The sequence below is a fragment of the Equus caballus genome, chromosome 1 (genome assembly GCF_041296265.1).
Source record: "Equus caballus isolate H_3958 breed thoroughbred chromosome 1, TB-T2T, whole genome shotgun sequence".
NCBI lineage: Eukaryota > Metazoa > Chordata > Mammalia > Perissodactyla > Equidae > Equus > Equus caballus.
Genome location: NC_091684.1, coordinates 161,198,222 through 161,267,437, shown reverse-complemented (window position 1 = coordinate 161,267,437; position 69,216 = coordinate 161,198,222). Strand labels below are relative to the sequence as shown.

Genomic DNA, 69,216 nt, shown 5'->3' with positions numbered 1-69,216 from the left:
CTTGCCTTTGAAAAAATTTTTTACTTTTTTTTTTTTTTTTTTTGAGGCAGATTAGCCCTGAGCTAACATCTGCTGCCAATCCTCCTCTTTTTGCTGAGAGAGACTGGCTCTGAGCTAACATCCGTGCCCATCTTCCTCTACTTTATACGTGGGACGCCTACCACAGCATAGCATGCCAAGCGGTGCCATGTCTGCACCCGGGATCTGAACCAGTGAACCCCGGGCCGCCGAAGCGGAACGTGCAAACTTTAACTGCTGCGCCACTGGGCCAGCCCACACCTTTTTTTTAAATTGAGGTTTAGTTGACGTAACATTATATTGGTCTCAGATGCACAACAATTTGTACCTTCACCCATTTCACACCCCTTACTGCCCCCCCTCAAGATTTCCTTCTTTTTTTATGACTGGAATAATATTCCACTGCATATATATACAGCACATTCTCTTTATCCATTGATTCATTGATAGGCACTGAGCTTGCTTCCATGTCTTGGCTGTTGTAAATAATGGTGCAGATATCTTATCCTGTCAGTGTTTTCATTTTCTTCAGAAAAATATCCAGAAGTGAGATTGCTGGATCATACAGTAGTTCAATTTTTAATTTTTTGAGGAACCTCCATACTTGTTTCCATAGCGGCTGCACCAATTTACAATCCCACCAACAGTGCACGTGTTCCCTTTTCTCCACATCCTCACCAACACTTGTTATTTATTGTCTTTTTGATAATAGCCATTCTAACAGGTGTGAGGTGATATCTCATTGTGGTTTTGATTGGCGTTTCCCTGATGATTAGTGATGCTGAGCATCTTTCCGCGTACCTGTTGGCCATCTGTTTATCTTCTTTGGAAACAATCTCTATTTGGATCCTCTGCTCATTTTTTTAATCAGATTGTTTTTTTCCAAGGCCTATCTTTTCTCCTTCTTCCAAGTCTGATCCCAGCCCTAAGGTTTTCTTTACCGCTCCCTCCCCCAAGCCCAGCCTGTGGATCTCTTCCAGACTCATCACTCACTAGGGGGAAGGACGAGGGGGCAGGAAGGACCATGGGCATAGCTCAGAGGCTGACTTCAGTTGAACATTTGTGGTACAAGTATAAGCCAACAAAAATGGGTGGCTCAAGAGGTGCAGGGAGCCTGTCTTGAGAGGGTCTGAGGCTTTTGTATTAGAGGGTGTGTGTGTGTGTGTGCGTTTGTGTGTGAACATTTGTGCTTGTATGTTCACTAACCATATGAGTACCAGAGAGCCCTGATGTCAAGTATTTGGTCCTTATGTCACATACTACATTCTGATATGTGGGTCAGAAATAAATGAATGTACCATGTGTGCACTCGGCCCATTCTGGGGTTGTCCATTGTGACCTATGTGCAAGCCTCAAGCAAGAAGACGAAGCCAGCCTTGGCACCAAGGCACCTCAGCAGCTCCATCCGGTGAGAGCACACTCGTTGGCAAATGACAAATTGGCTCAGACCCTAAGCCTCCCACCAACTTCCAATCCTGGTGGGAGGAGACAGGAACAAGCAGCTAGGAGCCTGGAAGGCTTTCCATTCACTTGTGCTGCAGGCGCAAAGGTCTTAGGGTCCCCTGGATCCCCCAGAGGCCACTACCCACCAATCCTGCTTTCCCCTGCTCTGGGTGCACTGATCTCACCAAGCCTCCCTCTCCCAGCTTTATGCCAGTTGTCTACACAGGGACAAGTATCCATAGGGACTGGGTACCATGACCCGGCACATGGTAGACACAAAACATGAATAATTCACATGACTGAAATTGACCCAAGTGGAATTGAATTAATACATGATTGTGAGTCTGGCAGTGGTTCTGAGGGTCAAGGGTGAGGGTGTGGGGTTCAGGAGCCCAGTGCATGATGCTTTCATATCTCTGTCTATCTGTCTAACTGTCATGTGGGTGAACCTGCTGTGTCCATTCAACACCCATGCCTGGTATCTATTGGGTACCAAGCTAAGCCAGAAGGAGCAGTTTCATCCCTTTATCCCTTGAAGGAGCTGTGTGTGTACATCCCTGGGAGGGAAGAAAGAGAGACTGAGATTTAGATGGCAGTAAACTAAACTTTAGCTGTTGAACCACAGGTGTTCCACTTGTCACCCTCTGCACTTGCCGCATAAAGATGGAGCCGTGTAAGTACTGTGGCTGGGAGGCTGTGGGGTGGAGGAAGGAAGGAGAGTGGTGAAGGCAGGGGCAGTCAGTCAGCCATATCTACTGCATGCCAAGAATGTGTGTTTGCGTGAAGGTGATGGTAGTGTCCACAACGAAAAGAAGCCCTAATATTTTGTAGAACACTTTAGTTTGAGAAACATGCTCACACATCCTTCATCTCACCAGATCTTCAACCACAAGAGTAAAACAGGCAGGTGCTTCTCCCACTGTACACATGAGCCCCAGGGAAATTAGGGATCATGCTCAGGGTGAGGCCACGGAGGTATGGCTGGGTCTGGAGGCCAGAACTCGAGTCTTGGCAGCTGTGCCATTGGCTCCCCTCAAAAGGAACAAAAGACCTGGCCATTGAGAAATATAAATCTCATCGAGTAAGCGATTCCTACCAATGGTGCACTGCAGAACACGGAGGCCACTTAGATTAGTCACTGCAGAATGAGCCCACTGGACCTGCAGCTGGGAAGGCAGGACGGCCCAATCTAAGTGGGCTTCCTGCAGGAAGGCAACACAGAGTCAAGCAAGAGAGATTTCCAAGTGGCAGGAGACATGAGCAAAGGCTAAGAGCTGGGACCAGAAGGTCAGAAGCAGGAGCCAACAAACAGCCAAGGGTCTGAGTAGTGATTGGGGGGAGGGGGCCGATGGGGAGGTTGGGTGCGGCCTGTCTGGAGGTGGAAGCAGTGGAATCAGTGTTTGTCACTGCGGAGTACCTCCCTCAGTGTCATGGAGTTTGGCTGAGGTTGGGAGGACAGACAGCTGACAAAGTGGGGACAAGAACTCACACTTCCTAACTGGCCCTACCCTACCCAGGACAATTCAGCTGGCTCTTGAGCAAACAGGGATGCACAATGGAACTTTGCATTGACTTGCAGTATATAGCTCTTGTTGAGTGAATGAATAAAGGAATGATGGTCAGGCAAGGGACCAAGTCTGAGGAGCCTTGTTAGGGGGGTGGGGTGGGCACCAGGTAGAGAGGTTTCTCAGTGCAGAACCAAATGACCAAAGCTGCTTTTTTTTCCCCTTCCTCTCCCACAGGTCCAAAGGTAGGAAAGTTCTCCAGCTATCTCCCCTTTTCCTCGCCACCGCCATGTCCTCCAAACCTTGAGCCCCCTTCCTAGACCCTCAGGGAGCAACCATGACTTCCCCCAAATGAAGAGCGGGCAGCAGGCTCGGGCGTCAGTCCCACAGGCGGGCACCACAGTGCTCATCCACCCACTGCCGGCTGCAGCCTTCGCTCGGCTTCTCTCCTGTTTTCCCATCTGTCTCCCTCCTTTCCTCACATCCCCTCCCTGCCCCAGCAGCCCATCCTCTCTCCTGCTGCTTCTCCACCTGTTCCATGCTTCTCTGCTTTCCTGACTACCCCTACAGCCTCCCTGGATGGCTGGCTTGCTCCCAAACCCCAACCACATGCAGGGCCCCAATGACCTGCCTCTGCCAAGGAAGGGAGGCTGCCTGCTCCTAGGCCTGGAACTGGCCCCACCATAAAAGAGTCATAGGAGAGACAGGCAGGGTGGGAAGTGGCTGTTTCCAGGCGGCACTAAGCCTGGATGGGAGAGGGGCAGCTTTATCAGGGTCACTGGAAAGCCCTGGGCCCTGGAGCCTGCCTCTTCCCCACCTGTACCAAGTCCTTATCAGGCCCTAGGAGGCAGAAGCAGACTGGGGAGTCATCCAACCCCTAGAGTAGGGACATAGCCCCACCACTGCTCCCTCAGGACCCCAGACGCCCAGTGCCCTAGCACCAGAAGCAAGATGGTGTCTCTCTCCTCTTCCCTGGGCCTGTGGCAAGAGGCAAAGAAATTCCTCTGGCCTTGGGGCATCAGGAGGGGTTCCAGCTAAGACAGAACATTAAACCCCCACTTTTTCCAAGCGTCTTCTGGCTGAGGCAGTAAAGCCTTGATTTTACTTTCTATTCTTCCTGGTTTCTTGAGTCTGACACCTACTCAGCAACAGGCATGGGCTCACACAAACTCCCATTGTCACGTACACATAGCCATAAACATGCACTCATATGCATATATCTGTGTACACAGCAGGCGTGTGTATGTACCCACCCATGCACATATGCAAAGACATAGCTATTTGTATGTAAATATGGCACACACCCTCATACATACACACGGGCACACACTACCTATACAGAGTACACATACATCCTCACCTTGCAACCTCCTACCTTTGGTCTCCTTCCACCCTCCAGCTCCCTCGTCCTTCTCCTCAGCTCCTGCATATCCCCCAACACTGCCTCCTGTCTCCTCCTTGCCACTGGCCCTCTGTGAGCTCCTCTGTAGCCTCCCCTAGTCCCACCCTCACTTCTAAGTAGTCAGCCTGCAGTTCCTAGCATGGCAAAACCTCTAATCACTCTGCAAGGGGTCCTGGGTCAGGGAGGAGAGAAAATTTGACTTAGTTATGGATAAAATAAACCGAGGTCCAGGGCGTGGGAGTCATATCTCAGCTCAAGGAATGGAAACCAATGAATCTAGGTTCCTCCCCTTTTGTCTGCTCACAGCTCTGACTTCATCAAGGCAAAAGGCCCAGGGCTAGGAGGAGTCACTTGCTGTCCTTGTTTCCCAGCCCTCTGCCAAGATTCCTTGCCAGTCCCCAGGAATCCTTAGTCCGCTACAGTAGGGGGTGGGGGAAGGGAGGAAGTGGAGGGGGAATTGATTTTGGTAAGATTGGCACTGACCCCTGACTCTAATATTGTTCATTTGGCTTTCCACAGGGGCACTGCCGTGGCCCTGGGCACCACCATGGCCCAGGATGCCCCCCCCATGGCCCAGGAGGCCCCCATCCAGGGCCCGGTGGGCACCCCCCTGGCCATGGCCATGGCCCAGGACACCACCATGACCCAGGGCACCACCATGGCCCAGGATGCCACCCCCCAGGGCCCGGTGGGCACCCCCCTGGCCATGGCCCAGGGCACCCCCCACACCCACATGGTCCACATCATTGAAGAAGGAGAAGCAGCAGGGCACAAGAATGGCGAGCCTGAGTGGGTTGCCCTGCTAAGCTGGCATGGGGCTTGAACCAGAATCCTCTAATAAACAGCCTCCTGGAGGCCATGTTTCACTCTTAAAAGAGCTTGTCTTCTTTCACATTCAACTTGCCAAGCAGGGGGCCTGGTGGTCTCTGGGTTCCCTAGTTGGGAAAGTGGGGTACTTAGCCAGACATTCTCAGAAGCTTCCCTCAGTGGTGCCCATGCATATGTTGTATAAGGCCACCCTTCCTTTCTTTTTCACTTCTGCCCCCTCCCATCAAAAGGCCTCAAGTGTAGCCCATCATATACACCCAGGCCTGGTGGGCCTTCCAAGGTTCCATCTTGCATGCCTCACTCTACAGATCAGAAGCCTTCAATGGATCCCTACCATCCAGATGTATTTCTCACCATTCCCTTAAAATACACTGAGCTTTCCAGCCTCCTTAATTTTGCAAGTCCCCTACCAACACCAACACCACCCCACCCCCAGGTCAGGAATGCCTTCCTTCCAAGCCAGCTGCAGCTCCACCATCAACAGGAAGCCTTCCCTAAAGCCCATTAGGAAGAGAGAGGGCCTTTCTCTTTGCACACTGCCCCCTTCTCTGCAGCTTATATCAACCATCACATGGGCCTGACCACACCCTACCCAGTCAGCACCAATTTATAGGCTGGCCTTTTATCTCTCCAACCAAACTGTAAGCTACTCAGGGCAGGTCCCCCAATTCTACACCTCTAGATTTTCCTCTCGCCATCCCCTACTGACCTATGCCTTGCATAGAGTGGCGTTTGCACACAATTTAGACATAGGTATACCCCAAACGCTCCTGGGTTCCGACTCTCTCCCCAGCCCCATTCTTCAGCCAAGGCACCTCGCTGTACATAGAGCCAGCCTGCTTGCTGTGAAACTCTTTCTGCCCATCAAAATCCAACAACTGGGACTCTCTCTCCCAGGCTTCTGAGACTTCCCATATCTATTCCAGTGCTACCACAGTCCTCTAGCCAGGCCTGTCCACGGCCCATCACACATCACACCTCCCCTCCCTCACAGCCATTCTTGGACTGTGACCTGGAGTGAGTGGCTATTAGATACTTTCCAGGCTGCAGTGGGGTGATAATAAGAAAAGGAGCTGGGGATTCTTTGAGCGCCTTTCTTTTCTCGCTCTCATCCCTCCCATTCTCCGCACTTGAGTAACAGAATCGGGGCTTCACGTCTGAGGGGCGCAGACCCAGGTCCAGGTCCAGAAGGGGAACGTGAAGAAAGAAGCAGCTGGTGCCTACCCCACTGGGGAAGAGAGGGAGGCGCTGAGCGGAGCCGAGAGAAATGTGCAACTAAAGTCGCCCGACCTCTCTCGACCCCTCGCCGTCCTTCGCAGTGAAGTGAGGGCTTGCAGCTGCTCCCTTTTTCCGCCTGGAAGAGGCTGCGTTTCAAGTCGTGAGGCTCTCGGAGCGTTGCCTGGGGTCGCCCTTCCTGGTCCCTTACAGGAAGACAGATGCGCCCCAGGAAAGCTTGGTGCGCGCACTGCAGCCACACGGCCGGACCCCTAACAGCAGCTCTCGGACTTGGCCAGGGTGGAGGGGCTCACACCACCAGCCCAGGGTGCTCCAGACAACGAGCCTCCAGCGCTGGGCAGCGGCGCCGCGGGAAACCTCTGTCCCCGCCCCCCCCGTGCCGCGCCCATTGGTTGGGCTCCTCGACGGCCCCGCCCCGCGATCGGCCCTCCCGGCGCTGACGCATGCGTAGGAGCCAGCCGCCGCCGCCGCCACCGCCGCCGCCGCTTCAGCACCAGAGCCCGGACAGCGGCGCCGCCCACGGGCATGGAAGGTGGTAGCGGCGGCAGCGGCAGCGGTCCGGCTCCCGGCCCGGATCCGGAAGGGGAGCAGCGATCCGAGGGGGAGCCCTTGGCTCCAGATGACAACTCCCCGGACAGGTATGGCGGACCGCTCCGCAGACCCAGCTCGCGGACCTTCTCAGCACCCCCACCCCTGGTATCCCCAGTAGCCGCCATATGTCTCCCCATTCATTCCTCAGCCCCTCCCAGAGCCCCTTCCCGCGCCTCCATGCTCCCAGCCCCCTGGCCACGCACTCATTCTGCCAGGTCAATTTTCTCTCTCCCTGATAGCCCCTACTGTCGCCCTCACCTGCCCCCCAAGGACCAGGGGACCTGCCCCACCCACCCTTCCTACCTTACCTCTAAGGGCCGGGGTTCCCTCGCCCCTCTAGCCTCCCGAACCCCTCCCTCGAGGCCCTACCTCCGTGTTTTCTCAGTAAGCCCCAAGCCCGCAGCGACCTCAGTCTGGGTTCCAGCGTGTCAGTGTGCTCGAGGGTGCGGATGTATCCTAGAGGGGAAGCTCGCCAACATGTGTGTCCTGAGGAGGTTAGATACTCGGCCGCTACGCCAGGGACTGTCTTTGTCCATCACTGTCAGTCCCCAGTCTGCCCTGCATGGCCGGCTGTGCACGTGTAAACGTGAGTCCCCGTGTGTGGCAGCCACCAGCACTCGCTGGAGGCACTAGGGTGGCCAGGCTCTGAGGCTCAGGCTGTGGTCACTACCGTCCCTGAAGGAGCCCCAGGCTGGCAGGACAGGAGGAACACCTTCCTGCTGAGGGCCCAGATCTCAGTGCCTCTCCTCTCCCTTCCTCCATCATATGTGTGAGGGAACAGCCCAGCCAGGTAGCAATATGGCGCAATTTCTGTGCCCTGCCTGGTCTGCCGCCCCCAGCATCCCTCCCCTGACATGACACTGCCTCTCTCTCCTGCCTGGACTGAAATAAAACACACTCTTAGGGGGCAAAAATCAGAGGTGGACACACTGTCCCCAGATCGCCCCAGGTTGAAATGTACATTCACTACCTCAGAGCAAACAGAGGCCCCACAGGTGGAGAGAAATGTTGTCTCCCCCCTACTGTTACATATCAGCTGGGATAGATTTAGTCACCTTTCAGACTGAAATGCACAGAGCTTTCTTCAAGAGGGTAAGACACGGCATGGATGTGTCTCCTGGACCATAGAGCTGCCTGGGACTGTGGCCTGGCCAAAGAGCCAGGCATAGACAGGGAAGAGACAGTGACCAGGGCAGGGCAGGGGTGTGGGGCCAAGAGCATCCTAGAAGGGGCTTGAGAGTCCTTTGCTACCTTGGATATTTTGCCAAGGATCAGCCCTGCCCAATCTGCTACTTCTCTTGTACCTAGGGGTCATTCTTGGCACAGGAACTACATACTGTCTTCCAGCAACTCCCTGAGACCTCTGGTCCCTCTCTGCACATCCCAGAGACCCTGGACACTAATCAGGCAAAGGGACTCCATCCAATTCAATTCAAGAAACAGAAATTGCTCCTGCTGAGCTATGTAGCACTCTGGGGATAGATACTTATGCACACAGTGCATAAGACAAGATAGCACACATGCACACACACATAGAGTCCTTTACTAACGCATTGACTATAGAGCAATTAGGAATAGTTCATTCTTTGTGTTTTTAAAATTACCTTTTTATTTTCCTAGTGGCCTGAGCTGCTTTCCCATCTGTCCTGGCTACTCTGCGTGATCCATGGATGTCCATATGGCTATGTGTCTGTGGGCTCAGGGGCATGGTTAATGCACGTCGATATTTGCCCCTTCCGGGGTTCCCAAGTGGGGGCTCCGTGTCTAGGGCCCTATCAGCCAAGCCCTCACTACTGTGACTTTGGTCTCTTGAGGAGGCCTGCATCACCACTTTCCATCCCCCTGCCTGCCTGCCCCAGTCACTTGGCTTCCAGGCCAGCAGTCCCAGGCAGGCAGCCCATAAAGGAGCTCATCCTAGTCCCATGGAACAGAGAGGGTAACAAAGAAAGCCCCCTTGGGAAGCCAGGCCTGGGGTGCTTAACTTGCATTATCACCAGGTCTCCTGAGAACCGAGGGCAGCAGGGGCTGGCAGGAAAAAGCTTTTATTCTGAGAAGAGTTTGGCTCTTCTCCTTGGGAGAGTTGAGACAAAGGCTGGTTCTATAGCAGTCACAACGTGGAGGGTTTCAAATTCTGTCACACTGACAATGATGGGCGCAGTCAAGAAGGGTGAGATTTGGGAGTAGCTGACTCTAGGTCCCTGGAGAGGGAGAGAAGGCATTGCAAGGAAGGGGCCAGGGCCAGGGAGACCCCAGTAGAAGCAAACCAGTTGTGGAGGCTGGAACCCCCTTGAAAAGGAGCCAGCTAAGGAAGGGGGTGGGCTTCTGAAGTGTGGCAGACTGGTTAAGGGAGAGTGCTCCCAGTCTCCTGCAGCACCCCCCGGAGAGCTGGCTTTCCCTTCCTAGTGAGTGCGCTAAGGCCAAGGGCAGCTGGTATAGGCACCCTGGCTGCCACACCCTCCTGACCTGTGGAAGGCAGGCCCTAGTCTAAAGAGGAAGACCAAGACTAATGCGTCATCTTCATGCCTTCAGGATCCAACGCAGACCAAGCACAGTGCCCAGCATGTGGCAGGTGCTCAAAAAAGACCTGCAGAATAAAAATCTTAAAGAAGTAGATGTCCACACCTATACACATAAACCCAGGCCGTATATCCAGCTTCCCTTTGGCCCATGAGGATGGGCTCATATGGGCTTTTATCTGCCAGGACACTGGTCATTAACTGTATGGGGTCATCTGAGGTCTTGCTTTAGAACAACTTTGGTCAAATTCCTATTTTTCTAAATGTTGAGTGAGTAAAAAAAATAAGTATCAGTGATTTAAATCATGAGATCAAATTGTGATGCAGCTTTTGGATAACAAAAAGGGAAGTATTTATAATTATATATGTAGTGAGATTCTGAAGGTGTGAGAAGTTCTCAAGTGGAGATATATTATCTGAAGTGCCTAAGGAGGTCAAATTGTAAATATAAATGTACTTCTTAAACTCCACGCTCCCTGCAGCACTGAGTCGGGGAAGGGGCAGCAAAGCAAATGTGTCTTCCACACGCCAAACTCCATACCAGGCACCTCACATAGGTTACATCAGTTAATTCCCATACCACCCTGAGAGGGGGGCGTGGTCCTCATACCCTCACTCAATGGACAAGGATGCCAGTGCTCCACCAATTGTGTGTCTTTCCCAAGGCCCCAGAGATAAAGGATGATGGAGCCAAGAGCCCCCTCTACTGCTCCCCCATTTTACACTCAGCATGAGGATCATGCCCCCGCCCCCACAGACTGCTATGTCAACCAGCCAGCCTTCTGGGAGGAAGATGAAGAGCTTGCCTATTCTTTCCAGTTCCTTTACTTGGTCTCTGGGCAGAACCCAGCCTCGTGGGCAACGTCCACTTGCCACCACAGCCAGGACTCTGGCCCACGGTCCCTTCAGTAGCACAGCAGGCAGGACTGGAAGCCAGGGTTGGCTCAAAATAGACCTGGCTCTCCAAGCGGAGCTATGCAAGCTCTGGCAGGCCAGGTGAGCCAGGCGAATGGGGGGAGGGAGCCAGGGATCTGCCGAGGTTGCCCAGCCCCGAACCCCTCTGAGAACCCCCCATGGCCTTCAGGCACTCTGTTCTGTGGCCATCTTCTCCCATCCTAGGTCCGGCAATCCTGCCACTAAGGCGGGACTCCACCTCACCCCTGTGCCCAAGGAGTCGGCTTGAGTCCGTGCACAGAATGCTGCCCTCATGAGTAATTTTTAAAGAGGAATCTATTGCTGACTCCTCCTTGGCGAGTTCCTTGAGGGGTCCCAAATCCTTCTCCCAACTGTGCACACCCTTGCAAAGCAAACTTTCTGCCCTGTGGCCCAAGGGTGGTGGAAGGGCAGCAGATGCCTCTGCCAAACTTTCCCTAACTTTCACCACCCCCGTCAAAGTAGGCGCCTTCCTCTGGGCACCTTCAGCGCTCTGCGACTTCCTCTCTCACAGCACTCAACAGGTTGGACCGTCTGTATCACCCACCTACTATGAGTGCCTGGAGGACAAGAACCAGGCCTTATTCATCCTAGCACCACTATTAGCAGCCTGTCTAGCACTCAATATTCATTCAGCAAACATTCCCTGGGCAGCTTCTGTGTGCAAGGCACTATTCAAGGCACTGGGGATATGGAGGTGAACAAATGCACCAGGCCCTACTCTCCCAGAGCTCACACTCCATATGAGAGACAGGCAATAAACATGACAGCTATATAAGATGATGTCCAGTCACAGCAAATGCAATGAAGAAATATAAAGCAGGGTAGGGGGCTAGAGAGCTGCTCGTGAGCACTCAGAGAGGGTCATCAGGGAAGGCTTCTCTAAGAAGGTAGAAGTTGAATCAAGTCCAAAATAAAGAGAGGGTGTGAACCATGTAATTATCTGGGGGAGGAGCATCCCGAGCAGAGGGAAGAGAAAGCTCAGAGGCTCTACAGTGGGAACAAGAGTGCAGCAGGTGCTCAACAAATGTCTGATAAGAGAATGAACAGACGACTGTAGCAGAAAACGCACAAGCTCACAAGTCAGAAGAACTGGGTTCGAGGCCCAGCTCTTCATGTCTCACTGAACCTCAGTTTCAAATCTGTAAAACAGGGAAAGTACTTCCCCTATAGGGTTTTTATAAACAGTAAATAAGATGATATAGGTAAAAGCACATGCAGTGCTTAGCACAATGTCTGGCACGTGGCAGGCTGCCAGTAATGTTTTTGTGTGCATGGACAGATGAGTGAATGAGACAATGGACCCCAAGAGGTAGGTAGGAGGGGCTGGCCCGGTGGCATAGTGGTTAAGTTCACGTGCTCCACTTTGGCAGCCTGGGGTTCGCAGGTTCAGATCCCAGGCATGACCTACACACCACTCATCAAGCCATGCTGTGGTGGCGTTCCACATACAAAATAGAGGAAGATTGCCACAGATGTTAGCTCAGTGACAATCTTCCTCACCAAAAAAAAAAAAAAAAAAAGGAGGTAGGTAGGAGATGTAGACCTGGAGCCCCTACCCTCCTCACCTCTCTCCCCCAGGACTAGTAAGAGAACAACCCCGAGCTCCTGTCTTCTTGTCTTGGCTTAATGAACAATGGTGGGGCATGGGGTGGCCCACCACCGCCCCCACCCTCATCTTCCCTGCCTCCTCTCTCCCCAGGTCTCAGAACAAGGCTGTGGCCCCTGAGGCAAGCCCAGAGAAAAGCTGCTCCCTCCAGAGCTGCCCCCTTGATGACCCTTCCAGTTCTTCGGGACCCCCACCAGCAACTTCCACCCTCCAGCCTGTGGGCCTGTCCAACTCCTTGGCACCGGCCCACTTCACCTATCCCCGGGCACCACAAGAATACCGGGGGGGCAGTTCCCTGCCAGGGCTTGGGGACCGGGCAGCTCTGTGCTCCCATGGCTCCAGCCTCAGTCCTTCCCCAGCCCCTTCACAGCGCGATGGAGCCTGGAAGCCACCGTCTGTGCAGCACCACGTGGTCAGCGTCAGGTAAGGAGGGGTCCAGCAGTCTGCCAGCTGCCACTGGAAGATGGGGCAGGGCTTAAAAGTGGAGCCAACCCTCCAGGCTCTGGACTCCCTCATTAGGAGGCAGCCCACGATATCCCCTGCCTGTGATGAAGGAGGCAGCCTGGATGGAGGAGGAAGTCCAGGTTAGAGCTTGTGAGTGGGAAGGCCTAAAAGAGTTATTACCATCTTCCCCTATTCCCCCCCTCCACCTCCTACCCTACATGAGGACTCTGACAAGCAAGTATCTTTTCTTCTCTTCCACAGGCAGGAACGGGCCTTCCGAATGCCAAAGAGGTAGGCCTGGGCCTTCTTTGGACCCCTAGGGGTGACCAGGCTGGTGCCCAGTTTAGCCCCATCACTCCCAGCGGCTCCTAAGCTCACCCATCCCCTGCTACCACACCCAACACCAATTCATGTGGGCTGTCTTCCTCTTTCCCAGCTATTCCCAGCTGATTGCCGAGTGGCCAGTGGCCATGCTGCTGCTGTGTCTGGCTGTCATCCTCCTCTGCACCCTGGCTGGACTGTTGGGGAGCGAGCTGCCTGACTTCTCCAAGCCCTTGCTGGTGAGGGGCCAAGGAGACGGAGGGGGACCTTCAGGCCTGGGCACCTCAGCGCAGTCTGGGACAGAAAGTTGGAGCGTCTGAGCTGGGGGTGGGGTGGCCATGGTGGGCTCTCAACCTCCAGAGAGAGTTGGGGAGATGCAATAGAGGCGATACCCTTGCCCAACAATCCAGGCAGGTGGGCTGGCCCTCCCTGCTCCAGGGACCCAAAGGGGCAGCGCCCAGAAGGGCCAGAATGAAGAAATCCTCCTCCTGCTTGCTTGTTCTTGGCCCTCCTCCATACAGGGTTTTGAGCCTCGGGACACAGACATTGGGCGCAAGCTAGTGGTCTGGAGAGCGCTGCAGGCCCTCACGGGCCCCAGGAAGCTGCTTTCTCTTTCCCCAGACCTTGAGCTGAACAGGTAATGGGTTCTCATCTTTCCACTGTTGGGGGGAGTGGGGGAAAGAATGAGGTCTCCAGAGAGGGGCTATTGGGTGACCTCCCCAAAGGCAGGTCAGAGGAGGTTTTCTGGTGCCCCCCTGGGAAGTGATGTCAGGCCTCCTCTGAGCCCCCGACCCCTTGATGGTGCCTGGCATAGGTTTTCTTTCTACCTCAGCTCAAACGCCCACACCACTCTGAGTCCCACACCCTTGAATGGTGCCCCGGAGGGCATGGTCCGGCCTCGGAGGATGGTGGAGCCCCTGGAGGACAGAGGACAGGAGAGCTTCTTCTGTGGCCCCCCTGGTAAGCTGCAGCCTGGCCAGTTCCTGGTTTTAATGGTGGTCCCCAACCCACCTACTAGAACAGGAGGGCCTAGGAGGACAAATTTGGGCAGACAGAAAGAGAAGGAGGCCGGCTGGCTACATTCAAGCCAAGGAAGTAGGGTTACAGCTGAGAGAATGAAGAAGGTCTCGGGTGCTCCAGCCAGGTAGGGTCAAGCTGGGTGGGGGTGGGGGTGGGGCACCAGGGCGAAAATGTAGGCCCAGGATCAGGTAGCGAGGCACCGGTTTCAGGCTCCTGAGGATCTGAACCTCCTATGGCCCTGGGTGAGCATCTTCCCTTTGGAGGCCCAGGACCTGGGGCCAAAGGACTGAGCTCTGGGGGGTGTGTTGCAGAGAAGAGCTATGCACAGCTGGTGTTCATGTCCACCTCAGCGGGCAGCCTGTGGAACCTGCACGCCATCCATTCCATGTGTCGCATGGAACAGGACCAGGTGAGCTGACTGGGGAGGTGCCAGGGGCTGGTGGGGAACCAGGGACATCAGGATTTCCTGATCCCAGAGACATACAGCTGAGTCAGGACTGCCAGGGTGGACTGGGGAAGAGCATTCCCGGTTTGGGTGGAAAAGAAGAGTTAGCTGTTTTCAGAACAGCCCCAAAACACAGGTGCTGGAAGACAGACCATGCAGAGCCTGGGGGGTTTCAAAAGGTCTTGAAAAGGAGCCTCAAGAGCTATTGAGGAAGGCCCAGCCCAAGGCTCCCAGCCCCCTCAACCCAAGCAGTGCCAATCAATCACGCTAACTGGAGGACCATATACCATGACATCTGAAAAAAGCTTTGCTGCCGAAAACAGTGCAAACACCACAAAGTAGCCCAAGCCACACAAGGGTATGTGAGGTACCCAAGGACAGTGGTCGAGAACATGTGCTCTGGAGTCAGATGCCAGAATTCAAGGCCAGCTCTACTACTCTCTAGCTGTGTGACTTCAGGCACATTTCTTAACCTCTCAGTGCCTCAGTCTTTGTATATAAAATGGGGATAATAATTGTACTTTCCTCATAGGGATGTTATGACAATTAAACAAGAGAGAATTTGTAACTATGGCATAATGACTGACAATAGGAATCTCTTAATAAATGTTACTATGGTCACCATGATCTCAGGCCCAGTGCCATACAGCTAGTTGGTGGCAGAACAGGACCTCTGATTCCCAGGCCAATGCTCCCTGGACGACACCAGCTGTTGTGATGTCAACAGCAGGTGGGATAGAAAAGGAGGCACGAGGTCTGAAAAAGAAACAGCTCTGTCCCCAGAGGGTTTAAGCAGACCAGGGGACAGAGGTAGAGGGCTAGGGTGTGGCAGTGACTCTGATCCTGGAATGGCTTCCACTTTTCCTACTGCTTGCTTCCAGTTTCCTGGACCCCTGGCCCTGTTCCATTTGTGGCTGCCACTTCCACTCCTACTCCTGGCTCAGGAAGTGCAGAGTTGGGGTGTGTGACCTGAAGGAGGGACCCTTGGGGCAAGACCTCTCAGGCTGAGGCCTCGGGCAGCATCCCTGAAGCTCCTCTTTGATGGAGTCAAAATGTAGCTGCTAGCACCTGGGCCAGGAGCCACAGGCAGCTCTGAGATAAGCCAGCTCCGCTAGGCTGTCAAGATACTTCTCTGCCCGTGCCCTGCAGCCTGAAGGGAGGTGAGAGGGCCTCGGACAAGGCTGGGGAAACCTGGGCCCTGGCACTGCTGCTGAGCTCTCTCCTGCTGTGCGTGCCCTACAGATCCGCTCCCATACCCACTTTGGGGCTCTGTGCCAGCGTACAGCAGCCAACGAGTGCTGCCCCAGCTGGTCCCTGGGCAACTATGTGGCTGTGCTCTCCAACCGCTCCTCCTGCCTGGACACTACTCAAGCAGATGCAGCCCGCACACTGGCCCTGCTGCGGGCCTGTGCCCTCTACTACCACCGCGGTGCCCTGGTGCCCTCTTGTCTGGGACCTGGGCAGGACAAGCCCCCACGCTGTGCCCAGGTTCCCACCAAGTGCTCCCGGAGCAGCGCTGTCTACCAACTCCTGCACTATCTGCTGGACAAGGACTTCCTGAGTCCCCAGACTGCTGACTACCAGGTACCCTCCCTCAAGTACAGCCTGCTCTTCCTGCCCATCCCAAAGGGTGCCTCCATGATGAGCATCTACCTGGACCGCCTAGCCGCCCCCTGGGGGCTCTCTGACAACTACACATCCATCACTGGTATGGACCTGGGCCTCAAGCAGGAGCTGCTGAGGCACTACCTGGCCCAGGACACGGTGTACCCCTTGCTGGCCCTGGCTGCCATCTTCCTCAGCATCGCCCTCTACCTGCGCTCCCTCTTCCTCACCTTCATGGTGCTGCTGGGGGTGCTGGGCTCCCTGCTGGTTGCCTTCTGTCTCTACCGCGTGGCCTTCCGCATGGCCTACTTCCCCTTTGTCAATCTGGCAGCCCTCGTCCTGCTCAGCAGCGTCTGTGCCAACCACACCCTCATCTTCTTCGACCTGTGGCGCCTTAGCAAGAGCCAGCTGCCCTCTGGGGGGCTGGCGCAGCGCGTGGGCCGCACCATGCACCACTTTGGCTACCTGCTGCTGGTCTCGGGGCTCACCACGGGCGCGGCCTTCTACGCCAGCTACCTGAGCCGCCTGCCGGCCGTGCGCTGCTTCGCCCTCTACACGGGCACGGCTGTGCTGGCGCACCTGGCGCTCACGCTCGCCTGGCTGCCCTCCTCCGCGGTGCTCCACGAGCGCTACCTGGCGCGCGGCTGTGCGGCCCGGGGGCAGGCTCCGTGGGGTGGTAGCGCGCCCCGGCGCCTGGCGCTGGCGCTGCACCGGCGGCTCCGCGGCCTTCGGAGGGCGGCGGCCAGCACTTCGCGCCTGCTCTTCCAGCGCCTGCTGCCCTGCGGCGTCATCAAGTTCCGCTACATCTGGATCTGCTGGTTCGCCGCGCTGGCGGCAGGGGGCGCCTACATCGCGGGCGTCAGCCCCCGCCTGCGGCTGCCCACGCTGCCGCCGCCGCGCGGCCAGGTCTTCCGGCCGAGCCACCCCTTTGAGCGCTTCGACGCCGAGTACCGCCAGCAGTTCCTATTCGAGCGGCTGCCTCAGGGCGAGGGCGGCCACATGCCCGTGGTTTTGGTGTGGGGCATCCTACCCGTGGACACTGGCGACCCCCTGGACCCTCGCAGCAACAGCTCATTGGTGAGTGACCCTGCCTTCTCGGCCAGCGGCCCTGACGCCCAGCGCTGGCTGGTGGCACTCTGCCACGGAGCTCGCAATCAGAGCTTCTTTGGTGCCCAGCCGGAGGGCTGGCCCACTCTGTGCTTCGTGGAGTCCCTCCAGCGCTGGATGGAGAGTCCTGGTTGTGCCCGCCTGGGGCCTGGCCTCTGCTGTGGCCACTCAGGCTTCCCCTGGGCACCCCAGCTTTTCGTGCACTGCCTCAAGATGATGGCTCTGGAGCAAGGCCCCAATAGCACACATGACCTGGGACCCCGCTTCAATAGCCAGGGCAGCCTGGCCGCCCTGGTCCTGCAGTTCCAGACGAACTTCCAGTATAGTCCAGACTACAGCCAGACCCACCTCTTCTACACTGAGGTCAGCCACTGGCTGGCAGTGGAGCTGAGCAGGGCGCCTCCCGGCCTCCGCCGGGGTTGGTTCACCAGCCGTCTGGAGCTGTACAGCCTACAGCACAGCCTGAGCACCGAGCCTGCTGTGGTGCTGGGCTTGGCTCTCGCTCTGGCCTTTGCCACACTGCTGCTGGGCACCTGGAATGTTCCACTTAGCCTGTTCTCTGTCGCGGCTGTGGCAGGCACTGTGTTGCTCACCGTGGGGCTCCTGGTTCTACTCGAGTGGCAGCTCAACACTGCCGAGGCCCTCTTTCTCTCTGCCTCTGTGGGCCTCTCGGTAGACTTCACTGTCAACTACTGCATCTCCTATCACCTGTGCCCGCACCCTGACCGCCTGAGCCGCGTGGCCTTCTCACTGCGCCAGGCCAGCTGTGCCACGGCAGTGGGGGCTGCAGCCCTATTTGCTGCTGGCGTGCTCATGCTGCCTGCCACGGTGCTGCTCTATCGCAAGCTGGGCATCGTCCTCATGATGGTGAAGTGTGTCAGCTGTGGTTTTGCCAGCTTCTTCTTCCAGTCTCTCTGCTGTTTCTTTGGACCAGAGAAGAACTGTGGGCAGATCCTCTGGCCCTGTGCCCACCTGCCGTGGGACACCGGAACTGGGGAGCCTGTTGGGGAGAAGGCAAGCCGTCCACGACCAGGGCCAGTGGGAGGGGCGCCCGGGTCCTGCTCAGAGCAGTACGAGCTACAGCCCCTGGCACGTCGCCGGAGCCCTAGCTTTGACACTAGCACAGCCACCAGCAAGCTGTCCCACCGGCCCTCAGTGCTCTCTGAGGATCTACAGCTGCATGATGGCCCCTGCCTCTCCCGGCCCCCACTGGCCCCTGCTTCCCCAAGGGAGCTGCTCCTGGACCACCAGGCAGTCTTCAGCCAGTGCCCAGCCCTGCAGACCTCCTCCCCCTATAAGCAGGCAGGCCCCAGCCCCAAAACCCGGGCCAGGCAGGTCTCCAAAGGGCAGAAGGCTGAGCCCATGCAAGCCTCACCAGAAGCCCCAGCCCACTCTCCCAAGCCCAAGGCTGCAGAGCCCCCTGATTGCCTCTGCTCCTCAGCCAGCACCCTAGAGGGGCTCAGCGTCTCCGATGAGACCTGCCTAAGCACCTCTGAGCCCAGTGCTCGTGTACCGGATTCCGTGGGTGCCTCCCCAGATGACCTGGAAGAAACTGAGCACACGGTACCTGAGCGGGGCCAGCTGAACGAGAAGCGGGACACCCTCTGGCTGGCGCTGAAGGAGTCTGTGTATGATCCATCACTGCCCGCCTCCCACCAGAGCAGCTCCTCCTGGAAGGGCCGTGGGGGGCCAGGGGATGGCAGCCCCGTGGTGCTGCCCAACAGCCAGCCAGATCTGCCTGACGTTTGGCTGCGCCGGCCCAGCACCCACACTTCAGGCTGCAGTAGCTGAGGGAGGCCCAGGGAGGCCAGACTGGGGCCAGACCTGTCAGGGATGACAAGGCAGGGGTGGCACCAGGCTGGAGCCTGATGGTGTTTCCCCACGTCAGCATAGAGAGGTCTCACTCTCCAGCTGTGGCTTTTAAACCCTGCGAGATGTTCCAGCCTTGGTCTGGGCTGCTGCTTACTCCTCACATCCGGAGGATTCAGCAGAGACGGTCTTTGGAGGGAAACACCAAGCTCTCCTTGTGACCTGCTTGAGGGCTCATCTGCCCCCCACAGTACCAAACAGGACTCACCCTCTGGAAGGGAGAAGGCCAGATGTGTAGCTCCAGGTATCAGGGGAGGCTGACTTGGCCCCCACACCAAGTGGCAAGACGTTCAGTGGGACTAAGGGAGCCAGTCCTTGGGAACCTGCCAGGCACTTAGCAACCAGAAGAGCCCTTGGGAACCTCAGCAGCCTCCTGGGCCTCACACCTTTCAAGGGCTCTCTATCAGGGCACTTTATTCTCTTTGGGGAGCTTCTCTGGGCCAGAACTGCCCTGCCCCCCTCACCCTCCCCAGTCTGACCGGAAATTCATCAAGGCCGGGCAAAGATGGCTGCTGGGAGTGAGGCAGGAGGAGGGATGGGCAGCCTCAGAGCATCCCCAAACTGCAGAAGGATCCCTCGTTGGGAGCAGGCTCCAGTGCTCTCCTCTGTTAACAGTCAAGAATCCTTGACGAGCCTGCACCTTTTAGTTCACAGAACACTTCCACAGGCATCGTCTCCTGGGAATCTCACCCCACCCGTGTGGAGTGGTCTGCAGTTGCCAGGTTCTTTTGCCCCCAATTTACAGGTGGAGATGTTGAGACTGAGTGCAGTAAAGTGGTTTACCCAGTCATATGACTAGTAAATGGCAGAGCAGGTTCCCTGACTCCTTTCACTGCTACAACTCCCACTCTCCTGCTGCCTACCTGCCTCAGGGACATTGGGCTGTGGCTGTCTTGATCTTTCACTTCTAGGACCTTCCTGCAACCTCCTCGGGTGTCTCTGAGTAAAGTCCCCTCCCTCCCTCTTTAGGCCTCCATCTCCAGACAGGGCTATACTCTGGCCAAGCCCCAGGTTCCTCCCCACCTCCCCTGTGCTCCCTGTGCCTCCCCCCAGATCTGGCGGAGATGCCCACCAGCCATGAGGCATCCGGGCTGATCTGATTCCCTGGATCAGAGGCAGGGGTGTGCCTCTTGCATGGCCACAGTGATGGTGAGTCACTGCCAGGAGGGGCAGTGAGGAGCAGTAGAAGTTGAGCAGAGTCAGTTAAGGCAGGAACTCAGGCCTGCCCTTTTGGGGAGTAGGAAAGTCTGAAGCTGTTCCCCACGTCAGGGTCCCTGGCTTGTCTGGGACAAGTCTCTGTGGGGGCACTCAGCAGACCAAAGGCTGACTCCCCGTCCCCAGTCCCCAAAGCAGAGAGTCTTTCTGGAAGGTTTTATCCCGTGTGAGAGCTCATGACACTTGCAGCATCAGCAAGTTTACTGAACACCTACTGTGCATATGGGACTATAAGGGGACAGAGGTGTAGAAGGCAAAGCAAACATCTGCCTTCAAGGAGCTCACCCTGTAGCTGAGGAAGCAGCTCACACGTGCATGCAGCCATCGATGGGTGTTGATGGCACCATGCAGTGCGTGCTAAGGGCCATATGCCTGTTACCGTTAGTATTGCTGGAGCTCAAGTACCCAGGACTAGGTAACAAGGAAGGCTTCCTGGAGGAGGAACAACTTGAGCTGGGCTTCGGAAGTCCAAGTATCTCAGACTGGAAGGGACCTTAAAGATCATCTTTTCCAGCAGATTTCAAACTTTGTAGCCTCAGGACCCCTTCTTCAAAGAATCCTTGTGTGAAAACACAGTATATAAAACAGATAAAAAGCAGCTATTCCAGGGGGTACAGGGTTGGGGAGTGCAGAGCCAGCTCAGTCTCCCTTTCTACTGCACCTCTCAGGGGGCCCTGGGGAACCCCTCAAGCTCCTGGAGGCTCCTGAGAACATGGTATGAAAACCTCTGACCCAGGCCGTTTACAGATGAGTATCCCAGAGGGGAAGGCATTCTTCTAGGGCTAAACAGACAGTCTGTGGCAGAGATGGAGGCAAATCAGGGGGTGTTCTGGGGTTTTTTTTCCCAATATTGTGGAGACCTACCTCCCACTCCAAGTAGCCCATGAGAAGTAGGGCAGAATCCTAAATGAGACCAAGGAGTTGTGGAAGAGACAGAAGTCCGTGGGTAGGAATGACGGGCTACTTTGCAAAATAAGTAAGTCAAAGGCATTTGCTTCCTGACACCGGGAAGACGAGGCAGTGACTAGGCCCTAACTTGGACCTGCCCTCCTGGAGGTCTGCCAGGACCTCTCTCTCTTCATGTCCAGGTGGAATTCAGCCTCTCTGGCCTAGGGCTGCTCATCAGGGTCCTGACTTCTCTGCACTGTGGACTGTGTCCTGTTATCACACAACCAGGCCGAGGGAGCACTGGTCTCATTTGGGACAATCACCTAGAGGGAGGACAAGGTGAGCCCTTCCTCCTGAGCATGAGCAGAAGTCTGGCCTTGACTCAAAAGAGAATCCACCATCTTAGTTGCTTCCCAGCAACTCACTGAGGGTCCTCTGCCCCGTGTTGTGGGAGGGCAGCAGGCACCTGGACAAAAAGAACCTGTTCCTCCACACGCTCTTTTATGTCTTGTAAAGGAAGATGTTGGTATCTGGGACTGGAGCTTCAAAAACTTTGCCTGAACACCACCACTGACATGTAGAGTACAGGGGGTGGGTGGGGTGGGCATCAGGATTAGGGCACACCTGAGGACCCTTCTCGGGGATTTCTGGGTCCCATTCTTGCAGGCCATGGCCACACAACCCTACAGGAAGAGGTACCAACTGGATTTGTTCTTTACACTGCCGGGCCCAAAGGACTGGAAGAGCCCAGTGGTAATCGAAAACATCCTCTCACACCTCGATGGCCCAAACCAACTGCAGGCAACCCACATCAGTGGGTAATCCAGCCCACCTCTCTAGTCTCAACTTTGGAAAGCAGGATTTAAAGCATTTTCAATTTCCTTTGAGTTTCAGGAGAGCCATTCGCTTTATTGTTATTATGGGTGGTTACAAAGAGTGTATGACCCTGGATTCATGTGGGGAGAGGCTTCAACGCATGCTGTGAGGCAGGGGAAAGCCAGTCAGAGCATTCATGTTTGCTCTGGAAAATTCAAGAAATGGTTTCTTAACGCGGAGACACTTTAGAAAATAGAACTACATTAACACTAATTTGGGACTTGAGGTCCTTTCTCCTATTTGTGCCCCAGATCCTTGAACTCACAGAGTATGGACTCACAGAGTGTGAGTATGTGTGCTGTATGTTTTTAATATGTAACTTGGTATCGTTTGTTACTATAGGAAAACCCATCCTTCCAAGGCTGTGGCCCTTTGGTGACAATGTTAGAGATTTGTTTGACTGGCAGAATCTTAGATTTGAGTGAAACATGGCATATCCCATAAAGTGGTATATTAGTGGTATATTAGCGGTAATTAGTGATCCTAATTCTGAAAAAGGCATCCCACAAGAGATTTATAAGCCAAACTTCCTCAGCCCCCTCCAACCCATCATCTCCCAGTGCTTGACAGGACAGGGAGGCAGGTTAGGGTGTCAGGAAAGAGGATACGTTGGTTTATAGTCTTCACCTGTTGTCCAGAGAGTTTCTGGTCTTTTCTTCCATGGTGTCCTTTTCTCAGCTTTTGATAATACACGTGGGCAATGACAAGCTCTCTGGCACCCCATGCCATGCATCAGGATCCCATTTGCTTGGGGATACGAAAAACAGACATTCCTTACCCTTTCTGCCCTCACCCTTGTTCACAGGGACGACTGTAACTCAAGGTCTGGAGGTGTTTTTGCTTAAGAGAAGAAACTGTAACTCAGTTCACTGGGAAGATGAGAAACAAAAGAAAGCCACTATGTGCTGTGTAAACAGGTGGCTGTCTAAAGCCACCCTGTGCGGAAGAGCCCTGGAAGGACCTTGATAAACTTAGAATTATTATAAGGCCTCTGTGTGCTTATTCATGTTATACTTCAACACAGGGAAAAGATCAGCATCTTAGCAAATTCTCAGACATCAAACAAGAGCTTCAGTATTGCTGAAGAAAATCACACACTGGGCAGATGGATGTAGATTTGAATTCATGACCACCAGCTCAGCTGGACCCTCAGCCCTGCCTAGCTAGTTTCCATTCTAGTTATCAGTTTCCATTCTTTGGAATTTCCTATTTTCTCTACCTTCCTCAAACATCTGATGCCCTCCACTTCCCCGCACCCCACTTTCAGTAAACAAAAAACTCATTCTTCAAAAAGAAAACTGGAAGCATCAGAAAGAAATGTCCTCACCTTCAAGGCATCAAGTCCCTAGCTTACCTATGTCTGCTCTTGCCTGCTTCTCTCCCCATCCCTTCTATTAAAATGAAGGAAGCAGTAATGACTACATCACTAGCTTCACACACTTTGCATCAGAGGTCTTCCAACTAGGGCTAGCATTCCCACAGGAACATGAACACTTTCCAGAAGGCAGGTGAAATCAATTTCCAGAGCTTCTTCCTTCATATGTTCCATCTCCTCATATTGATCGGCCTAGGAAAGAGTCTTCAGTCAGCCGGTTCTCTTTCCCAGCTGACCTGCTCTTTCATTCTGAATCCTATTCTGGCACCTTACTCTGCAGTATAAAAAATGAATAAAAAGACTATTTGAGAATGCTCTGCTTGAAGAAGCCCTTGAGGGAGCACAGTCTGGAGAGGTTCTAGGAGACATTTTGAAGGGGGCAGTTCTGTAGCTCAGTTCTGTCCCTTCTCCATTGAAGAATTCAAATTCAGGAGGCTGGCCCTGTGGCCGAGTGGTTAAGTTCCCGCGCTCCGCTTTCGCGGCCCAGAGTTTCACCGGTTGGGATCCTGGGCGCGGACATGGCACTGCTGATCAGGCCATGCTGAGGCAGCGTCCCACATGCCGCAACTAGAAGGACCTACAATTGGTTATACAACTATGTTCTGGGGAGCTTTGGGGAGAAGAAGCAGCAAAAAAAAAAAAAAGAGAGAGATTGGAGGGGCTGGCCCCGTGGCTGAGTTTTAAGTTCGCACACTCCGCTACAGGCGGCCCAGTGTTTCGTTGGTTCGAATCCTGGGTGCGGACATGGCACTGCTCATCAAACCACGCTGAGACAGCGTCCCACATGCCACAACTAGAAGGACCCACAACAAGGAATATTCAACTGTGTACCGGGGGCTTTGGGGAGAAAAAGGAAAATAATAAAATCTTAAAAAAAAAAGAGAGATTGGCAACAGATGTTAGCTCAGGTGCCAATCTTTAAAAAAAAATTCAAATTCCAAAGTGACAAGGTGATACAAGATGCATATTAACCACATTTATTTGAATTGAGAAACAAAATCTCACTTTTTCTGATACAAAGTCAATCTGATTTGGCTGATGGGTTTGACAGGACTAGCTTTGCAAATAGGATATATGGTGGATGTTTTCCCCAAAAGTGGAATAATTTAAATCTGCAGCTCCAGTGGGGCTGGCCTGGTGGCACAGCGGTTAAGTTTGCACGTTCCACATCTCAGCGGCCAGGGGTTCATCGGTTCGGATCCCGGGTGTGGACATGGCACCGCTTGGCACTCCATGCTGTGGCAGGCGTCCCACATATAAAGTAGAGGAAGATGGGCACGGATGTTAGCTCAGGGCCAGCCTTCCTCAGCAAAAAGAGGAGGATTGGTGACAGATGTCAGCTCAGGGCTAATCTTCCTCAAAACAAAAACAAAAACCTACATTTCCCTGCGTTTCTCTCACACAGCACATTCTACTTTTGCTTCATAGTTTTTTTTCATAGCCACAAATACACAGCATATTTTATTTGTAAAATTATCTCCACATAAAAATTATATACAGATGTCTTATCAGAAGAGAATGTGCAAGGGCTATATTGCTACACTGCTTAAAAGAAACACTTTCTAAAAACATGACGCATTAGGCACTGTCTCAACCCTAACTTCTAGATGGCCTCTCAGGAGGTGGCTTAGGAAAGTTCCAAAATCTATAGCGATTGGTTTAAAAATTAAATTTAAGAATGCTACAGCAACAGAGTTATCAAGATTACCACAGAATCACCTAGAACACCTAGAATGTAGCCACGTTTGCACTCTCATGGACTAAAGAATGAGGCATTTCAAGTAGAAGTGACTGGTAAGACGCCTTTGCCAAGGAGTCTTGGAGGTATGGGATCCAAGGCAATCCAAACAGGCAAGTGTTGCTTAAGTTCCAGGAAGGACAAGAATTGTCAGAGGGGAGCCGGCCCGGTGGCGCAGAGGTTAAGTGTGCACGTTCCGCTTTGGCGGCCTGGGGTCTGCCAGTTCGGATCCCTGGTGCGGACATGGCATGGCTCATCAAGCCACAGGCTGTGGCAGGTGTCCCACATATAAAAAAATTAGAGGAAGATGGGCACAGATGTTAGCTCAGGGCTAGTCTTCCCTGATGTGGGGTCAGTGAGCTGAGGAGTCGAAAGAAAGATTTCTTGGACTCTTAAGATCTGGCAGTAGTGCTCTTTTATTTAGAGAATAGTGTTGTCAAATAAAAATGGCAAGTAATAGGATATATTGGAATATATGAGGAAGCCATTTGGTATAAACCTAATTCGGCCTGACCTTGTCTTTCCAAAAGGGCCTGACCGAGGCCACTGGGCATGCATTGTATATCTGCTTTAGAGATTCCCTATGGCAAGAACAAAGGCCCTTGAGGTAAAGGTGCAACTTCCCTCCCCCTCCCAACGTTGGCATCTCCTTAAGGATTAAGCATCTTTCCTTAGGCTAGAAACTGATTGCTGCGCTCACCTGTGACCGCCCAGCTGGAGACAATAGACTTGCCTCCTGCTGCGCCCACTAAGATAGCAGACCCACTACCTGCTGTGTCCATCAAGTGCTGTGCCGACAGGGCAATCTTGTGACTATTGTGGGAGGGACATTTCAATCATATGTGAAACACCCTCTTTGAGGGTATATAACCCCCCTGTGTACCTCCACTTCTTTGGAGTGCTCTGTTCCTTTGTGGAAAGACTCTCCCGGGTTATAGTCCTAAAATTTAAGCTCAGAATAAACTCACCCAAATTTTCATTTATAGATTGGTTATGGATTATTTTCGTCGACAGAGGTTACAATCATTTTTACTTTTGTGTGTGATTTTGGCTTTTTTTGAGCAAGAGACAGCAGTGTCCGTAGGATGTACCTCTTTTGAACCAACTCTACTTGGTCAGGGTCACTTTCTGCATTTTGATGAAGTGTCTCTGGGAATTGGCTGCCCTGTAATGAACATAACGTCTCAGGGGTATGAGTTTAATTACCTTGTCACTGAGTGTGTGATTCAGAAAGAGGTTTTCTTCTATGGAGTGATATTTTATTCAGCCCTCCATTATAACATAATAAACAAAGGAGTCACTGGAAAAATTCCTTTAATGTGTATTGTTTCCAGCTCATCATTTTTAGATGACACTCCAGGTACTACCAACAACAATCTTATAAAGTCCCAAGATTATCTTCCCTCTGACAATTCTTTTTTTTTTTTTTTTTTTTTTGAGGCAGATGAGCCCTGAGCTAACATCTGCCAATCCTCCTCTTTTTGCTGAGGAATGATGAGGATTATTTTAGGCTGGTTACCTTTAATAAAAGCAACTCTGCGGAGCAGGGTTTGCTTGCCCTTTGTTGGGAAATATTTACATTTGTAAGGGAAACCTCCATCTGTAAAGATGCCTCCTCTCTATGCCAGGAAGAAGGGAGATGACCTTATCTCTAGAAACTCTTAATGCCAAAGGCAAGAACTTAAGTTGTTTACTGTCTGGCAACCTCTCGTAACTGACCCCCCCCCCCCAACATCCTCCTTTGTCTTTGGCTGAGGATAATATTTAAGGGGAGACTTCTGCCATTTACTCAATCTGATTTGATTCTTATCTAAAAGTTGTGGGACCGCCCAATGGCCAGAACCTACCAGATCTAATACCACTTTAACTTTTTTACATAGTCTTTCTTTTGTCTTGTAAAGAGATAACTGACATACTTATGCCTTAAATTTAGCCTTACTCTCCACCCATGTTTGCAGCAGCAGCAGCTCTCCATGCCAGCAGCAGCTCTGACTGCCTGTGGGTCCTGTCCCCATGCCAGCAGCAGCAGCAGCTCTGACTGCCCATGGGTCCTGTCCCCAAGCCAACGTTGGGAGGGGGAGAGAAGTTGCACCTTTACCTCAAGGGCCTTTGTTCTTGCCATAGGGAATCTCTAAAGCAGATATACAATGCATGCCCAGTGGCCTCGGTCAGGCCCTTTTGGAAAGACAAGGTCAGGCCGAATTAGGTTTATACCAAATGGCTTCCTCATATATTCCAATATATCCTATTACTTGCCATTTTTATTTGTCATTTCCCCCTTTTGATCTCTAATCTTTCGATAGAAAGCATTGATGATCAAAATATTCTCCCTCGGCGCCAGGGTGGTTGCTGCCTGCCCTGGGTCCATGATGTCCCTCGGTGCTAGGCTTTTATTTCACTTATTTGCCTAGTCGTCCATGTTGGGGGAAACAGTGGACAAGCATAGAGCTATATATATATATTAACAGAAGAAGCATTTCATATGTCATGTAATTTCCAATTAATTTTAGATTGTTGCACAAACATTGTATATGTGCTTCTCTATGACACTTCACATTTACATTGTATATGATTCTGGAACAAGTACAGTAACAATAATAACTCAGCATTTTTAAAAGGATTAGTCTGAAATGAATTCTTAGTCATAGTCCCTATCAGAAAAGGAAGTTTGTCCAGGGTTATAAGACAGATCAACCATCTCAAGCCGTCGAGCAATCATTACTCTAGTTTGTATGCTACTCTTACAACCCTGAGTAAAGAAAACAACAATTAGTTTGAATATTATGACCAGTACAAGGATTGCAATAAATAATAGAAATAGGAATTCCAATCCAGATCGAAAAAGGGAACTGATACTGAAAAGGGAGCCAACCAAATAAATCAAAGTAGGTGCAGGATTCACATAAGGCATCCATTTGCTTCTTCATGTGCTTTAGCAGAGATGACACATTGGAAGATTCATCACGTACAATAACACAGCATTCAGTCTGAACAATTGTATATGTACCACCTTGGGATGCAGTAAGAATATCTAAAGCCATTCTGTTTTGAAGGACAGCCCTTCTCATTAAAGGCATTTCAGTATTTAATAAGACTATTCCTGCTTGACTATCATTAAGGGCTTCTTGAGTAAATTTAGTCAGGTCTTCCATATGTAATAATGCCATCTTTTAGCTCCAAAGAAGGAGCAAATATAGCTGCAAATATAGCCATACCAGTGGAACACTGAACAAGCCCATCCGGCCTTAAAGAGAGGGAGATTGGCAAGAGGTTTTAACTCAGCCTGACTCCTTCCCTGCTTTTAAAGGAAACTCAGGGTGCAATGTTTTAGCCATCCAGGCAGTAGCCAAGGCCAAAGTTTTGTTCCACATAACCACTGAGTTCCATTAGGAGTCACTCGATAAATTCCTGGCCTTCAAGACCAGTCTGTTCCACATTAATCACTTTCTTTAAGTATAATAATATTCCAAACAAATTATAAAATACGTATACAGTTTAAGCATAACAAATGTTTAAATGAGGAGATATAAGGTTGGGAATACAGGCCTGGTCCGGAGTCTTCGGACAGCTGTCTACAACAGATGTCGTCTTCTTCTCCTCCTGGTTTGGTCCTTTTCGACAGGGCTGCAAACAGTCTTATTTGATGTCTCTTTCAATAAATAAATTCTTCAGGTTACAGTCCAAGATCCTTAAGTTCTGGGAGCTCTGTGAAAGAATCAGCTACCAATCTTTCATTTGACTTTAAGTACCTCAATAAGACCGTGACAACAATGTAATATATCCCTTAAGAAAAGCTGGTTCATATATTTCTTCATCTAATTGCATAGGCTGTTTTATTATTATTTCAAAATGAGACAGCTAATGTTTACAAAAAGTATAGATCTAAGATTAAGGAGCACTAGCACAAGAGCTTTTGGCTGTGAGAGAGTAAATGCTTCTGAAAGCTTGCCAATTAAGTTCTAGTTGTGCCATTAGTTTTACCAGTCCTGAGGATCGAGGATGGTAAGCACAGTGGAAATGCTGCAATATTGGCCAAACATTACAAACAGATTTGAGTTCCCCAGTCACTGTGTAACTCGCGAGGAATTCCTCAAACAGGAATTATTCTCTCTAACAGTAATTTACCTACTGTTAAAGCCGTTGCTCTTCTGCAAGGAAAGGCCTCAAAACAATGTGAGAACATACAGATCATTACAAGATATGTTTATCCTTGAGATGGTGGCATTTGACAAAGTCCAATTGTCATACCTCAAAGGGTCCCTTAGGAAGGGAAAGTGGCCTTGTGACCCATGAAAGTGGGTTTCTTATTGGGCCCGAACCACATCTGCGAGGGGGTGTCAAAAATTCCCCCTTTTGACTGCCATATCTGTTTCTCTCTTTCCGTGGCAATTTCTTGAGCCTGTAGAAGGAAATCTTTTACTGGGTTAGCAGAGTTAACAGAAAGTAGCAGGCATTCTTGAGGCTAGACAGCATAACATCCTCACTTATCATTTAAGTAAGACTCATTTGTAAACCAAATTAAACAATAGAATGCAGTTGTGGTCTTCTCTCCCTTGTGATGTTGGAAGCAAGGTAACAAGGTTAATGGTTGGAGCAAATTATGAATTAGTTCCTGCGTCCAGGGGGCAGGCAGTCAAGAAGACTTCTAGATGTCAGAGTCAAAGCATCTTTTTGCAGCTTGAAAGGTCTCTGATGATGTCATCAGGCATTCAGGTATCTTTTTGAGTGGCTTACAGCTTACACAGCAACAGACGGGAATCTCTCAAGTTTCTATCACGTCGTTCAACTTCAGTTTGCAGGGCTTCAGGAAAAAGAGTAGGTTCAATTCTCAATGATTCCAGATGAAAATGAGGTAAAAATTGAAAACATTAGTTTGGGGGTTTGTAACCAGATACTTCAGTAGAAGAATTCAGGATGCAGTTCAGTTCACAGGTAGAAAAAGCCTCAAAGACAATTAACAGAACTAGGATCTAATATCTACAAATGTGCATTATAGTTTTTTCACTGAAGCATAATTCTTCTCTCTAAAATCACCCTCATTTTTACCAAAGATAGTCAAATTAAGACTAATTGGTTTGCAAAATAAGTTTAGTTTCAAGAAACTTGGCCCAATTATTTACATAAGTGCAGCAAGAATAGCAATTGATCATATAGGCTCTTAAATCTGCTTTTGCTGGAATTTTTTATGAGGAATCTCAGATTGAACCTTAAAGACCTCTTGAGGCCAGAAAAGCCAAGCCAAGGATTTGTGCCATCAGGCCTTGCCTGCAATACCTTAGATTTGGGTGACTTTCCCTCCTTTCTTGAGATTCCCCAGAATATTTCGAGGTTCATTGCACCTGCCAGATAAGTAAGCTTCCTTACTTACCAGGTAAGATTGCTGGAATCTCTCTCTGTAAAGCAAGGTACCAGGCCCATATTTCCAAGTGGCTTTATTTCCAGAAAGTCAACCTTATTCCTCAAAGGCAGTATTGTCATATCTGAGTCTGTATCTTTCTCTCAAACATGACATTCCAGTCAAAGTTTTGGTAAGATAACAAATGTGTCCTGTTATAAGGAGAACAGATTCTTATTGAACTTACGCAAATAACTAATTGCCACGAAATAATCATACTCGCTCACAAAGAGTTTCCAAAATCCGGAGGGATCAGGTAGGGAGAAAAAGATAAATGTTTCAGTTTTGCTCATAAAGGTATAATTTCACTAATTGCTATAAGACATGGTTAGCATAAGAGAAAAGATTTCCTTAAATCTGAGAAAACAAAACAACACATCAAAAACGATATTTCAAACAAAAGTATAACTTTAGATATGAATCGGGTCATATAGATCGGCATGTAGGCCGGGACACCTTGGGCTTCTCTACTTGGGGCAGCCACGATCCACATCAGTTTTACTAAAGTTTATAAATACACATTTATTTGGGTTTTTTTTCCAGCTTAATTGAGACGTAATTGACAAGTTTGTGTGATTGTGTACTGTTTCCTAGATTGTGAACTCCAGGAGGGCAGACCCAAGTTCAGTCTTGATATTTGCTCCGGGACCCACTTAAAATAGTGCTCAATAAGTAGTGGTTGAGTGAAATGAATGAGTGCATTAAGTGCTTGAGAACTCTGCCCAGTTTGCTAGAAGCAGCTTTCAATCTCTGCTTAAAAGCTGGATAAGTGCCATTAAAGTTAGGACTGCAGGTGGGTGTCTCGGGTATTTCTGCCCACAGGCCCTCTTCAAACCTCACCGGCCACTCTCCACCCTATAACGTGTAGTTTCCGCCATCCAAATACCCTTTGACCCTGGCAATCAGGCATCATGCAACGTCCCTAACAATCACAGACCAAATAAAGAGAAGGATTGTGACTTTAAACGTTACTGCGTGTGCTCATCCCAAGCCCCAAATATGACGCCGGTGGCTCACAGCTCCGTTCAGGCCGGCAAAGCGCACAACTCCCCTGCCCCGCCCAGACCTGCTCCGCCACCCATCGCCGAGAAGCTCAAGCTCGCACCTCTGCTAGGACCTGCCGTACAGCATGGCAGCCCCCGAAGGCGTCGCCCCGCTCGGGGCCTACAGTACAACATGGCCGCCCACAGGAAGCGCACCGCACGCCCTTCCGTCCGGCCACCGGAAGTTTCCTTTTGAAACCCAGGCGGCAGACCAGGTCGGCGGAGCGGCAGTTGCTGGCGAGCATCTTCCGAATCAGAGCTACGAGGGCTGCGAGCAGGAGCGGCAGGCGCCTCGGTTCGGCTCTACCGGGGCGAGGGACTGGGCTGGGTGAGGGGGTCGGACGAGATGGGCCCGGAATGGAGGATTTTCTCGCGCGCGCGTCCTGCCCCGATCCGGGGCGCGCTCTGCCCGGGCCCTCCACCTGCGCAGACCCCCTGGCCCAGCCCTGGGTAACAGTCGCCTTGCACCTTGCAGAGTCCAGCCGTCCCGTCTCGTTACGATGACCAGCGTGATTAAGACAGTATACACCCTGCAGCCTCCTTCCGTGCTGAGCGGCGGCCTGCCTGCAGGTGGGTATCCATACCGCCCCCCATCGGGCCCTGGGGACCAGCCTGGGGTGGTCAGGCCGGGGAATGTGGGGCGCGGGCAGGGGGACGGCATTTCATCGGCTCTGACAACCTGCTGACTCCCCTAGAACCGGGCTGTCTAGGTTTACGATGGGAATTCGGGAAAGGGCCATGAGGTAGGATTTTAGACCTGCCCTGCGCCCCTCCTCCCCCACACCTAACCATGCTGCCTTCACCAATTAGATTTAAGTCGCTGATTGTTCTACAGTATTATTCCCATTAAGCTGGGAATCGCTTTTTAAACGGTTACCCGTTTTACTTCCAGAATTGGGCTATCTGGAGGGACTGGGTTTGTTGTCAGGACAGAGGAAAGTCGTTTGAGAAGGGGAAATTAGGGGGAAGCACTAGGGTTCACACCGTGTGTGGTTCACATTTGTGTCTGCTGCACAGTGTCTTTCATACAGTACATTCTCAATAAACGTTTGCTGAGTGAAGTGAGAGAGGGGTCAGGCCTAGCTAGAGTATTCCAGAACGTTGGGAGAGGAGACATGATTTAAAAACTTTTTGGGGGCCGGCCTGGTGGCGCAGCCCTTAAGTACGCAAGTTCTGCTTCGGTGGCCCGGGGTTCGTTGGTTTGGATCTCAGGTGCGGACATGGCACAGCTTGGCAATCCATGCTGTGGTAGGCGTCCCATGTATAAAGTAGAGGAAGGCGGGCACGGATATGAGCTCAGGGCCAGTCTTCCTTGGCAAAAAGAGGTGGATTGGCAGCAGTTAGCTCAGGGCTAATCGTCCTCAAAAAAAAAAAAAAAACCTTTTTTTGATTGCTTTGCCGTCTTGTTTTATATTACTGGGCTCTGATGGTCTGCAGTTGTGGAGTTGCCTAATCTAGAGACTAGAGCACAGAATAAGCTTCAAACATCAGAACCTGTTGTGGGAGATTTTGAAGCAGCTGTTCCCAGGTGATTCCACGCAACAGGTTGATGAGCAGGAGCAAGATGCATCTGTAAACAGCCTTTTCTCCAAAGGCTTGAGGGCTTGATGTGTTTGTCTTATGTTGCCTCAGAACACCTGAGTAGTAATCCTGGTATCAGCAGGGCCTTGAGTTGCTGGGGGAACTGGAGCCACGTCTCCGTCCACTGCCTTTCCCTCAGAGAGCAGTGCCCCTCCTTCAGGGGGGAGGGACTGGCCCTCCCCAGCCAGGCTGGAAGTTTTCATCTTTCTGCTCTCTATCCCTGTCCTAGCACTATGATCATATGTAACCTCAATGGTTTAACATTCTTAGGTTGTATCCCAGGTTTTTCTAAGTTTTAGTTTTTTGACTAGGTAACATATGCACCTGTAAAAAAAAAAATCCAAAGTTAGAAAATGATATGCAGGGAAAAACAAGCCTTCCTTCCTTGACACCAGCCATCCAATTTTCCTCCTTATGCAACGTCCCTAACAATCACAGACCAAATAAAGAGAAGGATTGTGACTTTAAACGTTACTGCGTGTGCTCATCCCAAGCCCCAAATATGACGCCGGTGGCTCACAGCTCCGTTCAGGCCGGCAAAGCGCACAACTCCCCTGCCCCGCCCAGACCTGCTCCGCCACCCATCGCCAAGAAGCTCGGGCTCGCACCTCTGCTAGGACCTGCCGTCCTAGGGTCTCATCTTAAGAAGACAGTCTTTGTTAAATCCTGCTAAATTTCTCCTGCAATGCAGTCCTTAGGTTCTAGCAAATATGGATTATTGGAACCAGTTCCAATCAATGAAGAGTGTTAATTTTGATCAATTGACTATCAACTCCTTTTTACATGGGGTAGATTTGTTATTGTGTATAACTTATTAATACTTGAGAGAGGAGAAGGTACACACATTCCCCCAAGGTTACATTTTGCTTCATATAGAGACCTCAAAAAGAGCTCTTTTAGGGGCAGCCCAGTGACGCAGGGCTTAAGTGCGCATGCTCCGCTTCCGTGGCCTGGGGTTTGCCGGCTCAGATCGCGGGTACAGACATGGCACCGCTTGGCAAGCCATGCTGTGGTAGGCGTCCCACATATAAAGTAGAGGAAGATGGGCACGGATGTTAGCTCAGGGCCAGTCTTCCTCGGCAAAAAGAGGAGGATTGGCAGCAGTTAGCTCAGGGCTAATCTTATTCAAAAAAAAAAAGCTCTTTTATTATTTGCTTTGTGAGTAAGAATATGAAAAATAGGGAGCAAGTGGCCAGTGAGTGTACCTATAAATGAAGTACAAAGTTTCCTAATCCCTGTGGTCCAGTGCTCTGGACCTCATTTCTTCAGCTTGGTTTAATTGTTGTGGTTTAATTGTATGGTTCTTAAGTCAAGCTTAAAGGAGCCATTTTACAATGAACAAGGTGAAAGTTAGTATAAACTAGAAAACTGTGTGTGTGTGTGTGTGTGTGTGTGTGTGTTGGGGGGTCGTGCTTAAGTCCAGAACAAGTTACTTGAATTTTTTTTTTTTTTTGAGGAAGATTAGCCCTGAGCTAACATCTCCTGCCAATCCTCCTCTTTTTGCTGAGGAAGACTGGCCCTGAGCTAACATCCGTGCCCATCTTCCTCTATTTTCTATGTGGGGTGCCTACCACAGCATGGCTTGCCAAGTAGTGCCATGTCCGCACCCAGGATCTGAACCGGTGAACCCCCAGCCGCCAAAGCGGAACGTGCAGGCTTAACCACTGTGCCACCGGGCCAGCCCCCAAGTTACTTGAATTTGCTATGCAAATAAATCATAGAAAGACTGTGTGTGGTGGAGGGCTGGCATCAGGGCTAGGGGAAAAAACTCTTCTTCCTCACTCTGAGGAAGAAAAGTGTCCTGGCAGAGCCGTTTCTCTGGTTATCTGACAGTAGCCTAGTGAGAAGATCAGAACAGAATGCCAGATAGGGAACCTCTAAACTTAATGATGGATAAATGAAAGGGCTGGTGGTAAAGGTGATCAGCATGGAAAGGGGGAACGAGACTAGAGGAGCTAATTTAAAGATGGTCTGTGAAACAGCCGAGGAAACTGAGGTTTTCTATTTATTTAACAAGCAGTTTTGAACCTCTCTTAAGATGCCAGATACTCTACTAGGCAGTGGGGACACAAAGACATTTCTTAGAGGAGTTAGGGAGACAGTCTGATCCAAACAACTAAGCAACAGAGGCCGGCCCTGTGGCCGAGTGGTTGGGTTCGCACGCTCCGCTTCAGCGGCCCAGGGTTTCTCCAGTTCAGATCCTGGGCATGGACCTCACACTGCTCATCAAGCCATGCTGAGGTGGCGTCCCACATAGCACAACCAGAAGGACCACAACTACAATATACAACTATGTACAGGGGGGCTTTGGGGAAAAGAAGAAGAAGAAGAAGAAGAAAAACATTGGCAACAAATGTTAGCTCAGGTGCCAATCTTTAAAAAAAAATTTAAAAAAGCTAAGCAACAGTTAAAAGAGAGACAGCTTGAGCGTAGCTTTAGGAGAGCATGCAGAGTGCTTAGCATAACAAGGTGGTTCGATTCCACTGGTGTTTGATGCAGGGTTCAACTGTATATTGCCTTGCTGACAGCCACACTGCCTCTCATTTCGCTCTTTGCTTATATCAGTCTCCACTTTCACATCTCTACCTTCTGGCCATTCGGTTTGCTATATCACCAAGCTTTTGTCTATGCTCAAACACACTGCACTGTCACATTTAAAGAATTTCGGTTTCTATCCCCACTTAGCCTAGAAGTCTTATTCTTCTGAATTAATCTTCACAAATTGAGATTGGCCAGAATGAAGATAACAGGTTTCTGACAACTTGGAGTGGAACTTTGTTTGTTACAGAGTTGCAACTGTTGGGTTGTGATGCTTGAGTTTTCACTCTCTGGTTTTCCTTTGCAGACACACAAACTCGAGCTACTTCTAAGAGCCTGTTACCTGTTAAGTCCAAAGAAGTGGATGTTTCTAGATTTCCGCATTCGGGAGGTTCAGAGAATGACGTCACAAAAGTCATCAAACCGAGACGAGAGAATGGGTGAGAATCAGGTCGTTGGTATCCAATTAGAACAACTTGCTAGAAATTGCCCAGTACCAAGAATTAGAAATTAGGGGTTTTGAGAGCACAAGGCTCCTGAACAATTGGCCCCAAGTGGTGGTGAGGGCTAGTTGTTAGCCTAGGTTGCTGGGCTGAGCACAGTCCAGCCGAGTGTAGTGCATATGTGTGTCCCCTCTACCTAGTGCTCAGTTCCCGCATATGTGAGGTTGACACAAGATAGCCACACCATTTTGAGCAGGTCTGTCAGGTTGTTGAGGTGGTCAGAAGGGGAGCCCGTTCCCTATTAATAAGCCTTTTTCAATAGTTGGGGCTGAAACAAAAGTGTGTGGGCCCTCAGAGCTTCTCAGCATGTGCCGTTTGCATGGTATGTAATCTCTGGTCCTTTCCTTAGAGAACCAGGCTCTTTGTTCTGCCTTGTTCACAAGACACGTAACAACAGTCCTATGATTCTCTGATTTGTTTCTTTGTTTTTGCTTCTTTAGGCAGGTGAAAGCTGCAGACCCTGCCATCAAGAGGAATGTCAGAAAGGGGTGAGCATCAGGATAAATGAACTTTGGCCATCATTTTAGAGTAGCGGATCTCACCCCTGGTTATACATCAGAATCACTCAAAGGACTTGTTTAATGTGTTACCGTCTGGGTGTCACCCTAGAAATCGGAATGGAATTTTCGGGGGTGAGGCACAACCAGGTTTGAGAAGCACTGTCAGGGCAAGAATAAGTGATGCTACCATCTTGATTACCAGACAAGAGCTTTTGGGGCTCCATGCCAGGACCACTGCTAATGGGAAGTCAAGCCCAACTATGGCCCATCAACAGGAGTGTGAAGCCTTCAGGATAGGAGGGGCTTCACGTGGTTAGTGATTTTGAGATGAAGGTGGGGGAGACGGAGGGGGAGGTGAAATCCTGGAGAAGGATCCGTATCTCTCTGTTTGAGCTTGGCTTGGATATTTTGCATTCCTGAAGACAAATAATATAAGCTGAAAAGTTTGTAGAAGTAGACTCTAATTCCAAATCTGTTATTTGGGCATGCCTTCAAAGTTCTGAAGACAGTATCAAGAAGGACTCTGAGAACTTTGAAAAGAAGGCTTATTATTGATGCTGATAATGGCTATTATTTATTAAATGTTTACTATGTCAGTAGTTGTGTTAAGAATTGTACATATATTCTCTCTCTTATTCAAAATAGTAATAATATTATGAGATATAGGTATTATCTTCATTCTAGAGATGAGTAAATAGAGCCTCAGAGTGGTTATGCAACTCCTTGAAGGTCGTTTATCACGACGTCAGGAAGCCAGGATTCAAACCCGTTGGTATGATTCCACAGCCCATACCCTTAACCCCTCCACCTCTTCACAGACGTATACTTGTCATTACAGCTACAAACCAGTCAGCAAGCAGAAATCAGAGGAAGAGCTTAAGGATAAGAACCAGCTCTTAGAGGCCGTGAACAAGCAGTTGCACCAAAAGTTGACTGAAACTCAGGTGAGAGACCCACCAGACCTCTGCCATAAGCTGCGCTGGGCGATGCTTGTGGACTTCTGAGGGATGGCCCCCTGGGTGGGAGCAATCTTGCCATGTCCAGGTGCCCGAGGGCAGAAAGCAAAGACACCCGGCTTGTGCCCTGGCTGTCCAAGAGCGAGGGCAGAAAAGACCTCCCCTGGGGGGTGGGACAGGACTGACTGTCTGCATGGCACCCCAATAGGGAGAACTGAAGGACCTGACCCAAAAGGTGGAGCTGCTGGAGAAGTTTCAGGACAGCTGTTTGGCAATTTTGGAGAGCAAGGGCCTCTCCCCAGGTAAGAGACAGCACACAGCTGCCTTCAGAGGAATCAGTGCACATGCCCCTTCCTGGGGTGATTCTGGACTGGGTGTCAAGAGTCCAGCATGGCCTCAGCTGGCCAGTCAGTGCAGGGGTTGCCTCACAAAACCCTAAAGGTTTCTGGAAGTTTCTCTTTCTTCTCTTGTGATGTTGGCTTTGCCTCACCAACAGCGTTTCAGATAGTTATGGAGAGAGGATTATCTCTTTCTTATCTGAACTCTGTATGCCATTCATTTGGTGCCAACAGGTGTGACCTTGCAAATAGACCAGAAATATTTTCTTTCTTTCAAGAGAGGTAGCATACGGGTAACTTTCCCAAGTGTGAGACAAAGAAGTGATGCTGTTTCAAGGGTTCCTAAACCTGGCTAATCAGCGAATCACGGTGGTTAACATGTGATTTCTCTTCTGCCCTGTCCCTGGAGAGCAGAGTCAAGCAGAAGAAGGAATTGCCCAAAGACTGTCAGAGGGCCTCAGACGGAGTTGAGGGGCCTGAGAATGCCCAGAGAAGGGGCCTAGTCGTCTTTGAATTAAGGAATACTGACTTTGATTGCTACTGGTTAACCTATGCATTTGGGATATATTCTTTATAGACACCTTATATGTTTTTGTATGATTTTAATTTGCTATGTACATGTATTACTCTTACAAAAAAGTAATAATTTTTTTAAAGCCTGAAAGCTTTTTCTTTTTTTTTTTTTTGAGGGAGATGATTAGCCCTGAGCGAACGTCTGCTGCCAATCCTCCTCTTTTTGCTGAGGAAGACTGGCCCTGAGCTCACATCCGTGCCCATCTTCCTCTCCTTTATATGTGGGACGCCTACCACAGCATGGCTTGCCAAGCAGTGCCATGTCCGCACCCGGGATCTGAACCAGAGAACCCCAGGCTGCCTAAGCAGACCATGAGAACTTAACCACTGTGCCGGCCCCCTGAAAGCTTTTAACAATAGTTTTTTGTGGGCTAGCCCCAGTGGCCTAGTGGTTAAGTTCGATGTGCTCTGCTTCAGTGGCCTGGGTTTGGTTCCTGGGCACGGACCTTTACCACTTGTCAGTGGCCATGCTGTGGTGGTGGCTCACGTGTAAACAAAAGGAAGATTTGCAGTGGATGTTAGCTTGGGGTGAGTCTTCCTCAGTTGAAAAAGAAAAAAAACAGTTTTTTGTATTTTAAACAAAACAGCAAAATCCAGCCTTATACACTTCCTTTGGACAAATTTTCTGCTGAGCTGAGGAGAAAGCAGAATTTTTGGCCATATCCAAACCTATGGAGGAACGAGGTAAAATACAGCTCTGTTGGACAGGTGTGGGTGACCCTGCCAAGGTAAAGACTCAGGAGAGAAAGTCAGGGACCAGGCGCTTAGAGAAGTTTCCCTCATGGTTATTCCCATGCTTACCCATGGAGGGGTTTTTGTTTTCTTCTGTTTAAGGTGCATTTCCCTAAGCGAGGCTGACTTTGTTGTTTCCATCAGTTTCAGGCAGTGAGACCCTGGCAGCAGACCAAGAGCCCACCACGGATCACGTGAACTCTATGGTGAGGGCACGAGTGTGAGTGGGTGAGGGCCAAGGGCCCATGGGGCTGTGCAGATCTAAGAAGGTCTCTGCCACATGCTCAGCAAACGCCAAGAGACAGCCTTTGGTTATCCATGATAGTGGAAGAGAGTGGTGGATGTGTACTCAAAATAGCATATTTTGCTCAGAAGGTGACTTTGTACTTACAAGTATGAGTGAGTTTGAGTTGAAAATGTACTACTTTAAAACACGTAATAGAATAGACCTGTATAGAGAGCTTTCTGTTTTCCCTATTCTAGACTTTGCCAAATTTCTCACCTTATTCCTTTGCTGAGAACCGTATGATGCCAAAGTCCAGGCTGAATTAAATTTGGCTTCTCTTTGGTTCCTTCCCTAAAGTAGGAAGGTAATTGTTTGGGATTAAAGTCTTTTGAGCATCTGTGATTTCTTCCCCAGGAAGAAAGATCAGTTGTCCTCTTAGAATCATAGAATACTCGGTGTGAAAGCCTTCCTCAGCTCCCCAGGTGATTGGTCACGCCTTCAGTGGCTACTATGTTTTGTTCATGTTGCCTGTGTAGCACAGAGCACATGGAAGTAGGGTAATCTGTCTGTCCTGTGGACTGAATTCCTCCCAGCACGTGTGTGGATGCTCAGTAAATGAACGAACGGAAGAGATGTTAGAAATCATCTAATTCAATTCTTGTTTCCTATGAAGAGATTAGTTTATATACATTTCAATAGATTTGTTACTACATTATATACTTTCCTCTTAGTTGCTGTTAGAAACTTTGCAAGATGAACTGAAGCTTTTTAACGAAACGGCCAAAAAGCAGATGGAGGAGTTACAGGTGAGAGGCAGACACCACTCTGAGGCAGGATTGCCGTTTCCCGCAGCAATAGGTGAATCGATGGAGGACGCTTATTTATGTCTTTACTTTTAACAGACTATTTTGTAATAACTTTAGATTTACAGAAAAGTTGCAAAGATAATACGGAGAATTCAATTCCCCTAATATTAACATCTTACATTATCATGGTACATTTGTCGAAACTGAGAAATCAACATTGATGCATTGCTATTAACTAAATTCCAATACTACATTTGGTTTCACCGTTTTTTTCAACTAGTTTTCTTTTTCTTTTCTAAAGACTGTTAGAAATGCTCACTTATGCAGGGCATGAGGCGAGGTACAACACACTAGGTTTCTCAAAGTTGAGAGCTGAGACCTGTGTGAAATCCACACTGTGGAAACAATTTCTCAAGGAAACTTGTAAGAGGAAACCCAGATTCTTGGGTCTGGGCTGCTTTGGATTGCTTGGGTGGATCATGGGATATTGCACTGAGTCCTAGAGGATTTCATCACTTCGTTTAGATATCAGAGTCTGTAGTAGAGAGGGACAGTTCCTAAAACCAGCACAGATAAACAAATCTAAGATAGAAAACACAGTGTCTGTCAGGACTCCAGTGGTCTTGGAATAGAAGCATAATATCCTGGTGTGGTATTGTCTTTCCTGTGAGTCAAAGTTTTGTGAGTTTTTTTGTCTTTTTTTTTTTTCTTTTTGAATGTCTTTCCATGCAGGCCTTAAAAGTGAAGTTGAAGATGAAAGAAGAAGAGAGGGCCAAGTTCCTAGAACAGCAGACCTTATGTAACAGCCAAGTGAATGATTTCACAGCAGCCCTTGAGGAGATGGAGCAACTGCTGGAAATGTGATAAAAAGCGAGTGGCCAGATGGCTCCCTCTTGGGGGTAAACTCTTAGAGGAAGCCGCTGAGGACATCTTCTTGGCCATGATCTTCTAGGACTCCCCATCCCCAGAATGAAAACAGTTTCTCTGGTAAGATTAAGGACAGCTTATGCTGGAGTGGCGGTTCCTCCTTTGAGTAAAGTGTTCCCAACCTTCAGATTGATCAGCTCTTCTGAACCTCACACGTACGTAACTGAGGCCTAAAGAGGGGCCCTGGAAGCTTGGCTCAACCTCCTAGGCAACATAGCGGCACACCATTACAGTCAAGAGACTAAACCAGCCACAGCCAGAGGATCCGAAAGGTCGCATTCAGATGCACAGGAGGGAAACCTTAATTGTACAGTGGAGCTCAGGTGCTCCCCAGGAAATGTCACTGAGGAGCCCTGCTCTCTGCTTCTCACTTGGAGCACTTTCTGTCCCTTCCTGGTTGGGCTCTATACCTCACTGTGGATTTTGAACTTGAAGTTACTTGAAATGACTTAGTAAATGGGGTGAAGGTATAAATAGTAACAACACCTACCTGAAACAATACACCCTGGAGCTTTTAATCTAAATCTCTTCTGTTTTTTTTTTTTTATAAATTGCTACTTTTAAAATAAATATTTCTGTAAATAATTGTACTATAACATTGAGAAATGAAAAGAGCCTTTTAACCTAAATGTGTCCACTGAATACTCTCGAACTAATCTAGTTAACAAGTTCAAGATTCCAGTTTAACCCAGAATATTTTTTTCTACTGATTAAGTGCTCCATGGCTCGCCCCATCTTGCAGGAGCATTAGCTGGTCTTCTGAGGGTGTTCCCTATTTGTAGCAGTGGGTGCCCGGCTCCATCCGCCAGGTTTGTGTCACTAGCTGCCTGTGTTCTTCCTGTGTTCCTAAGCATAGTTATATACCTGCTATTTGCTTTGCACAGCCCATCCTGGACCTGGCACCATGGATCCTTAGTCAACTGAAGGTCATGACAGGCCTTTCCCCTGTTAGCCAAAGGCACAGCCATATTTCATTTCTTAGTCAAACTGGGCAGGCCTTTGGCCATCTCCCATTTCTTCACTCCCGCCCCACCACCACCTTTCAGCATTGTTGAGGCTGCCCAGAGCCACCCAATCAAGCTAAGTAACACCCCTACCCTAACTTACAGGCCTAACATTCTTTACCTTCACACACAAACGTTTACAAGTTGGTTATGTCTTAAATATTTTGAAGAGGAAATCCAGTTAATTCTCACCAGTGAGAAGACTGAATATTTCCTTCTACAGGATGCTTATAGTTTAAAAGTTTGTTTATTCAAATAAACTTGTAATTGCCATTTCTGGCCAAAACAAAAATGTTCTACTTCCTTCTTGGAAGGAGAGGGTGGAAAATTCGGTTGTGGGATCCTCACTTCCTTGTCCTGCCTCACTAGTTAACTCCTAGGAACATGACTGTCTCAAAGCCGGTCGGTACTCTCTTCCCCACCATAGAGACCCTGTTCCCTAGTGGTCTGATCTCACGAGGCCTCTGCCTCTTGGTTCTGTTTTGCACCGCCAACCAGCCTTTGTGCGCCCTTGCCTTTTCTCTTGTTCCCTCTGACCTCTGCTGCTCCATCTGCCTTTTCTACCTGTGGAGGTCTTCTGGATGCTCAATCTGATCTAGAACCTGAATAAATTCGTACATTAACATAGGCTCAGCAAGTAGTGATCCGCATCCTCCGCTTTGCTGGACGTGATAGGAAACTTTCACGTAGCATGACGTCCTTGACCTCAAAGATGCTTACAGTCTTATTTGGTGGAAGAAAATGTTCAGGTGACATACAAGTTGAAAAGCAAAAGGCAAGACTTTACTAAACAGTGAGTTGTGTACTAAGGTAGTTAACTATGGGCTGCTGTCGATGTCTCAATCCAAGGTACACATCAGGATGGATGCGGAGAGGTCTGATGGCCACTCTGAGTTTATTATAATCAGCGTTTCAATATATACATAGCTTACATCTGTTAAACATACGCAGGTGTTCTGGATGAAGTAATTAGCAAATGCCAAGAATTCTTAATGATTTCTCAAGGAGCCCTCCCTTGGCCTCTGTTTTGATATTATGTTATTGCTGTGCTCCTATATTTTTATCTCGGAGCAGGCAAGGTCTCTTAGGCAACAGTCCCTCCTGCTCTCAATATCAATATCGTTTCTCCATCTGTGCCCCTGGGCAGCCACCGCCTGGCTTAGGTTGCCCACCCCCCCCCCCCCCCCCCCGGAGGTCTTACCCGTCATTGGCTAACCGGCCTTCTCACCTCCGGGTCACAGTTTGTTGGCAAGCCTTTTCCAGTGATTATTAACCCTTCCTGTGTCAGGGGCGGCTATAGCTGCTTTGGTTGGGGAAGGCTTGATGGAGGAGATAGACTGGGGATTGAAGGAAAAGTAACATTTGGAGAGGCTAGCTAAGAAGTTGAGGACCTTCCAGGTTGGTGAACACATGGAGATTTGGGGAGTGTGGTGCACTGAGAGAGCATGGAAGCTCCATGCCCTTTCCCCATACCTTGCCCTATGCCTCTTCCATCTGGCTGGTCCTGAGTTATATCCTTTTATAATAGAGCAGTGACCTAGTAAATAAAATGTTTCTCTGAGTCTATGAGCCACTCTAGCAAATTAATCAAACCCAAGAAGTGGATCAGTAGAACCTCCAGGAAGAAATTAAGAGGTAGTATTATTAGTAAGAACACTGGTTAGGCTTGTTCAGAGGGTTTGAGATAAAAGGGAATTACGTTTACATGTAATCCCCATTACACTCATACAAGGTAAGCACTATTACACCTCCCCCTTTTTTTTTTTAGCTTTTTATTAAGATTATGATAGTTTACAACCTTGTGAAATTTCAGTTGTACATTATTGTTAGTCATGTTGTAGGTGCACCACTTCACCCTTTGTGCCCTCCCCCCAGCCCCCTTTCCCATGGTAACCACCAATCAGTTCTCTTTGTCTATATGTTTAACTTCCATCTATGAGTGGAGTCATACGGAGTTCGTCTTTCTCTATCTGGCTTATTTCACTTAACATAATACCTTCAGGGTCCATCCATGTTGTTGTGAATGGGACGATTTTATCCTTTTTTATGGCTGAGTAGTATTCCATTGTGTATATATACCATATCTTCTTTATCCAATCATCAATTGATGGGCACTTAGGTTGCGTCCATGTCTTGGCTGTTGTAAATAATGCTGCGATGAATATAGGGGTTCATGGGACTTTTGGAATTCCTGATTTCAAGTTCTCTGGATAGATACCCAGTAGTGGGATGGCTGGGTCATATGGTATTTCCATTTTTAATTTTTTGAGAAATCTCCATACTGTTTTCCATAGTGGCTGTACCAGTTTGCATTCCCACCAACAGTGTAGGAGGGTTCTTTTTTCTCCATAACCTCTCCAACAATTGTCGCTTTTGTTTTGGTTATTTTTGCCATTCTAACAGGTGTAAGGTGATATCTTAGTGTAGTTTTTTTTTTTTTTTAAGATTTTATTTTTTTCCTTTTTCTCCCCAAAGCCCCCTGGTACATAGTTGTATATTCTTCATTGTAGGTCCTTCTAGTTGTGGCATGTGGGACACTGCCTCAGTGTGGTTTGATGAGCAGTGCCATGTCTGCACCCAGGATTCGAACCAACGAAATGCTGGGCCGCCTGCAGTGGAGTGTGTGAACTTAACCACTTGGCCACGGGGCCAGCCCGTTTAGTGTAGTTTTGATTTGCATTTCCCTGATGATTAGTAATGATGAGCATCTTTTCATGTGCCTATTAGCCATCCGTATATCTTCTTTGGAGAAATGTCAGTTCATGTCCCCTGCCCATTTTTTGATTGGGTTGTTTGATTTTTTGTTCTTGAGCTGTGTGAGTTCTTTATATATTATGGAAATTAACCCTCTGTCAGATAAATGACTTGTAAATATTTTTTCCCAACTAGTGCGTTGTGTGTTTGTTCCAATCCTGTTTTTCCTTGCCTTGAAGAAGCTCTTTAGTCTGATGAAGTCCCATTTGTTTATTCTTTCTATTGTTTCCCTCGTCTGAGGAGTTATGGTGTCTGAAAAGATCCTTTTGATACTGATGTCAAAGAGTGTATTGCCTATATTCTCTTCTAGAAGACTTATTGTTTCAGGTCTAATCTTTAGGTCTTTGACCCATTTTGAGTTTATTTTTGTGAATGGTGAAAAAGAATGGTCAATTTTCATTCTTTTACATGTGGCTGTCCCGTTTTCCCAGCACCATTTGTTGAAAAGACTTTCTTTTCTCCGTTATATGCCCTCAGCTCCTTTGTCAAAGATTAGCTGTCCATAGATGTGTGGTTTTATTTCTGGGCTTTCAATTCTATTCTATTGGTCTGTGCACCTGTTTTTGTACCAGTACCATGCTGTTTTGATTACTGTAGCTTTGTAGTATGCTTTGAAGTCAGGGATTGAGATGCCTGCAGCTTTGTTCTTTTTTCTCAGGATTGCTTTAGCAATTCAGGCTCTTTTGTTGACCCATATGAATTTTAGGATTCCTTGTTCAGTTTCTGTAAAGAATGTCATTGGGATTCTGATTGGGATGGCGTTGAATCTGTAGATTTTCTTTAGGTAGAATGGACATTTTAACTATGTTTATTCTTCCAATCCATGTGCATGGAATGTCTTTCCATCTCTTTATGTCGTCATCAATTTCTTTCAGGAAAGTCTTGTAGTTTTCGTTGTATATGTCTTTCACTTCCTTGGTTGATTTACCCCAAGGTATTTTATTCTTTTTGTTGCGATTGTGAATGGGATTGAGTTCTTGAGTTCTTTTTCTGTTAGTTCGTTGTTAGAGTATAGAAATGCTACTGATTTGTATATGTTGATTTTATACCCTGCAACTTTGCTGTAGCTTGATTATTTCTAATAGTTTTCCTATAGATTCTTTGGGGTTTTCTATGTGTAAGATCATGTCGTCTGCAAACAGTGAGAGTTTCACTTCTTCATTGCCTATTTGGACTCCTTTTATTTCTTTTTCCTGCCGAATTGCTCTGGCCAAAACCTCCAGTACTATGTTGAATAAGAGTGGTGAGAGTGGACACCCTTGTCTTGTTCCTGTTCTCAGCAGAATGGCTTTCAGTTTTTGCCCATTGAGTATGATGTTGGCTGTGGGTTTGTCGTATATGGCCTTTATTATGTTGAGATACTTTCCTTCTATACCCATTTTATTGAGAGTTTTTATCATAAATGGATGTTGGATCTTGTCGAATGCTTTCTCTGCATCTATTGAGATGATCATATGGTTTTTGTTTCTCATTTTGTTAATGTAGTGTATCATGTTGATTGACTTGCGGATGTTGAACCATCCCTGTGTCCCTGGTATAAATCCCACTTGATCATGGTGTATAATCTTTTTAATGTATTGCTGTATTCGGTTTGCCAAAATTTTGTTGAGGATTTTTGCATCTATGTTCATCAGTGATATTGGCCTGTAGTTTTCCTTGTTTGTGTTGTCCTTGTCACATTTTGGGATCAGGGTGATGTTGGCTTCATAGAATGTGTTAGGGAGTGCTCCATCTTCCTCAGTTTTCTGGAATAGTTTGAGAAGGATAGGTATTAAATCTTCTTTGAATGTTTGGTAGAATTCTCCAGAGAAGCCATCTGGTCCTAGACTTTTATTTTTGGGGAGGTTTTTGATTACTGTTTCGATTTCTTTACTTGTGATTGGTCTATTCAGATTCTCTATTTCTTCCTGCTTTAGTTTTGGGAGGTTGTAAGAGTCTAGGAATTTATCCATTTCTTCTAGGTTGTCCAATTTGTTGGCATATAGTTTTTCATAGTATTCTCTTATGATCCTGTGTATTTCTGTGGTATCCGCTGTGATTTCTCCTCTCTCATTTTCTTTTTTTGAGGAAGATTAACCCTGAGCTAACTACTGCCAGTCCTCCTCTTTTTGCTGAGGAAGCCTGGCCCTGACCTAACATCTGTGCCCATCTTCCTCCACTTTATATGTGGGATGCCTACCACAGCATGGCATGCCAAACTGTACCATGTCCGCACCCAGGATCCAAACCAGCGAACCCCAGGCCACTGAGAAGCGGAACATGCGAACTTAATTGCTGCACCACCAGGCTGGCCCCTCTCCTCTCTCATTTCTAATTTTATTTATTTTAGTCTTCTCTCTTTTTTTCTTAGTGAGTCTGGCTAAGGGCTTGTCAATTTTGTTTATTTTTTTGAAAAACCAACTCTTTGTTTCATTGATCCTTTCTACTGCCTTTTTTGTTTCAGTATCGTTTATTTCTGCTCTAATTTTTATTATTTCCCTCCTTCTTCTGACTTTGGGCTTTGTTTGTTCTTTTTCTAACTCTGTTAGGTGTCATTTGAGATTGCTTATCTGAGATTTTTCTTGTTTATTGAGGTGAGCCTGTATTGCAATGAATTTCCCTCTTAGGACCACTTTTGCTGTGTCCCAAATGAATTGGTATGGCATGTTTTCATTTTCATTTGTCTCCAGATAATATTTGATTTCTTCTTTAATTTCTTCAATAATCCATTGTTTGTTCAGTAGCATGTTGTTTAGTCTCCACACTTTTGCCCCTTTCTCAGCTTTTATTCTTGTAGTTGATTTCTAGTTTCATAGCATTGTGATCAGAAAAGATGCTTGATATTATTGCAGCCCTCTTGAATTTGTTGAGGCTTGCTTTGTTTCCCAAGATATGGTCTATCCTTGACAATGTTCCATGTGCCCTTGAGAAGAATGTGTAAGCTGCTGTTTTTAGATGGAGTATTCTATATATATCTATTAAGTCCATCTGGACTAATTTTTCATTTAATTCTATAATTTCCTTGTTGACTTTCTGTCTGGATGATCTATCCATTGGTGTTAATGGGGTGTTGAAGTCCCCTACTATTATTGTATTGTTGTCGATGTCTCCTTTTAGTTTTGTTAATAGTTGCTTTACAGATTTTCGTGCTCCTGTGTTGGGTGCATATATATTTATAAGTGTTATGTCATCTTGGTGGAGTGTCCCTTTTATCATTATAAACTACCCCTCTTTGTCTTTATCTGTTTTGCTTTGAAGTCTACTTTGTCTGATATAAGTATGGCGACACCTGCTTTCTTATGTTCATTATTAGCTTGGAGTATTGTTCTCCATCCCTTCACTCTGAGTCTGTGTTTGTCTTTGGGGCTGGGGTGTGTTTCCTGGAGGCAGCATATTGTTGGCTCTTGTTCTTTGATCCATCCTGCCACTCTGTGTCTTTTGATTGTAGAGTTCAATCCATTTACATTTAGAGTGATTATTGAAATGTGGGGGCCTAACGCTGCCATTTTATCACTTGTTTTCCGGTTCTCTTGCATTTCCTTTGTATCTCGTCCCATGATTTTTGGACTACTAACTCAGGTAGGTAGATTTCTATATTGGCTTTCTTCTTATTTGTAATTTGTGTCTTTATTCCTGTTATTTGTTTAGTGGTTACCAGGTGGTTTGTATAAAACATCTCATAGATGAGATAGTCCATTTTCTGATAGCCTCTTATTTCCTTAGATCAAGACCTTCCATCCCTTTCCTCTTCCCCTTCTAGGTTGTTATTGTCAGATTTTGTTTTTTCTTCCTTCTTGTGTTATGAGTTTGTGGTTAAAATGACAAGATTATATTTATTCTTGGTGTTTCCCTTCCTTTTATCTTTAATGTTATACTTAACTTCTGCTAACCTGTTCTGATGGAGAGCTGCAACTTTCTGATTTTGTCTTTCTACTTATCTCCTTTGCTCTAGGTTTTGTAATCTCTTTCCTTTTTTTGATTTTTCAGGCATGAGGTTCTTCCTGAGCATTTCTTGTAGGGGAGGTCTTGTGGCAATGAACTGCCTTAACTTTTATTTATCTGGGAAAGTTTTTTGTTTTTTGTTTTTTTAATTGAGTTAATGATAGGTTACAATCTTGTGAAATTTCAGTTGTACATTAATGTTTGTCAGTCATGTTGTAGGTGCACCACTTCACCCTTTGTGCCCACCCCCCACCCCACCTTTCCCCTGGTATTCACTGAACTGTTCTTAGTCCATAATTTTAAATTCCTCATATGAGTGGAGTCATACACAGATTATCCTTCTCTCGCTGGCTTATTTCACTTAACATAATTCCCTCAAGGTCTGTCCATGTTATTGCAAATGGAATGATTTTGTTCTGTTTTGCAGCTGAGTAGTATTCCATTGTATATATGTACCACATCTTTATCCATTCGTCTGTTGCTGGACACTTAGGTTGCTTCCATGTCTTGGCTATTGTAAACAGTGCTGCAGTAAACATTTGGGGTGCATAGGACTTTTGGGATTGCTGACTTCAAGCTCTTTGGATAAATACCCAGTAGTGGGATGGCTGGATCGTATGGTAGTTCTATTTTTAATTTTTTGAGGAATCTCCATACTGTTTTCCATAGTGGCTGCACAAGTTTGCATTCCCACCAGCAGTGTATGAGGGTTCCTTTCTCTCCGCAACCTCTCCAACATTTGTTGCTATTAGTTTTAGATATTTTTGTCATTCTAACGGGTGTAAGGTGATATCTTAGTGTAGTTTTGATTTGCATTTCTATCTGGGAAAGTTTTTATTTCTCCATCATATTTGAAGGAAATTTTCGCTGGATAGAGTATTCTTGGCTGCAAGTTTTTGTCCTTCAGAGTTTTGAATATATCATTCCACTCTCTTCTAGCCTGTAAGGTAGCTGCTGAGAAATCTGCTGACAGCCTTATGGGGATTTCTTTGTAGGTTATTTTCTTCTGCCTTGCTGCCCTTAGTATTTTCTCTTTGTCATTGACTTTTGCAAGCTTCACTGCTATATGCCTTCAGGTTGATCTTTTTACATTGATAAAGTTTGGAGATCTATTGGCTTCTGTCTCATGGAGTTCCATCTCTCTCCCCAGGTTTGGAAAGTTCTCAGCCATTATTTCTTTGAACAGGCTTTCTGCCCCTTTCTCCTTCTCTTCTCCCTCTGGGATACCTATAATCCTTATGTTGCATTTCCTAATTGAGTCAGATAATTCTCGGAGAGTTTCTTCATTTCTTTTTAGTTTTAATTCTCTCTCCTCCTCTATCTGCAGCATTTCTATATTCCTATCCTCCAAATTGCTAATTCTGTCCTCCATATCATCGACCCTACTGTTCAGAGAGTCCAGATTTTTCTTAATCTCCTCCATTGTGTTCTTCATCTCCAATATTTCTGATTGGTTCTTCTTTATAGTATCAAGCTCTTTTGTGACATAGCTTCTGAACTCGTTGAATTGTCTATCTGTGTTCTCTTTTAACTTTTTGAATTTTTTAATGATGGCTATTTTGAATTCATTGTCATTTAGGTTATAGATTTCAGTGTCTTTGGGATTGTTTTCTGGGTACTTGTCATTTTCCTTCTGTTCTGGAGATTTAATATATTTTTTTATACTACTGGATGGTGTGATTTGTTCCTCTGCATAGAGATAGAGTTTAGTTACTGCTTCCACTTGCTTCTACTGGAGTTAGGGGGTGGGGAGCAGCTGTTTAATCTGCACTGACCAGGATCCCTGACAGCTGTTTCTGACCGGACCTGGGCCCCTCCTCTTGGTCACAGTGGTCCTGTGGGGTCTCTCATCAGCTGTGGGGACAATCACAAGGGGGCCTCAGGTTGCTGGTGGTGCCTACTTTCACAGACCACCTAGACACGCTCCCTCCTTAGGTTCTGCAGCAGTATTATGGGCTTTCACAGTGGCTGGGAGCAGGTTCACTTAGATTTGCAGCTCTGTCACTGTCAGGGCCCGCAAGATCTCACTTGTCCACTATGGGCCACAGCAGAGCTATGGGTATCTACTGGAGTCTGTGGTTACCTCACCCAGCTGTGCTACTCCTCCCTCAGGGTCTTCCAGCCTTGTGGTTGCTGGGCGGGGCCTCTCCACTAATGCTGCACAGAGGCTTTAGCTGTGGCTGCTGTGGGACCATGGATTTTCCCCCTGGACCTCGGAGCAGGGCTGCTGGGGCTCCAACTTGCCCCACCCACTCATGCGGCTCACTGGGTGTCCCTTGTCCCATCTGGGCCACAGCAGGAGCCCGTGAGTCAGAGGTGGCTGGTGGGCTGCTGTATCACCTGGCATCCTCCTGTCCTGGAGCCTCCCAGCGTTCTGAATGCTGGGCAGGGCCTCTCTGCTAATGCCAAATAGAGGCTTTCCCTGCGGCTGCTGTGGGACCATGGATTTTCCCACTGGGCTTAGCGGCAATCTTGGGGGGTTTAGGTAGGGCTGTAGTCACGTGTTTCCACCATTGCTCCGCTGATGCACACACATGTCTGCCCTTGGTGCATGGCGATGCTATGAATGTGTCCGCTGGAAGAAAGTCGCTTGCAGGTACTAGGCTGTCTGGGGGTTGGGGGTCAGAGAGTTTTCACCTGTCTCCACCTCCTCCCAGGGGGAAGTCCGTCCACCTTCCCATGTATAGCAGCACAGGTCTCTCAGGCGTCCTTAGATGCTGTGTGCATATCCTTTGTTGACCGATGAATGTCCACTTAGTTGTAGATTCGAAGGGGGAGAGACAAAACTGCTCACTCCACCATGTTGCTGACGTCTCTCCTCCTATTACCCCTTTTCACAGCTGGGGAAATAGGCTCAGAGAAGTTAAGCTGATTTGCCTAAAGTCAAACAACAAGCAAGGATTGGAGAAAGATTTGAACCAGGGAGTAATGGCAGTGGAAGTTACGTGGTGGTTACCAGAAGTCTTGAAGAACCTTGAATACCAGGCTAAGCATTGTGGATTTTTATCCTCTAGACAACAGATTTCCAATCTCAGTTCACGATGCCCTTAGTGTCTCGGTAATACTTTGAGACACACCAAAAGAAATACCTCAGTTCTGTTTTAAATAGTTAGATCCAAACAATAAGTACTTAGGTCCTAACAACTTAGTAGGTATTTGAAAAAATAATACACATAAATCTAAAGAAAAAAGTATTTTTATTTCACTTTTAAATAACTACAATTATTTACCAGTGGGACACTGCTTAACGTCTCAAACCTTGGGATCAAATTGGACACTACCCCTTCCTTCTCTGTTTGACGCTGAAAGGAATGCTTTAATGTTGAAACTGATCTGCTTGGAGCTAGTAGTTCACATGTTGTCTTAAGAGATGTCAAGTGTCACTGTGATTCCCCCAAAAGTCTAAAATATCCGATGGCAGGCTGTGATTTTGCTGCCCAAGTGTGACTTACTTAGCTCATAGTCTGGGAACCAGAATCTAGGCAATAAGGAATCACTGACACATTTTGAACAGGCAGTCACCAAAATGAAGTTTAGAAAAATGAATCTGGCTTTTGTGTTAAAGATGGATGCAGGATTAAGAGGACAGAGTCAGGGACATCAAAAAAACATAGAAATCAATGGGGCTGGCCCATGGCCAAGTGGTTAAGTTCGCGTGCTCTGCTGCAGGCGGCCCAGTGTTTCGTTGGTTCAAATCCTGGGTGCGTACATGGCACTGCTCATCAAACCACGCTGAGGCAGCGTCCCACATGCCACAACTAGAAGGACCCACAATGGAGAATATACAACTATGTACCGGGGGGCTTTGGGGAGAAAAAGGAAAAAAATATAATCTTTAAAAAAAACAAAAAACATAGAAATCAAATGTGTTAGGGCCACGAAAGCAAAGATGAAAGTTGAAACACAAGAAAACTACAGGAATTAATTGATGGCATAAGCGTGTGGAGGGAAGGAATCTACATACTAGAGGTTTTGAACAAGGGTGACAGGATAATGTTGATGCAAATAATCCATAATTATAAATCAAAATTGGGATAAGTTTATCATGAGCCAGATCTGAGGAGTAGCCCAGGGCCTGCCTTCCCCAAGGAAGGAAGGGCACCAAAGAAGTGATGTGTACAGAGTATTTATATACCATCTTGGAACAAAGAGCATACATCACGTATGATAGGAATGGCCCTGTTACAATTGTCATGAGATTGCTGGCACAGCAGATTGGTGGTCACAAGGTGAGTACAGCAGGTGAGTAATTAATCCTTAGTTCAGGGAGAGATGCAGATCCTAAAGGAAACGCTGGTATGGGGGAGGGTACATCCCTATGTTTAGGGGCATCGTTCTTTGGGACATAGGAAATATTTAAAGCAGATGTACAATGCATGCTCAACAGGCCACATCAGGCCCTTTTGGAAAAACAAGGTCAGGCCGAATTAGTTTTAAGCAAAATGTTTTCCTCATACACTCCAATGTATCCTATTGCTTCTCATTTATTTATCAATAAGAATTGGTTGTAAGACTAGGATGTTAAAACTTCAGCTTGCAACCCATTCCCAGCCAGAGGGATCTCAGCCGGAATCCCAGCCTACCCACTAAAAAGTGGTCTTTGGCAAATTACTTCTCTCAGTCTAATTTCTTACCAGTAAAATAGAATACCTGTCTCGCTGCACCATTGTAAGAGAGAATATGTCCAGCACTTAACCCAGTGACTGGCAAAGGCACTCAAATCCTGATGGTGATGATTATTAAAGTTCAAAATTTATCTTGGCAAGTAATTCCCTTCATAATCTTGCCCTTAACTCCCATTACAGTGCTCGCTCTCACTCTCTTCTGTCTTTTGAATGTGTGTGTGTGTGTGTGTGAGGAAGATTGGCCCTGAGCTAACATCAGTTGCCAGTGTTCCTCCACTTTGTATGTGGGTTGCCTCCACAGCATGGCTGACAAGTGGTGGAGGTCTGCACCCAGGATCTCAACCCACGAACGTGGGCCACTGAAGCTGAGGGTGCCGGACTTAACCCCTATGCCATGGGGCTGGCCCTCTGTCTCTCCTTATGCCCTGATCTTACCATGTCTTTGCAAGCCTCAGCTATTCAACTTCCCTCTCAACTGGGAACTCTCAACTTTGACTTTTAGGCTCAAATTAAAACCATCTTAAAAAATAAAGCACCCACTCTCATCCCCTCTAGCTATCATCTGTTTTCCACTCAGTCAAATTTCTCAACCAGTGTTTCCACTCACTGTCCCCTTACCATTTCCATCTGGCTTAAAGGTAAAATCAATCATGAATTACCTGGAGTAGGCACATTTATAGAGACAGTAAAGTAGAGGCTGCCAAGAGCTAGGAGAAGTAATCATTTAGTAAGTACACAGAGTTCTGTTGGGTGTGATGAAAAAGCTCTGGAAATGGATAGTGGTGATGGTTGCACAATATTGTGAATGTACTTAAAGCCATGAAATTGTACACAAATATGGTTAAAATGGCAAGTTTTATGTACATTTTACTATAATTTTTAAATAAAATGTACTGAGGCTTAACGAAGTATACAAACCTTAAGTGTACAGGTCAATAAACTACTGGCCTTCTCCAGAGATGAGCACTATTCTGAAGGAAGTCACCATCTATGAGTATTGTCTTGAACGTCATATAAAAGGAATTGTCCATTTCATCATTGTCAAATGTATTGGCATGAATTGCTCAAAATATCCTATTTTTCATATCCATAGGATCTGAAGGCTGTCTTCTTTTTCCTTTTTGATACCAGTAATTTGCAATTTCTCCTTTTTTCTTGATCAGTCTTGTTAGTGGTTTATCAATTTTATGTTTTCTCTCTTGTACATCTCTCTATAATTTCTACTTGTATATGTATTATTCATCTCCATCGATAGTTTGGATTTTAACTTACTGTTCTTTTTCTAGTTTCTTAGAGTAGATAATTTCAATTTTTCTCTTGTCCTGTATATGCGTTGACAATTATAAATTCCCTTTCAGGCCAGATAGCTGCATCCCACAAGTTTTGCTATGTCACATTTCCATTATTTATCCTTCTGTTCAAAGTATTTTCTAATTTCCATTGTGATTTTTTCTTTCACCCGTGGATAATCTGGCTTCTTGTCTTATTACTCCACCAAAACAGTTCTCACTAAGGTCACCCACGACTTGCCTGTGGGTAAGTCCATTGGGCTTTTTCAGTCTTTGTTTTGGCTTTTAAGCAGCTGAGGACGCTATTAGCTACCTCAAAGTTTGGGCTCTTAGCTGTCACTGTGTTGAGTGTCTCCTGAGTGGTGGGTTTGGAGTCCTGGAGAGAGACATTCTACTCTGTTGGCTGAGCTGTGGCGCTTGAAAACGGGAGGTGGGAGCCAAGACACTGCGTAGGGTCTAGAAGGAGAACCTCTATTTGAAGTGTAGAGGGGACGCCTCTTCTCCACCTAAAGGAGACCGGTGATAGAGGCAGGGAGGTGAAGAGAATGCATTTCGCCCTAGACAAGCTTACAGAGCCTGGCTATTGTCTTAGCTGCATTTGAGACCTTGGACTAACAGGTGCTGTAAGAACAAATAGTATTGTTAAAATGCGATCTCCAGGCCGGCCTGGTGGCACAGTGGTTAAGTGCCAACGTTCTGCTTCTGGCAGCTGGGGTTCGCCGGTTCCAATCCTGGTGCCAACATGGCACCGCTTGGCACACCATGTTGTGGTAGGCGTCCCACATAATAAAGTAGAGGAAGATGGGCACAGATGTTAGCTCAGGGCCAGTCTTCCTCAGCAAAAAGAGGAGGATTGGCAGGAGATGTTAGCTCAGGGCTAATCTTCCTCAAAAAAAAAAAAAAAAAGCAATCTCCTTTATTCTTCCTAACAACCTTGCCTGGGTGGTATTGTTTTCATTTTATCGATGATGAGGTAGAGACTGAGAAGATCCAAGAAACGTGCCCCAAGTCCCACAGCTACATAGCGGGACTGCCAATCTCCATCCCTGGACTCGAGGCTAAACTCCCTGAGATGAACTGTTCAAGGGCACTGGCCCACCACAGAGGAGGAGGAAAACAGCGAAGCGGGGAAGGAGATGGAGGCTGAGTTCCATCCGCTCCTCCGTTTCCCCTCACACACCACTCTTCCTTTCCCGTCTCTCTGCCCGCTCCCCCCGCCCACCGCCCCCATTAAAAAGAAAAAAAAAAGTCCCGACTGCCGTTGTTATTGTACATTAAATAATTTGGAAGACAGCAACTCCTTAACCACCTCACTCTTACGTAACTCAAAAACAACAAACCCTGTTGCATAGTAAAGCAAATTTTACTGAGTTGTAATCAGTGTGTACACTAGAGCGAGCTTAGCTATCCCAGATTGCTTTAACAGTTTATTCCCAAACACTGAGCATTTGGGGAGTTTTCCGTTTGCTGTTTTAACACTTGCTTTCCCACAGAGAGAGACTTCTGCAGCTGCTCTGTCAACGCAGGGGACATATTACATCTTCGACTCAAAAAGGGAAGACACTTTTTCTGCTCTTCTACTTAAAGACCCAACCTAGAAAAGACGCTGCTGGGCGCGGACACTCAGCCCGCAGGGCGCCTGCCTGGGAGCGGTCGCCGCTGATTGGCCCGTGTCTGACCAAAGGCAGCGCGGCATTCAGGGAGCAGCGGATGGTGATAGGCTGCTGCAGACCCACCCCCTCGCCGACTGGGTGGCCACAGCGGAGCCGGGGATTGGTGGAGCGTGTGGGGCTGCCACACAGCCTCATCTGCCACCGGAGCAAGGCGGAGATGGCGACTGCAGCTCGGCTCCTGGGGCGGCGGGTGGCGAGCTGGAGGCTGCAGCCGCCGCGGCCGCCCCTCGCCGGCGTCGTTTCCCAGCGGGCCCACTCGCTGTTGCCCGTGGACGATGCGGTCAACGGGCTAAGCGAGGAGCAGAAGCAGGTAGGGAGCCTGACCCCCGTCCCGGCCCCAAGGTCTCCTGGCCCCGGCCTATCGCCCTGCTTGGTGGTCGCCTCGGCGCTCTGCTGGCCCGCGCCCACGCGGCCGCGGCGTGTGCCCAGCGGGCTAGGGGAACGCAGGGCGGGCGCGGGCCTCAGCTTCAGCTCTGCGGAGACAGCAAGGCCCGGCTGCCAGAGTTAGATGAGGAGGCAGAGACAGGAGAGCTGGGAGACCGGTGGTGTTCTGGTGGAGGATTGGCAGCCGCGCATTTCGCAACACGGCCCTCCGTCTGTCTGAAGTTCGCTTCCACCTGAACGCTGTGTAAGGCTATGGTTTTCAGAGCTGGTTAATCATCATCAGGGAATCTTTTTCGAATAAACACTTCGGGGTTTTGAAATGCACCGTATAATCTGCTTTAATTCTTCAACCCACTGGGTCAAAGCACAAAGTTGAACAAAAACCTGAAAGATGTTGCAAATAGAGCTGAACCAGAGCCTTCCTGGTCTGTCCCCCGGAAACGTGATTCTCCTGTGGCTCCAAGCAAGTGCCTGAGCCTCACGAACTCCAAAGCCCCATTTGGGTTTCTAGACAGCAAACAGAGCTTTGAATCTTCCCAGTTAGAAATAGTTCAATCCTGCTTCTCAGACTTTTCTGGCAGGAGGAGTTTCTAATCTGACTAATGGCTTTTAGCCGGAGGCTCAGAGACAGAAAGCACCCGACTCAAGCCAAGCCCTGAAGGGGGCGTGGCTGAAGGGAGAGAAAGGTAACTGGGGAAGACTGCAAGGGTGTACAGGGGTCGGCTCCTGCAGGGCTTTACAGGCCTGGGTAAGGAGCTTGTCTTCTAAGCATAATAAAAAGCCATAGGATGATTTTATGTAGGGAGGGTGACATTTAAAAAATAATCTTCAAGCTGTCTAGACTGAGGACCGTAAGAAAGGGGAGAGGACCATCTCTGAGGAAGCATAAACTAGTGGGGCCTCTAAGTTTCAGTCTGATGCTGTTTGGTGAGATTCCTTGTAGCCTGTTTCTTGAATGTGTACTCAGCATTGAAGGGGCTGTCTTCAGTGGCAACAATGTACTATTTCTGTGGCATCTGTCCACCTCTCCTTCTAGCTTCGTCAGACCATGGCTAGGTTCCTTCAGGAGCACCTAGCCCCCCAGGCCCACGAGATTGATCACAGCAACGAGTTCAAGAACCTTCGAGTGAGTCATGAAGCCCCCAGGGGGACAGTCTGGGAGCTGGGCTGGGAGTTGCACTGCTACCTGGAAGGGGTCACAGTCTTCTGGTAAATGAAAGCTCCCTGAGAACGCAGCCTTTCTGTGAAGCGTTGGGCTCTCCTTGCTCCAGACGTGCCAGGCTCCTGTGACTGGCTGCCTTCTTCTCACAGCTCACTGCACTCACTTCATTCTGTTGGCAGGAGTTTTGGAAGCAGCTGGGGAACCTGGGAGTCTTGGGCATCACAGCCCCTGGTGAGTATAGTTTCTTTCCCTAAAGAGAACTTTTCTTGCATGCCCTTGAAGACCATTCCCAAAAGAAGCAGGAAAGGAGGGGAAAGCTGGTGCTCACTGAGACCCAGAACTTCCTCCCTCTTGGACCTGAGAAAGCACCCATTGACTGTCAGCCCAGAGAAGAATATATTCTTCTGTTTCTTTAGGCAGTGACAAGAAGGCAAAGGGATCGGGCCAGTGTGACTCACTTAGATCAGGATCACCCAGACTCTTGAACACTGCATGATCACTAAGTTACTCCAGGTGATTTGGGGAGTTTAGAAAACACTCCATATCATGCAGCTGTCTTAGTACCTTGTCTTTCTGTCTCCCCTAATCCCTAAGCTCTGACCTACCAGTAGCATCTAAGCAGGACCTCTCAGGACAGGTGTGTCCTTATGGGGACTTCCTGTGTCCCCTGCCCACAGCTTGGCCCTGGAGCTCATCTGGGAGTGGATGGTGGCATGTGGGAGAGGGACGCCTGTCTGAGCCTCCACATGAGGTGGCCAGATGATGTGTTTGATAGGCTCTCCCTAGGCCTGCTCCGTGTCCCCCGTGGGTCTTACTGCTTATTTCTAGGAAGAGGGCAGGCAGCTGGTAGGCTCTGGTTTGGATGTTGGCCTCTGAAGGAGAGTCCCAGCCTAGCTTGCAGTGGCTGGTAAAGAGATGAGCCTGTGTCTTCACCAGCCAAAGCATGGGTGGCCCACCTGCTCCGGCTTGTATTCATTGGGCATTGGCACAGAGGTGGAATACAATACACTTATACTCACTTCTTCCCCCTCACCACTTAGAGACAGTTCGTGGGATCCAAGCTGATCATAGAAAGTTACATCATGAGTAATGATAAAAAGAAACCACTTAAAAATTAATTTAGACCATCTTAACGTAAAATGGTAGGGGGACAGGCCACTAGGAACTCCCAAACAAGACTCTTCCTTCCACTGTGTTTTGGGGGTTTATGAACCCCCATAGAGAATAGACTTCTGAATCAGCTGGTATTTAATGGAAGAAAGAGACAGAAATCAGATGAAAAACCTTCCAAGGGAAAACCGTGAAAACAAAGCCAGATATGAGTTCTGGTTCCTGCATGGTTGTCCCCGGGGTTGTTTCCAATGTCACCTGCCTGTCGGCTTGCCTTCCTGGAATTGCAGGGGTCGAGCCAACCTTTCCCTAGAGCCCAGGATAAGCCTGACTTCTTGGTCAGAGTGCCTGCGTGCAGAGGGTCTTGCCAGGGTTTACCCAAACAGCGGGCCAGAGGGTGGGACCAGATGACCCAGCCACTTGGGTTTTGGATCTGCTGCCAAGGAAAAGCCACATTTTTATGAGGAGTTCTGAGATTCCCTACCAGCATCTCTTCTGCCCTCTGCTGTACTGCCCACCAGCTTTTCTCTTGGGCTGTCGCTCTCCTGTCCCCTGTTACTAGTCCTGCTTTTTTTTTTTTTAACTTTTAAAATTGAGATATAATTGACATATAACATTGTGTGAATTAAAAGTGTTGATTTGATAGTCCTGCTTCTTTAGATCCAAACCTATGCCACGAAAATCTCACCTTCCTCGGACCTTTTTTTTTTCTTTCAGTTATTTTATTGAGGTCATAATGGTTTATAACATTGTATAATTTCAGGTGTACATTTTTATTGATCAGTTTCTGTAGAGACTGCATCATGCTCACCACCAATAGTCTAATTTTGGTCAGTCACCATACATATGTGCCTCTTTACCCCTTTCACCCACCCCGCAACCCCTGCCCCTCTGGTAACCACTAATTTTTCTCTTTGTTCATTTGTTTGTTTATCATCCACATATGAGTGAAATCATGCGGTGTCTGTCTTTCTCCATCTGGCTTATTTTGCTTAACATCATACCCTCAAAGTCCGTCCATGTTGTTGCCAATGGGACGATTTTGTCTTTTTTACAGCCCCTCAAGCCTTTTGCACACACATCCTTTGCTCTTTATCTATTCTTAGTGCTTTGACCCTCCCTCCCTCTTTCTGTTTCTTAGTTAAAGTCCAGGTCCTCTTTCTTCATGTATTCATCTGCCTGTGCATTTCTGCAGCTTTCCAAATAGTGGGTACTCCAGTCCTCTTGTCTTCATCAAGAGGTCTTTCTGGGCTAAAACACGAGTTGCAATGACTCTTTTCCGAACCACATCTCAGCTGACCTGAGGCAACAGACAAAATTAGTTCTGTTAGCTTGTAAACAGAGTCCCTGGCATTAGCCTGTTGACATTGCTAAAGGGAACTTGGAATAGGTGCTACAAGGTATTCCTCTGCAGCTAAAATAAATGTAAGATTCCTACCAATGGCCTAATTTAATCTGGGCTGCCTTTCCCACTCCTCTGCACCCCCTCCGCTCCCAGTTCAGTATGGCGGCTCTGGCTTGGGCTACCTGGAGCATGTGTTGGTGATGGAGGAGATATCCCGAGCCTCTGGAGCAGTGGGACTCAGTTACGGTGCCCACTCGAACCTCTGCCTCAACCAAATTGTGCGCAATGGAAATGAGGCCCAGAAGGAGAAGTACCTCCCCAAGGTGAGGATGGGAATGGAGAAACACAGGCCGATCTCATGGTACAACCACCAACCTTGAAGCACCCTCCCCTGTTGGCGAGGGCTGGGCAGACTTGCTTTCCGTAGCATGCTACCCTGACCCAGCTGTGGTTAGGAAGGGGTCAGGGATTTGCTTTAAAATATTTCAGTCCAAAAAAATGAGGGGCCAGCCCCATGGCTGAGTGGTTAAGTTCACGTGCTCTGCTTCGGCGGCCCAGGGTTTCACCGGTTCGGATCCTGGGCGCGGACATGGCACCACTGGTCAGGCCATGCTGAGGCAGCGTGCCACATGCCACAACTAGAAGGACGCACAACTAAAATATACAGCTATGTACTGGGGGGATTTGGGGAGGGAAAAAAAGAAGAATGGTAACTGTTGTTAGCTCAGATGCCAATCTTTAAAAGAAGAATTAAAAATAGGGCCAGAACTCCTAAGTTGGTCACTGGACAATATTTGCAGAGCACTTTAAAAAACAGAAAGACTAGGACTTGCTTCCCTTGCAAAGAGAATGGAAAAAAGAGAGAGATTTTCAGGCTCGTAGATATTGGGCTTCTTTTCCAGGACTTTACCAATATCCTGGTCTGAGAGAGCAGTTTGAAGAGGTGTCATGTGAACAGGCAAGAAGCAGTCTTGCCTGTTCCTGTAGGGTTCTGAGGTCATAACCAGGCCCTTTGGGGGTTTTCCTTGCAGCTGATCAGCGGTGAACACATCGGAGCCCTGGCCATGAGTGAGCCCAATGCCGGCTCTGATGTTGTCTCCATGAAGCTAAAAGCAGAAAAAAAAGGTGAGGCTCCTCTTGACTTGGGAGCTGAAATGGACAGAGTGACCAACCTTCTCAGGGTGAGGGAGCAGTAACTAGGGCCTTGGCTGGGTTTCCAGAACTGTTTACCAGCTGAGAAGCTCCTTGCTCAGCAGCAGGTCTGTGGACTGGCTGGCTGAGATGGGCTGACACAGTTTGAGCAAATAGCCAACTTCCTGTTCTCAGGAGATCACTACATCCTGAATGGCAACAAGTTCTGGATCACCAATGGCCCCGATGCTGACATCCTTATTGTCTATGCCAAGACAGATCTGGCTGCTGTGCCACCTTCTCGGGGCATCACGGCCTTCATCGTTGAGAAGGTGAGTGGAAGGCAGTGCACAGTGGGAGGCAGAAGAGCAGACTGAAAGGAGCGTGGCCAAAAAGTGGACGCCAGGGAGGATGGGTCGAGTCTGAGGACTATGGAGCTGTCCACGGAGTCAGGCCACACCAAAAGGTCCAGGAAGATGAGGACTGAAAAGAGGCAACTGGATTTGACAATCAGGACGTCCCTGGTGGACGTGGTGAGAGCAGCTATAGGAGACTGAGGTGTGAGTGGGAATGCAAGTGGTGACTGACTGAAGATGGCACCTTTCAGATCTTGACACTAAAAGCAGGAGAGAGAGCGAGCAGGAGTTAGAACAAGAAGTTAGGAGTTTGAGTTTGCTTTTAGGAATTGGAGAGGGCTGTGCAAATGTTTTGGTAAAGACAAAGGAAAATAAGGGAGGGAGAAATTGAGATGTGTGGGAGCGAATGAGCTGCAGGAGAAGAGGTAAGGCTGGGTTGGGGTATGGTGGAGGAACCACCTGCCTAATGACGGTGACAAAGAAGCCAGGTCACCTGTGAGGGTGGGGACCACAGGAGATGGGGAGCTGGTAGAGTTTCATGACGGAGTGACATAAAGGTTTGTCATACCCTCTAGAGGGAGAGGGGGAGATTAGCTGACTAGGATTAGGGGACAAGAAAAGTGAGTAGCCCGAAGGGCCCGGCTGAGATTAGAAGTCTGCAGGTTGTGTAGTGGCGGGGCGTCAGCCAGGCGAGAGGGGAGCAGCATGTGCCTGCACTCTCCTGGGCACCTGCCAATGCAGGCTGCACCTGATTAGTCAGGTCAGAGCACGCAGGTGGTGGAATTGATCCCAGGTGGGACTCAATTAGGTACAGATGGCAGAGGAACAAGGGGGCAAAGGAATTGAGGGGGCTGGTGAGAGTGTCTTGGAACTGATTTCCCCTGAGGAAAGGAAACAAAACCAGGAGGAGTCAGGAGGGCCCCAGGGATTGGCGTTTCACTGAGAAAGAACTGCTCCTGTGAGAAGTGGGGAGGACGCAAGCCAGCCACAGAGGGGGCTGGGGTCAGGGTCGGGGGTCAGGCCTGGAGCTTCCAGAAGTGGAGCAGTCACATACAGAGTCAGGGCCCTGGGAGCAGGGTTTCCAGTGTACCATGCAAGTACGGGGACTTGATGGGAAGGTGAGCATTTCCCAGGGGTCTCCTCTTCTCTGGATCCCCTTGGGGGCTGGTCTGTGATCAGGGCCACCTTTTGTTCCTGTAAAGGATATGCCCGGCTTCAGCACCTCCAAGAAGCTGGACAAGCTGGGGATGCGAGGCTCTAACACCTGTGAGCTGATCTTTGAGGACTGCAAGGTTCCTGGTGAGTCCCTGAGAATGGGGGAGCCCCTGTCCCCACTTCTTCACAAGCTGAGAAAGGCCCATCTCTGGGTCAGAGAGGCTCGCCACTGCTAGCTTGCCAATGACATGTGGCCTAGATGGTGGGCCTGCCACTGCTGTACTTGCCCGCTGGCCCCTCCGTGTGGGACTCGGGCTGCTGGGCAGCTGTCCTTCCTGGCCAGAGCCATGCAGCTGTCCACTTGACTGTGGCTGCGATGAGGGTGTGTTTCCTGCGGGGATAACACACTGTGCCTGGGCTTTGGATTCTAGGAGCTGGAGTAGAAAGGGAATATCTGCCCTCCCCCACTAATGTCCTTCTGACTTCTGCGTTAGAGCATTTCCCATACAGCCTGAGTGAGGTATTCACTGATGATGCAAGAAAACAATCCGAAGAAATGGATAGAAGCCAGACTCAGTGAAGGGAAGGCAATTCAGTTTGAGTATTTTTCTCAGTAGAACTGAAAATGTGACACCTCATGAGAGAGCCAGCACACTGCCATGTGCTAATGAGACCAAGGGCATAGATCTAATAATCACCAACTAGGTTTGCTCCACACTGCAGCCATAGACCATTCCTCTCCTCTGTGATTTGCCAAGAAAAGTGTGCCTTGGTTACAAGGAGCACCTAGGGAGGGGGTCAGTACAGATCCTTCTTTGTCAGCGGGAGAAAACTCCGCTATCATTACAAGCAGGTTAGTGGTGTCAACTCTTTGTACTCAGCTTCCTGCTCACACCTCCCAAGGCTGTCCAGTGTCCTGGCTTCCAGGGTGGAGAGATGCTCAGCAGTTTCTGTCACTAACACTGAATGGCCCACCTCCTGGACAAAGACTCTTTAATGGACCACCTTGGTGGGGGAGGGCAAGGGGGTGATATTGGACCAACGCAGACTCCACCCGGGGGACAAAGTAATTTTCTGGTTCCTTTATGGGCACAGGGAAGGGTTGGACGACTTCTAGACCAAATTAGCTTTTCTTCTTTCCTATCCAAGGCAGTTGAAGAAGAGAAAGAGATGATCTAAGGATCGGGCCTTCATGTCTGGTCTTGCAGATGATGTGTGTGGGGGTGGGGAGCGGGGCGTAGCCTCCCTCCAAGCTCCACTTAATGACTGTAAGTGGTGAACTCCGTCCTTTTCTCTCACCTGGAACCCCAGCTGAAGGTCAGGTGACAGATTTTAGTGCTTGTGTGAGAGCCACAGTACCAAACCTAGTAGCTTTGCTAAAAGTGAAGAGGCTCTGGACAGCCGTCTTCCCTCTGACCAGCACTTTTCCTGGCAGCTACCAACATCCTGGGCCATCCAAGTAAGGGCGTCTACGTGCTGATGAGTGGGTTGGACCTGGAACGGCTAGTGCTGGCTGGTGGGCCCCTCGGGTGAGTGTGAGGCTCAGCAGGGAGCTGAGCTTTTGTCCTCCTTGGCAGGTGGTGCCACTGCAGCTTTCCCCTTAGGGGCCAATGGGAGCTGCCTCCTGGCCAGTGTACCTTCTCTCCTGGAAAGCAAATGAACCTCCTCCTCCCATGTGAAGAGAAATGTCACTAAGTGACTGACAGAAGGCCCGGGAAGCAATACGGCTTAGTAACTCCACCTGTGAAACCACACAGCCCAGGCTCTGAGGCCCTTCTACACGGGGGTCCTGCCACTCTGTCTGGTTTTAGGGGAAGGGGCACAAGTCCTGGGCAGTCAGTGCAGTGACTGAGCAGGGGTAACCAGAGTCCTCACACTCCTTTACTCCTCCCTGGGACTCTGGTACCTTGTCTCTCCAAGCTGTCCCCCTGGCCTTTCCACCTGGCAGTAGGGGGACAGTGAGGCACCTCCTCAGTGTCTTTCTCCTTTCGGGCAGGCTCATGCAGGCCGTCCTCGACCACAGCATTCCCTACCTGCACACGAGGGAAGCCTTTGGCCAGAAGATTGGCCACTTCCAAGTGAGTAGATCGCTTTTGTTGAAATGGACTCTTTGATGGGGTTCAAATTTGTTTAACAAATGAGTAAACAGGGCACGTGCTGTGGGGCATTTACTGCCCTTCACCGGCAAAATGGGTTTGAATGCTTGGAATGCAAGCTTCTTTAGCATGCCACCTGGCTTTGGAAGTTGTCAGGAAGTTCATCCCCTGTCACCTCACTTCCTGTTTGAGATGAATGAACCAGGCCTCCTTAAGGTTGGAGAGTGAAGTGTGCAGCCTGTGGGGAGGTCTGGGGAAAGGGAGCCGCATTTCTAGTCATACTTTCTGGGCTAAAGTCACCACAGGACGTTAATCAGGGCTGTGGTGGCTGGAGGGCCATTTCAGGGGGCAGTGTCCACAGTGCAATGGCAGTTCTGTGGCCTTAACTCCAGGCCCACTACCATCTTTGCCATCCTGGACAAGTCCTTTCTCCTCTCTGTGCCCTGGTGTCCCCATTCCTGGCTGTCAGGGTGCTACTGCAGACCTGCTTTTGGTACCTGGGGAGAGTGTCTGAGAGCAGTGTGGCTCCAGCATGCTGACCTGGGATCTCTCTTTGTGCCCAGCTGATGCAGGGGAAGATGGCTGACATGTACACGCGCCTCATGGCATGTCGGCAGTACGTCTACAACGTCGCCAAAGCCTGTGATGAGGGCCACTGCACCTCCAAGGTAAGGCCCGGCGCCTGAGGAGGGAGAGCGGGGACAGCGGGCTGGGGCTGGGCCTCGCTCTCTGCGTGGCCCCCTGCAGGGCCCTGCTGACCCGGAGCCGGCTCCTGCAGGACTGCGCAGGGGTGATTCTTTACTCAGCCGAGTGCGCCACACAGGTCGCCCTGGACGGCATTCAGTGTTTCGGTGAGTGGCCCCCACTGCCCACTCCCAGGCCTCCCTTGCTCCCAGAGCCCGTGGCTGCCTCCAGAAAGAGATTTCCTCTTCACTCCTCACCCTGGGCTTCAGCTGGCTGCAGCTCAGCTGACACCTTAGGCTCCCTCTGCCCTAGTTACTTGGAGGCCATGGAAAAGCAAAGGAGAAAACTGCTAGAGGCCACAAGTTGCTACTCCTGTCAGCAGTGCTCCCTCCCATGCTCCCCGCCTGGTCCTGTGGACACTGGGAAAGGAGGAGGGAGAGATGCCCCAGAGGTGGGACAGCCTTGTTTCAAGGCTGGGCAGTGGTTAAGAGCACAGACTCCAGCCACACGGCCTAGGTTTGAATCCTGGCTCTACTACTGACTGGCTTTGTGACTTGTGCAATGACTTAACCTCTCGGGCTGGCACCCAGGAAGTGCCGTGCAGTATTTTCTTGTCCCCCTTCTCCACATCTGCCAGTGGTTCTCCCCCACTTTGCCTATCATCCTCAGGCACAGGATGGCCTTCCCACCCCTCGTCCACCCTACCCCCAGCTAGGTGTTCCTCACACCCTGCCTCCCCCACCCCCTGCTGCTTCTCTTTGACTGGCACCCCCTCCTCTGGCCTCTTTCTATCTACTTGGCCTTCTGTTTGCTTTCCTTGCTTTGCCCAGTGCCCATCACTGTTCCTGTTGTCTTCTTCTCCGCCCAAACCCCGGCTGCAGGTGCCAATGGCTACATCAATGACTTTCCCATGGGCCGCTTTCTGCGAGATGCCAAACTGTATGAGATTGGGGCCGGGACCAGTGAGGTGAGGAGGCTGGTCATCGGCAGAGCCTTCAACACAGACTTCCGCTAACCCCAAGACCCTTCAGCCACTTTTCCCAGCACCTAGAGGCCTTTCTTTGGAAGTAGGGATGTGGCAGTTCTCCCCTGCCCGAGGCTGGCCTGGCTGCTCAGCTGCCTTTTTTTTTTGTTTGGAAGATCTGCCCTGAGCTAACATCTGTTGCCAATCTTCGTCTTTTTACTTGAGGAGGATTGTCGCTGAGCTAACGTCTGTGCCAGTCCTCCTCTGCTTGGTATATGGGATGCCACCTCAGCATGGCTTGATGAGCAGTGTGTACGTCTGGGCCCGAGATCCAAACCTGTGAACCCCAGGCCCAACATGAACTCAACCACTACGCCACCAGGCTGGCCCCATCACCTGCCCTCCTTGCATCAGCCTCCTGGCCTCTGCATGAGGTTGAGTTCTCCACAATGGCTGCCAAGTCCTGTGGGCCTCAGAGCCAAGCCAGCCAGCCAGCCCAGGAAAAGCATTCAGTGGCTTAATACGGACTCAGAAGGAAGCATACTGGCTTTTCTGGGGCTCATTGGGAGGGCTTTGGTGACTCTCTGTCCTCGCTTTCTAACTTCCAAGGCTGATGCCCCCACCTCCCAAGCCAGGCACCTTGGGGGCAGATAGGTGGCTACCCCTTTTTCTAGGGTGAGTCTCTGGCAAGGAGCCCTCTGCTCAAGTACACCAGAAGCATCACGCCTCTCCATTTATTCGAACTTAGTAGGCTCTTTTCTTTCTGGGGGAAAAAAAACCCCAAACCTAGCCTTCATTTCTGCTGATTTCTAGAGGCATCAGCTCCCAGCAGCTTGTGAGCAGGCACCCACTCTGCAGCAGCCCCTCCATCTTTCCAGGGCTTCACTCTTTAGGGCTGAAATCCCTAAATCCCGCCATGTCGGGGTGGAGTCTGGGAAGAGGCATCTCAGAACACCTGCACCACCCAGAGTCCACGGTGAGGCAGAGGTTAGCGTGCTTGAAAAAGATGACTCGACACTGGCCTCCATGGCAGCACTCTGAGCCCTTCACTGCTCTGTCACTGCCACCCTCCAGTCCTGACCATGTGACAGCCCACAGCTGACTAGGCAGCAGGCCTGGGTTGGCTGGCTCACCTCCAGCCAAGGCTGCCTGCGTACATTTCTGTGGACACCCTATGGCTAATTTTGTTACAGCTGCACAGCGGCTGCTGCCATCTTGTATTAAACGTATTATGAAGTAAACCCACCTGCTTCGAAGCTGGTGTTTTGGAGGAAGAGCAGTGTACTTGCTGCTGCCTCCCGTCTGGCTCCAGCCCCATGTCCTTAGAGAGTGGCTGGTCCAGATCCTGTTTCTGCCCTCCAGCCTGCTCATTGGTGATGGACGACAAGGGGATGGACTCAGTGCTTAGGATAGAGGGGGTCTCAGCCTTCCTGTCCCAGATCTCCTGGTGATTTTTAAGGGAAGGAGGGAGCGCAGAGTGGTAAGTCTTGGAGCCAGAAGGAAGCTCATAAATTTCTGGAAACCACCCCATGTTTTTTAAAAGATCAAGACAATTTGATTTTCCCAAGGTCAGAAGTGAAGCCAAGATCCAGATCAGCAGAAATGGGGCTTCTGAGGATGCCAGCCTGGGGCCCCACTGCATAGCCGCCTGGATGGAGCATGGTCGGAGGGGAACAGGTTTGGGTTTTCCCACAGCATCCAAGTTCCTTAAAAGAGAACTGGTTTTCTTGGCTCTCGGCCCAGCAGTGCCTGTTCCGACTTCTGGTCCTGGCCTGTAGCCAAGTGCCATTCCCAGCCTGACACGTGAGACAGGTGGAGCTTGCGCTTCACCAATCCCAGCCCAGTTCCACACTGAGGGAAGACCAAGGGCTTGTGGCACTGTCCCTTCACTTCCTCACCCTGCCTTTGCTATGTTGGAGATGAATGTGGCTGAAATGGTGGTCTTGCTGGGTTTAAAGTGCAGCCGGAACGACTAGCCCAGAGACGTTCAGAATATGACCAAATGGAATGTTTCGTCCAGTCAGTGTGGGTTACAGAGCCCTACCACCAACTTGAGGAGAAAGTGCTTGTCTTCCCGATGTTACATGTGAAATAAAAGAGAAGTGTTTTAAATAAAGCCAAAAAAGAAAAGTGTAGCCTGAGTCATAAATGGAAGAGCCAGGGGGGTATTTCCACTTTGGTTCTTGTGGGAGCTCTTGGTTGTTCATATCCGTTGTGCAATGCTACAGCGCCAGCTGCCAGCCCGGCTCCTTCCTCTCATTCCACTCCAATTTTAGTCGAGTCAGCTATCAGTCCGGCTCCCCTGTTGACTACCATACCATTCTTTGTTTTCCTACTGCTTGCCCTGTGGAATGGCAACAGAAGCTCTGGGCACACCCTTTACCAGAATGCGGCAGCCTGTAAAAAATGCTGGTTCCAAGAAGAGCCCCTAATCACACCTCCAGGGGTAATTCTGAGGACA

The 69,216-nt window shown here is 49.1% G+C and overlaps 3 protein-coding genes and 1 long non-coding RNA gene across 5 annotated transcripts; 3 read left to right on the top strand and 1 right to left on the bottom strand.

Annotated features, from left to right (window-relative positions):
- The first annotated feature begins 6,850 nt into the window (after positions 1–6,850).
- DISP2 (dispatched RND transporter family member 2) lies at positions 6,851–22,857 on the top strand. The gene is made up of 8 exons (XM_023620033.2): positions 6,851–7,070; positions 12,175–12,504; positions 12,787–12,816; positions 12,962–13,085; positions 13,368–13,483; positions 13,679–13,806; positions 14,178–14,275; positions 15,554–22,857. The coding sequence occupies exons 1-8, from the start codon at positions 6,958–6,960 to the stop codon at positions 18,812–18,814; spliced, it is 4,200 nt and encodes a 1,399-aa protein (XP_023475801.1). The 5' UTR covers positions 6,851–6,957; the 3' UTR covers positions 18,815–22,857.
- A 4,608-nt stretch (positions 22,858–27,465) lies between these two features.
- On the bottom strand, positions 27,466–31,565 carry LOC138924868 (uncharacterized). Its single transcript, XR_011440216.1, has 2 exons — positions 31,485–31,565; positions 27,466–29,785 (listed from the first exon to the last, which is right to left on the bottom strand). It is a non-coding gene; the product is annotated as an uncharacterized lncRNA (long non-coding RNA).
- Positions 31,368–42,398, top strand: KNSTRN (kinetochore localized astrin (SPAG5) binding protein). 2 transcript variants are annotated; one of them, XM_001503549.6, is made up of 9 exons: positions 31,368–31,717; positions 31,898–31,992; positions 35,849–35,981; positions 36,485–36,532; positions 37,383–37,488; positions 37,709–37,802; positions 39,288–39,349; positions 40,101–40,175; positions 40,908–42,398. In XM_001503549.6, the coding sequence occupies exons 1-9, from the start codon at positions 31,509–31,511 to the stop codon at positions 41,037–41,039; spliced, it is 954 nt and encodes a 317-aa protein (XP_001503599.2). In that variant the 5' UTR covers positions 31,368–31,508; the 3' UTR covers positions 41,040–42,398. The 2 variants fall into 2 exon arrangements, with proteins under 2 accessions (XP_001503599.2, XP_023475783.1); XM_023620015.2 differs by having other exon boundaries at positions 31,399–31,750.
- Positions 42,399–56,193: 13,795 nt separating this feature from the next.
- Positions 56,194–68,885, top strand: IVD (isovaleryl-CoA dehydrogenase). The gene is made up of 12 exons (XM_001503547.7): positions 56,194–56,678; positions 57,789–57,878; positions 58,094–58,145; positions 60,523–60,692; positions 61,401–61,494; positions 61,696–61,832; positions 63,059–63,155; positions 64,447–64,540; positions 65,008–65,089; positions 65,671–65,775; positions 65,886–65,958; positions 66,673–68,885. The coding sequence occupies exons 1-12, from the start codon at positions 56,406–56,408 to the stop codon at positions 66,804–66,806; spliced, it is 1,401 nt and encodes a 466-aa protein (XP_001503597.2). The 5' UTR covers positions 56,194–56,405; the 3' UTR covers positions 66,807–68,885.
- Positions 68,886–69,216: the final 331 nt, after the last annotated feature.

Excerpts from the sequence above, each read along its gene's own strand:
- DISP2 (XM_023620033.2), top strand. The coding sequence starts at position 6,958 with ATGGAAGGTGGTAGCGGCGGCAGCGGCAGCGGTCCGGCTCCCGGCCCG. Across the intron at positions 7,071-12,174 it reads GATGACAACTCCCCGGACAG|GTCTCAGAACAAGGCTGTGG; the intron begins GTATGGCGGACC and ends CTCTCTCCCCAG. Across the intron at positions 13,807-14,177 it reads CTTCTTCTGTGGCCCCCCTG|AGAAGAGCTATGCACAGCTG; the intron begins GTAAGCTGCAGC and ends GGTGTGTTGCAG.
- KNSTRN (XM_023620015.2), top strand. The coding sequence starts at position 31,509 with ATGGCAGCCCCCGAAGGCGTCGCCCCGCTCGGGGCCTACAGTACAACA. Across the intron at positions 31,993-35,848 it reads GAGCGGCGGCCTGCCTGCAG|ACACACAAACTCGAGCTACT; the intron begins GTGGGTATCCAT and ends TTTCCTTTGCAG. Across the intron at positions 37,803-39,287 it reads GAGCAAGGGCCTCTCCCCAG|TTTCAGGCAGTGAGACCCTG; the intron begins GTAAGAGACAGC and ends TGTTTCCATCAG.
- IVD (XM_001503547.7), top strand. The coding sequence starts at position 56,406 with ATGGTGATAGGCTGCTGCAGACCCACCCCCTCGCCGACTGGGTGGCCA. Across the intron at positions 60,693-61,400 it reads AGGAGAAGTACCTCCCCAAG|CTGATCAGCGGTGAACACAT; the intron begins GTGAGGATGGGA and ends TTTTCCTTGCAG. Across the intron at positions 65,776-65,885 it reads AGGGCCACTGCACCTCCAAG|GACTGCGCAGGGGTGATTCT; the intron begins GTAAGGCCCGGC and ends CGGCTCCTGCAG.